The sequence below is a fragment of the Oryza brachyantha genome, chromosome 4, assembly GCF_000231095.2.
Source record: "Oryza brachyantha chromosome 4, ObraRS2, whole genome shotgun sequence".
In the NCBI taxonomy this organism is placed as follows: Eukaryota; Viridiplantae; Streptophyta; class Magnoliopsida; order Poales; family Poaceae; genus Oryza; species Oryza brachyantha.
The window spans coordinates 17,525,574-17,594,261 of NC_023166.2; the positions used below are offsets into that span (position 1 = coordinate 17,525,574).

At 44.8% G+C, this 68,688-nt stretch overlaps 9 protein-coding genes across 15 annotated transcripts in view; 7 read left to right on the plus strand and 2 right to left on the minus strand.

The window, feature by feature from the left end:
• Positions 1-3,121: 3,121 nt before the first annotated feature.
• On the plus strand, positions 3,122-6,362 carry LOC102703032 (protein NRT1/ PTR FAMILY 8.5-like). Of its 2 annotated transcripts, XM_040522916.1 has the most exons (5): positions 3,122-3,286; positions 3,742-3,841; positions 4,450-4,667; positions 4,751-5,322; positions 5,410-6,362. In XM_040522916.1, exons 1-5 carry the CDS (start codon positions 3,230-3,232, stop codon positions 6,233-6,235), a joined length of 1,773 nt encoding a protein of 590 aa, XP_040378850.1. In that variant the 5' UTR covers positions 3,122-3,229; the 3' UTR covers positions 6,236-6,362. The 2 variants fall into 2 exon arrangements, with proteins under 2 accessions (XP_040378850.1, XP_040378851.1); XM_040522917.1 differs by having other exon boundaries at positions 3,122-3,841; positions 4,515-4,667.
• Positions 6,363-13,147: 6,785 nt separating this feature from the next.
• On the plus strand, positions 13,148-16,101 carry LOC102704236 (protein NRT1/ PTR FAMILY 8.3-like). Its single transcript, XM_006652680.3, has 2 exons — positions 13,148-13,308; positions 14,145-16,101. Exons 1-2 carry the CDS (start codon positions 13,252-13,254, stop codon positions 15,825-15,827), a joined length of 1,740 nt encoding a protein of 579 aa, XP_006652743.2. The 5' UTR covers positions 13,148-13,251; the 3' UTR covers positions 15,828-16,101.
• Positions 16,102-26,098: 9,997 nt separating this feature from the next.
• Positions 26,099-29,584, plus strand: LOC102704509 (protein NRT1/ PTR FAMILY 8.3-like). The gene is made up of 4 exons (XM_006652681.3): positions 26,099-26,149; positions 26,353-26,415; positions 27,589-27,900; positions 27,984-29,584. Exons 1-4 carry the CDS (start codon positions 26,099-26,101, stop codon positions 29,340-29,342), a joined length of 1,785 nt encoding a protein of 594 aa, XP_006652744.1. The 3' UTR covers positions 29,343-29,584.
• Positions 29,585-29,693: 109 nt separating this feature from the next.
• On the plus strand, positions 29,694-34,457 carry LOC102704793 (FK506-binding protein 5-like). Of its 6 annotated transcripts, none has more exons than XM_040523545.1 (10): positions 29,694-29,889; positions 29,970-30,627; positions 30,716-30,859; positions 31,289-31,387; positions 31,521-31,580; positions 31,676-31,774; positions 31,871-31,969; positions 32,066-32,164; positions 32,277-33,799; positions 33,876-34,457. In XM_040523545.1, the coding sequence occupies exons 1-10, from the start codon at positions 29,776-29,778 to the stop codon at positions 33,927-33,929; spliced, it is 2,949 nt and encodes a 982-aa protein (XP_040379479.1). In that variant the 5' UTR covers positions 29,694-29,775; the 3' UTR covers positions 33,930-34,457. The 6 variants fall into 6 exon arrangements, with proteins under 6 accessions (XP_040379479.1, XP_015692071.2, XP_040379478.1 ...); XM_015836585.2 differs by having other exon boundaries at positions 31,482-31,580; positions 33,876-34,456; XM_040523544.1 differs by having other exon boundaries at positions 29,970-30,606; positions 31,482-31,580; positions 33,876-34,456.
• A 263-nt stretch (positions 34,458-34,720) lies between these two features.
• LOC102705065 (late embryogenesis abundant protein At5g17165-like) lies at positions 34,721-36,894 on the minus strand. Its single transcript, XM_040523549.1, has 2 exons — positions 36,695-36,894; positions 34,721-35,271 (listed from the first exon to the last, which is right to left on the minus strand). Exons 1-2 carry the CDS (start codon positions 36,778-36,780, stop codon positions 34,992-34,994), a joined length of 366 nt encoding a protein of 121 aa, XP_040379483.1. The 5' UTR covers positions 36,781-36,894; the 3' UTR covers positions 34,721-34,991.
• Positions 36,895-44,181: 7,287 nt separating this feature from the next.
• Positions 44,182-45,658, plus strand: LOC102705337 (60S ribosomal protein L12-1). The gene is made up of 2 exons (XM_006652683.2): positions 44,182-44,762; positions 45,462-45,658. The coding sequence occupies exon 1, from the start codon at positions 44,260-44,262 to the stop codon at positions 44,758-44,760; it is 501 nt and encodes a 166-aa protein (XP_006652746.1). The 5' UTR covers positions 44,182-44,259; the 3' UTR covers positions 44,761-44,762; positions 45,462-45,658.
• An 802-nt stretch (positions 45,659-46,460) lies between these two features.
• Positions 46,461-49,696, minus strand: LOC102705618 (probable transcription factor FL). Its single transcript, XM_006652684.1, has 3 exons — positions 49,236-49,696; positions 48,647-49,053; positions 46,461-46,805 (listed from the first exon to the last, which is right to left on the minus strand). The coding sequence occupies exons 1-3, from the start codon at positions 49,639-49,641 to the stop codon at positions 46,461-46,463; spliced, it is 1,158 nt and encodes a 385-aa protein (XP_006652747.1). The 5' UTR covers positions 49,642-49,696.
• Positions 49,697-57,390: 7,694 nt separating this feature from the next.
• Positions 57,391-62,842, plus strand: LOC102703304 (wall-associated receptor kinase 3-like). The gene is made up of 4 exons (XM_006653664.3): positions 57,391-58,361; positions 59,045-59,200; positions 60,591-60,755; positions 61,449-62,842. The coding sequence occupies exons 1-4, from the start codon at positions 57,398-57,400 to the stop codon at positions 62,660-62,662; spliced, it is 2,499 nt and encodes an 832-aa protein (XP_006653727.2). The 5' UTR covers positions 57,391-57,397; the 3' UTR covers positions 62,663-62,842.
• A 2,924-nt stretch (positions 62,843-65,766) lies between these two features.
• Positions 65,767-68,688, plus strand: part of LOC102703579 (wall-associated receptor kinase-like 1) — a 6,841-nt gene continuing 3,919 nt past the window's right edge. The window contains exons 1-2 of the mRNA XM_015836771.2: positions 65,767-66,832; positions 67,604-67,759. Of these exons, the coding sequence (XP_015692257.2) occupies positions 65,836-66,832; positions 67,604-67,759 (1,153 nt within the window). The 5' untranslated portion in view covers positions 65,767-65,835. The remainder of the gene's footprint in view (positions 66,833-67,603; positions 67,760-68,688) is intronic.

The following is a 68,688-nucleotide window of genomic DNA, read 5'->3' on the forward strand; positions in this document are numbered from 1 at the left end:
CTACAAGGTGACAGTTGTACATGTAGTCGTCGATTGTGCTCGAGGCCCGTATGATGTATCTTCCCAACGATTGTCTTGATATGGCTTGGATTGTTATCTTTATCATGTGTGCTCTCCCCTTCTGGAAGGCCTATGTATTTATACCTTGGGTAGCGTCTTCTTCTAGTAGAACGTGGGATTTACTTAATATAGGTAGAACAATCTTAGGCGTACCCCGATTAAATTATGATATACCCTTTTTTTAATCCAGGTTAATCTTTTAGCCCTGCGCATGTCCATACCCACAACATACTATTGATTTCCATATGATTCTAGGTATGTGATATTCCCAACGATTGTTTCTATGATTATAGGATATGTCATATCTAATACTCTAACAAAGTTAGAGTAACGTATTTATAAAACATGCCGAAACTTATGGAGCTGTCCGGATCAAGTGAAGAAGATGAGCCATTAGCAAATGATTAAGTCAAGTATTACTTAAGTATAATTAGAATTAAACTTCGAAAGAATATTTGTTTATATTAAAAAAACTTCTATACATACACTTTTTTTACATAAAAACATACCGTTTTGGTGATTTTGGAAGCATGCTCATAGTAAAAACACCTAGGGCTGCAATTGATTTCATGTGTTAACAACCTCTGTTCTCTCATTTTTTACGCGCACATTTTTTCAAAATACTAAAAGGTGTGTTTTTTACTTAAAAATTATAGAAAAAATATTTATAAAATCGCATCAAACCACTTTTCAAGTTGTTTTTAGCTGACACTTAATTAGTCATACGTTAATCCTTTGCTCCATTTTGTACGCGATCATTCTTTTCCAAACCAACGGAAGAACGCATCCCTATCTTGTTAGTGACCTTTTTTCCTTCTATTTTGTCGCATGAATTAAAAAGCTTAAAGACGGACCAAATGGAAGGAAACAATATAATCCCATCACTTGCCTGCACTCACGGTACTCTACCTAGCAATCACATTGATAGAAAGAATTCGCCGGCCGGGGGGCACAGCACGTAATACAATGTCGTCGCCCTCGATCTACACGCCGCTCGCCGCGTTCAACGGCCACCCGCTAGCTAGCTCGTACCGTCGTCTGTACGACGCAAGCAGAGCCGCGGCCGTCGCTGTTCATGGAGTTCGTGCGCGCGAAAACCGATCAGCTAAAACACGCAAACTGAGCAGTTTCCGCCATGCAAACCCCCCGTGTGGTGTGGAGCGAGGAGGACGACGACGCCCTGTAGATCAGCAATGGCCGGGGCTGTACGTGATTGGGTTTTGATGGATCCAATAATTAGGCAATTAATCGCCGGGGCATACCTGTCCGTCCGATCGATACAATTGCTATAGCTACACGATTTTGTCTTTCCACTTCTGCTTAATTATGTTGATATGCCAAAATTTAAATTTTTAATCTTAAATTTAAAGTGGGTTTTGGAATTTTTTTATCATAATGTATTTTTCAGCACTTTGTTTTTGATCGGTAAAAACACGCATTTTTCTATTCATAAATCATATTTCGTTTATAAATATGTATTGGACATTTTTTTTAAAAAAAAACTCAAACAATGACCCCGATATTTCCACTATAGCTTCGCATTGGAATGGATCATCAATGGTACGTGCACGCAGTCACCAGTGCCTTGCACTGCTCCACGCACCACGCATGCATGCACGCACATTGCTAGCACTGTTGGAGATGGCAAGCAAACCTTAATGCATGCCAAGAACTGGAACTGGGCTGAACTTTAAGGGAACCCCTGTGCCGGCACGTATGAATGTTTTTCAGGCCTTTCAGAGGAGACGCATGCATGCATACATGTCTCATGCCCTGCATGATGATGGCATTTTCTGAGCTTGCAGTTGTCTTTGGCAAGAACAAAATTTAAGAGATGTGAAAACGCTAACGCTTGCAGGTGCTGGGCCTGGGAACACCTACACTGCAAGTGGCATTTTTCGCGTTGGAATATTTCCTTTTAATGCTCCTGGAGCACTATTTCTGCCCCTCTCACAGTGAACGCAGTTAATCGCTGGGGCCAAAGTTGTTCTTCCCTTTTGTTTCACCTGTCTTTTTTCAAGGATTCTGAATAAGAAATTCAGACGCAAATTGTGGCTTGCTTGCAGCCTGCAGGTCGAGCTAGCAAAAGCAAAAGCAACCAGACGTCCAGACTGACTCGTTTTCAGAAGATCAAAGGATGCCTCTCAATGTTTAGTGGGGGCCCAAGAAGCAAGAAGGCCCAGTTCATATGTTCAGCGAAAAAACCAAAGCCTGCGTTTTAACTGGCCTGGCTCACAGCAGTTAAAACACGATGCGTCCCCCTGTGTGGCTGTGTCCCGTACTGCTGTGAGCAGCAGTGGCGAATTAATCCGTATAGCACTCACTGTAAACTGTAAAAGTTTTAAACGTACGTGAAGTTTGGTCTTGTGCTTGTGGCGAATCAGTGCTACTGCTGTCATGTGCTGCCTCAGGTTTTCAGCTGTTTCCTGAAATCCTGCCCAGGGAAGCACTAGCAGCAAGATTAACCACTGCACAATCTGGCGCCATCCATCTCGAATTAGCTGTCCACGCTGTTTTGGCCTGCTCCATTCACCCATCTCGAATCTGCGTCTCATTTACAGATTATTATTGTTTTCTACCTGTTACCCTGTAGTCACTGTACTCACCAGCAGGAAACGAGCCAGGCCTCGATCTTCATGGTCCGGTTGGATTGAACGAGCCTTGGCCCGTCTTAGTTTGCATAGTGATCCCCAAATGACACTGGAGCTTTCCGGCACGGGCTAATTAAGAAAATTGTTATGCGTACGACTCAACCATCCGTCTTACGTATGACTCGATCATCTAATAGCTACAGTGTTATTCACTTGACTCTCTTTGCCTGATCAATAATTACAGTGTTTTAGTCATACGCAGGTCGTACAATTATGTTATACGTGTAGCGGGACTGGGGAATTAATAACACAGAGTTGTGCTGCGCTAGCTACTAATATAGCAAGATCACCCAAGGCCAAAGAAATATCTGGGAGCCTGTGAAAACGATGGCTTCTCCCGGTCCCTTTCGCCGTGGCCGCTGATGATTTCTTTCATCCACACACAACTCACACCACCACCATCAGACGATTTCTCTCTCTCCCTCTCTCTCTCTCTCTCTCTCTCTCGGGCTCAGGTGTTGTTTTTCTTCCAGCTAGCTTCAGGCGACGCCGCCGCCGCCGCCGCGGATAGCACCGGCATGGACGCCGCCGAGCGCACCGGCGGTCTGAGGACGCCGATTTTAGCCGACGAGGAGGTGCGTGATACCACCAACTGCTTCGCTGCCGCCGCGGCGGGCGCACACGCGATTGCTAGCTGCGTCGACTCGCGTTCGCGTCGCGGGCTTTGGAGAGAAACCCAAGCGAGCGGTTATTTTGGCTTGGTGCTTTGATCCAAACCGTCCAGTGAACGACGATGGACGGCCCACACAGCCACACAGGCAGGGCCTCCACTGTACCTGTGTGTGGTTGTAGCGGCCACTGCATGAGTGCAGAGGGGCCTTTCTGTTTGGGAGTGGGTATTTTTTCTGAATTTCTACTCTCCAAATGGGATTCGATGAGATGAGACCGCGACTTTATTTAGGAGTAGTACTTGTGTAGCAACTGCTTCATTGTACTGTTTTGTTGGTCAAAAAGCAAGAAAGTGGTACTAGTATACTGCAACTTTAGTTTTGATTTTTTTTTTTTTTTGCCTGTTGTAATGCTGTGCTAGGCATCTTGTTCGAATTGGGGCCTGGTATCTCAGGAAACAAGTGTACAAAAGGTGCACAAGGTTGAGAGCTGCTCCGACAAGGCATTGCTAATCATCTTGAGTGAGTGCCTAACCTTCCTATGCTTACACCAGCAATAGAACAATATCGTCAAACGAAAAGGATTATCAACTTAGTCAAAAATAAAGCAGGGTTAGTGTAGTACTGCATTGTCTCAGGAAACAAACATCAGCTTTCAAGTTTTGCAGGCTGATGTTTTGATCAAACATGACAGAATTACTGTGTTGTTATTATAGCTAGAGATTTATCTGTTATTGCCTTAACTCTGTTTACGGATTCGTATAATTTCTACGCTGACACTTTGAGCTGGATTATTAGCTACGAGTCTCATCAGTCAAGGAATTTTTTAAGGTACTTTTCCGTAACTGTGAGCCGTCCATTACTTTAGATCTAGTGGATCTGATTTTCTTATACTACGCTGTATAATAGTGTAGTAAAAATTTTATAGGGGTAAAACTAAAATATATAACATTGTAATAAATTTGTGTATAATATTTCATATTAAAATATATAAATTGCTAAGTATACCTTAACAAAATTTTAAATAAAATATTTAATATACTTATAAAAAAATATGGTATACTGCCACCCTTCCTACCGAAGGTGCCGTAAGAATGCCCTCAGTCAACTGATCTCCGCTAACTAAACAGGTCTGCAGTTCTTGGAAATCACTGCTTTCTACGGGGTCTACCTGAACCTAATAGTGTATCTTCAGGACGTTCTTCATGGTGACAGTGCTTCCAACGTGGCGACTGTCAGTTCTTGGGCTGGAGCAAGCTACCTCATGCCTATCATCGGCGCCGCCGTCGCCGATTCTTGCTGGGGAAAGTACACGACGGCCATGGCCGGCTTCTCCGTAGCTCTCGTCGTAAGCGATCTTCTCCCTGCAACGCACACGATGTCCAGAGCCCGGTAACGCTCGCTGCTGCTCTGACGGGTAACCGGAAACAGGGGATGGCCATCGTCACCGCGTCGGCCACGCTGCCGTCCCTGAGGCCGCCGCCGCGCGGGCGGAGCACCTACTGCGTCCCGGCGACGCTCAGCCAGGCGCTGGTCTTCTTCACGGGCATATACCTCTGCGCCGTCGGGATCGGCTGCGCGAAGGCCGTGCTGATCTCGTTCGCGAAGGAGCAGTTCGACGACGGCGGCAAGAACGCGCGGGAGCGGGAGAGTAAGGCGTCCTACTTCAGCTGGTACTACGCGGTGGCCAACCTGGCCATGCTCACGGCGGGGACGCTGCTGGTTTGGGTGGAGGACAAGGTGAGCTGGGGGTTCGGGTACGGCCTGTGCGCGTCGCTCGTCGCGGTCGCCATCGTCGTCCTCGCCGTGACGGCGCCCATCTACCGGATCCTGCCCCCGGTGGGCAGCCCGTTGAAGGGGACGTTCCAGGTGCTCGTGGCGTCCTCACGCAAGGCGAAATTGACGGCGCCGGACGATGCAACTGAACTGTTCGAGGACGATGGTGCCAAGAACTCGTCGCTACATCCAGTGTACGAACGATTAGAGCACACGGACGAATTCAGGTACAGTTTTGTGCGGAATAATCGTAATAAAATGGAGCTATTCTAACGACCGTGGTTTCAGACTCAGAATTCCATTGCGTGCACTAGGTGTTTGGACAAGGCTGCCATTGTCACCGACGAGGATCTGGAAGACGGCGACCCGTGGAGGCTGTGCACGGTGACCCAGGTGGAGGAGGTGAAGATTCTGCTGCGGCTGATCCCGATATGGCTCACGTCGGCTGTCTACTTCGTCGCGAACACGCAGGCACAGACCACCTTCGTGCAGCAGGGCACCAAGACGGACAACAGCATCGCGCGCGGCGCCGTCTCCGTCCCGGCCGCGTCGCTGTCGTCCATCGAGATGGCGTTCGTCGCCGTCTCCGTCACGCTCTACAACAGGGCCGTCGTGCCCGCGGCGCGCCGCTGCCTCGGCCGCGCGGAGGCGTTCACGCCGCTGCAGCTCATGGGGTTCGGGCACGCCGCGGCGGCGGTCGCGGTGGGCGTGGCCGCGTGCACCGAGGCGCGCCGGCTGCACGCGGCCAGGGCGGGGGATCCCGCCATGGGCATCGCGTGGCTGCTGCCGCAGTACCTCGTGATGGCCGTCTCCGACGCGTCGCTCACCGTCGGGCAGCTGGAGTTCTTCTACGACCAGTCGCCGGAGACGATGCGGGGAGCGTCGACGGCGTTCTACTTCCTCTCCATCTCGATCGGGAACCTGCTCAACTCGCAGCTCGTGACTCTGGTGGCGAAGGTGACCGCGGCTGGGGGCAGCGTGGGGTGGTTTCCGGCGGACCTGGATGACGGTCACCTGGATCTCTTCTTCTTGCTCGTCGTGGCCATCACTGCGGTGAACTTCGCAGTTTACATTGCCCTCGCCAAGAACTATACGCCCAAGAAGATTAAATCGAAATTTGACCAGAGAAGACAAGGTTGAAACAGTCAGGATTTACTGATTTAGATTAGTGGTGATTAATTTACACCAGTGCTATTCGATTAGTAGAATGCAGTGTAAAAAAACAAAACAAAGTTTTCATTCCTATAACTTGTATTGTCTTAAAAAAATCTTATAGAATTATAGATGTATTTATTCATATTCCTTCAATTTTTCTTATGTTTTTAGGGGGTTAAAATTCATCCAACCCAAATAAGTACGAAGTATATACTCCATACCTTCCATCGGTGATCCTGAATTGATGGGCCTACATGAGCTATCGCTTTCGACAGACGAATAAACAAAATTGGCCTAACTAGGGTGGGCCGAGGAAGACTGATTCTGTAAATTATATCAGCAATCGGATGGGCCAATACACTCTGGTCCGCTAAATAAAAAAATCGGGCCTAACTAAGGGAGGCCCAGTGGGACGCTTTCAACTTTCTATCGTTTCTATCCAAATTTGATGGGCCAAGATGAGTCGCAACATTCGTCGGCCCAAAACAATAGTGGGCTGAATTGTTGGAGCTAGAACGGCCCATTACACCATGATCTGGAGCGCACAAATTTGATCCGACGGTCGCTGGCAGTTCTCCTCCCTTCCGCCCCGGCCCTCGCCGCCGTAGGTCGCAGTACGCCGCCGCCCGCCGGAGCTCCCGCCGTATTCCCTCCACCTATTCTTTACCGGACAGGGCAATTTGACGAGATGGACGAGCTGATCTATGTGGAGAGCTTGTAAACCTGTCCATCATGTGCCGAGGTGACGTCGCACCCCGGAGATCTGCTCAAGCACGCCGGCCTCCCATGGCGGGGCAACGCCACAACTGCACGGAACACTTCGAGAGTCGAGACCATCTTCCGGATATCACCTGTTGTTCTTTCTCCTCTTTTCTTGGAACAGGTTTACCCCATCTCCATGAGCGAAGGAATCAAGCAGCCAAACGGTCTTGGCAAAGATTGTTCCAGAGTGAGTCGAGACAAGTTCTTTTAAGAAAAGAAATAAGTTGAACGCAACGGTCGGTGGAAGCTAGCAAGGTCGAGGAAGAATTCAGGATCGCGGGAGCTGCGGCATCATCTGGTAGGTGAGGCAATGGTCCATGGCGCGCTTTTTACGAGGTTCGTCAAGCGAAGGTGGTTGTTGAGCTCGCCGGTCAATCTCGACCGGCCTTCACGTACGTATGGCATGGCCGAAAGCGAAACTCGATAGGACGCTAAAATCACATCGAAATGCCGGTAATAAGCTGGGGATCAATCCCAGATTCCTCTTCTCTCTGCTTCTCCACTTCTCGCATCTTTTCGTTTTTTCGTTTCTGCTTATACTTATAAACCAAAATTTAAATACTTTATCTTAAATTTACAGTTTATTTTAAGATTTTTATCGTAATTTATTTTTCGTTCTGAGCTTTTAGATCACTAAAAGATGTATATAAAAAATATTAGTTATAAATTATCTTCTAATAAATATGTCGTCTTTTTAATCACCCCCTTGTACGCGCGGCGTCTTCGAACGCTTCTGACTCGTCAATCTATCCACCATCCAGTTCAGACATGAGATGTTGGGTCAGTGTCAGCAATTCAGCATGGTCTCTTGGGTGTAGTTGAATCTGAACGCGTGCGACCATTTTTGTTAGGACATGGATTCAGGTGTTGGTTGATATTTGGAGGGGCCAAAGCTAGTCATACATTGGATAAATTATAGAAGGGATGCTTGATCACAAGCCTATTTATTTGGGTATATTACTCGATGTCTCAGGCGTGCTTCAAATCAGAGAACAGACGCCGTACAAGAGGACTTTCGCCGGATGTGTAAATTGGCGGGGAGATCAGGGTGTAGATGATGGTAGCCTTTCTTCAGTCAAAGCATCACGTGTTCATCTGATCCATCTCACAAGTCTTTCTATCGATTTTACTGAAAAGTCTCCTTGACCTCTGAATCTCTCAACAACCTCGCAATAACGGTGTCTCGCACCAAACAAACTGAGGGATCTCCTGCATAGTTGCATTTCCTTGTGACGTCGATGTATTGAAATTTTTTACAGCTGGGCTTTTTTTATCGACCTTAAAAAATATCTTAATATACCAAAAATTTGAGTATAATATTCTAATACCTCAAGGTATATTAGCACTAGAATTTTTACACTAGAAAATATGATATCTTAATGTATTGTTTTAAGAATGTTAAAAAACTCCTCGAATGTATCTCTTAATCTCTCACCAAGGACACGGAAAAAAGATGTAATTTGTGTGGGTGGATATTATGTTTCTTTAATTTCTTTTCAGAATAAGAAATGAACGGTTGCGGAGAAGCCTTCGGTCAACACCAAACACATTCTTGCTCATTACGTGCACAGTGTGTTAAGACCGTGGAACTACTGGAAAAGCTAGAAACAAACGGATAAGATTCAGCCTGAATTAAGCATTTTTCATCTCCTTTCGTGCCTTTTCCATCGTAGTTCTACAATCTACAGTGAGCAGTTGAAGGCCGCAAAACATGTCTAGTTTGGATGCATGCTAACCGCTAAGACGTGCATGCATATGGTCGATTGTTGACCGAGTTTCATTGTCAACAGTAAATCTATATCTTTGCATTGTCCACAAGCAAAAGAACCCACCGGGAACAAAGCAATACGTACATGAGAAAATTGCCTGAATTTAGATGTATGTGTTGCAAAGGTGAAATACCATTGCGTGAATATTTATTTTGAAAGCTAGAAAGGGCAGAGCCCTCTCCCATTTCTATTACTAGAAATACAACAGTATTATCACAGAAATTTACAAACTAAAAAAACGAGGAAAAAAAAAAGAAGAACAGAGCCCACAGACGGTCATCCTCGCATTTTACACGGTATCATCCCACCATCTGACTTTGAGAAAGAAAGTCCCAGGAGCTAAACAATCCTGCAACCAAAACACTCCTAAGAGCATCCTCAACACCTTATCTAAATTTAGTTATCCACATCTTTATTTGGATGATCATCTAAACTAGTTTCATCTTTCATATCTCTTTGTACTCCACTAGATCATCCATATATAACATCATTTATATCTTTTTGGAGGATGTAGAGAGATCATCTAAATACGAAGGTTCTCTCTCCTAATATGGATGACATCTAAAAATAGATAATACGATAGCCGTTCTGTTAGAGCTCAATTTATAGTCTTTATTCTCTATTTTTGGAATAGAGGATGGGATAGATAAGTTGTTAGAGATGTTTAAGAGATTTAAATCAATCTCCTTAAAAAACCACTATGTGCATCTCTCCCTTCTTCCTTGTGCCCCCTTCACTGCTGGTCTGCTGCCAAGGTACGTTGAATATCTAGCTGAGATTCTATCACATGCTCACCGATATATGAGTCCCATGTGCTATTAGTCATATATGTCAGGGAGCATTAACGTAGAGGATGGAGTGACCCAAACAGCTCACTTGCCACTTGTTTTAGCATCCACGCTCCCCGCTATAGTCTTATTTGATCTTACTCCGATCTCTGCAGCAAAGGCTAAGATGTGCTCCGATCCAACAAAAAGTATCTTGAGGTACCAGTATCTCGAGTTACTAAATTATTTCTTACTATTGGATCTAACTGAGTAGGATGTACGCTGTTAAATTCATCGATCACAAACGATTTGATACCATGAGGTATCGGTACCTCGAATTACTTTTTGTTTGTACTATAAAATTGCTCCCAAGTGGAGATCGGTTCACTGCAGTTCATCTACTCACCGATTGCTTGCATATTGGATAATCGTATCAATTGTGGTTAGAAGTTTAGAACGGTGTAATAAAATTCAGAAAGATCGCGTCGCGTTTATAACACATACTTGAACTATCCAACCAGACGTCGTTTATTATCAGTTCATCACAGGAAATAGAGCAATGGATGGCGTCAGTTATGACTAAGACGAAACGAACTGTGTCTGTCACCTAATCGTTAGTACCTGTCTGAAATCTGAAGAACTAGCAATCGTCTAGTACAATGATATAGTAAAAGATTGATGCATTCCCTCATTTCTCTGCAGCGTTACACTGCATGCATGAGCTTGTCACTACTATTTATCACTACTATGAAAAAGGAGATTTGCTTCGGTCCAACAAAAAATATCTTGAGGTAAGATACCGGTAGCAAGGTATCAAATTATTTTTTACTATTGGATCTAGCTAAGAAGGACGTGCACTGGTAGATCCAACGATTAGAAACAATTTCGTACCGCGAGATACCGGTACCTCGAGATATTTTTTATTACTTTTTGTTGAATTGAAGCAAATCTCGTGAAAAAAAGGATAAATTGAAGCAGTAAACAGCGACAGGGACTTAGGATTTTGCTCGTGCAATTGCTTGGTTTTTCCTTGCTGACAGTGAGTGTTGGTGAAGAGCAGAACTCTGTTGTCGAAGAGCTTTCGCTGTCTCACCCCTTTTTTCCCGGAGTTTGACTGTTATTCTGTAGCTGATGTAATTTCAAGTAGCGGATAGGTAAATGCACATTTTTATCCGAAGCAATTTTATAGTTATTGAGAGGTATTAAAAATATTAGTATAAAATTTAATATATTATAGTATTTAGGTACGAAAAAGTTTCAAAATTTTACACTAAAATTTTAATAACTCATGGTACCGGACTGTAAAATTGCTCTTTTATTCGGCGTTGGAGCGTGCACCCCCGATGGGCAGTAATCCTTAAATTCAGTAACGTGGGAGATCTGTACTGTTGAAATTTCCCAGCCACGCAGATTGAACGCCTTTTCTGACCAAAATACGGTGTTTATTTTTGGAGAAGTTCTATGGTCGCTGAGAAAATATCCATACGTACTAAATTTGGAAAAAAAAGTCTAGTTAACCTTTTAAAGTACTGTGGTTGGTCGATATAAAACATGGTATTCTGCCCTCATAAAATATCCAATCTGGTTTACATAACTCTCTTGAGTGGTTCTATAAGTGACTTTTTGGCATATAGACTATGATGTGAACCATGACATGACAATGGTGTGTATTAATTACTTTTTAATAAACTTCGCAACTTAGAAAATAAGCACATTTAAGATAACATATAAATGTTGGGGTTGCCGATGACGGAAAGGAATCCATCAAATAGGTAGACTTATGCTAAATGAGTTAATATATGTGCCACAAAAGCAATACCACCTGACACATAACCAAAAGCGCTGCCCATTAACGTCACATGGCCAAAACCACTTTGAAACCACCATATGAGTTATTTAACCGGTTTGAATATTTTAAGGGTAGAATACCCGATTTTATATTTCATAGGATTAAGTGGACTAATCCCCATATTTAAAGGGGTCAAGTAGATTTTTTCATAGCAATATTTTAGAGTATAATTTTGATATCTCAACGTACCTACAAAATAAAGGCACGGATATTTTACACAATAAAAAATTTAATAAAATATGGTATCTTAAGATACTAAGGGTAATTAAGAAACATTTTTAAAAATATTTCTTACTGTATTTCAGAAGTTGATATGGATTATGTCCCAATATTTATCCTTTAATGTTGATAAACCAAGAGTATCATATTTTCTAAAAAAAAGGGTATATTCATGATCCTTCATTCCTATAAGGCATAAGCTAGGATGCCAAGAGCTGTAAACCAAAATCCCACTTATCTGATACGAAGGAAAAATGGTAAATGCCATACCTTTCTGAAGCTCAGACGTGGTACCTAAATATCACTCCTTCTATTTTTTTTAATTAATACCGTTGATTTTTATATATATTTGACCATTTATCTTACTAAAATATATAATTATTGATTGTTTTGTTATAATTTAATTTATTATAAAATAACTTTAAATATAATGTATAATTTTATATATTTGGATAAAAATTTTAAATAAGATAAATAATCAAACGTATATAAAAATGTCAATGAAAACTGTTTTCAGGCATTCCACCACGTGTCACGTAATCCCCATGATTTTTGACGGATTTTTCCTTGATAACACTGATACAGTTTCATCATATTTTCCCCCAGCGCCGATCAAACAAAACACAATGAACTGAATCTTCTTCTGACAGTGAACACCAAATCAAGCCTAGACGTCTCTTCCCTAGATAGTCGCCGAGGTGGATTCGGCACGTTTCAGAATCCAGCTCGAAGGTTGCCACGGCGGCACGCCGTCCTGAAAAAAGTGCAGATCGCCACGCCGGACAAAAGTGCACTCATCTTCAGGAGCCAGCAAGGCTAATCAGAGCAAGTTCAATAGTATAGACAATTATTAGCTCTAATTTATCTATAGTTAATTTAATATCTAATTTATACAATAGCTATCTATAAAATATATATTATCATATCTCATATGTCATACACACATTATGTTTTGGAGTTCGTGTTGCAGCTGGTTATAAATCTATAGTTTATTATTCTTCTCTCTTTTCTTATCTTTTTAAAATATATTTATTGTTAATTTATAGTCTGCTAAGCAGCTATCCCTGCTCCTCTTCGCACTCGCAGCCCGCGACCACTGCAGCACACGGAAATTTCCCTCACGTCTCACGACCAAATGGCCATTGCGACCACCTAATCGCCGATCGATCGCTTATTAATTCTGCGATGCTTCCTTGCAGTGGACCAGTATTTCACGCATGTGCGAGCTAATTTAAACTCCAGCAATGAAAGCGTGCGGAGAGAAAAAAAAAAAGGGGGCATTATTATATGATTGTGAACAGTAGTAGTATGATACCACACGCGTGTGCTTTGCTCAATTTGCTTTTACCTAAAAAATTCAGAGATTTGAATTGATCTCGCGCTAATAATTTTTAATTTTCCATTGGTGTAGATGTTGACGGCGACCTGGGAGCTTACCTGTTCTCCTCTCTATCTCTCTCGCCGGTAGCACTGCGAGCGTATAAATAGCTGCGTTGCCTGCCGCTCATTTCCATCGTACGGGATTCCCAGCCAGAAAGCGAAGGCGTTCGTTCTCAGGACGACAGGAGAGAGCTGGCTGCAGAGAAAAAATAAAGTAGGGACGTCGAGTTCTGAAAAGCTTGCAGAACTGCGGCAATGGACGCCGGCGACGCCATGGAGAGAGGGCAGCAGCGGTCGCCTCGGCTGCCAGAGGTATTGAGCTTTGAGCATGCATGAATCTAGTGTGGTTTATATTCAGGCATGCAGTTCTTGTAGTTGTTTCTTCTAGTTCTTTCTATGCAGGTTGAGGAATCGACCGATTTTCTGTGTAAATTTTGTGAATTTTTTGCGTTCTGAAAGAGCCCTGAAGGATGTACACTCTTTTCTTACTTCTTAGGTTCTTTTTTTTTTTTTGAAACCAAACTTCTTAGGTTCTAATTGCATGACAAATATGAAAGACGAGAGTTGAACGAATGACATTTCATAGATCATATCCGTATGTCCTAAAGGTAGAAGATACATGAGCTGAACAATTATTTGACCTGTTTCTACGGAAGGCAGAGAAAGATGGTACGGCAAAGACGAGTCGTACTCGTACGTATTTGCACGATGCCACGAGTTGGTGGCAACAAATTAACTGGCCGGGTCTCCATCGTTAAGACGAGCCTGAGCAATTCCAAAGTCAGAAAATATTCGATTGTGTGTCTGTGTTTAAACTTTAAAGCTATGAAAACCTTTCAGTCTTTCCACATAAAAGTTTTAAAAAATATGGTCACTGGTCAGCAAAGCAGCAGAACACACGTACACACAAACCCACCACAACCACTCTGCACACCTTCCATAGGAGCATTCATTTATACAAGCCTGCTTTTTTTTATTCATTCTTATTTCAGAATTCAAATATAGTCGCTGATGCATGCAATAACAATGCAAGAATATATACTCTGATAGCTTGTAGTAGCAGTACGTAACATGATTCGAATACAAAGGGCGAAAAAAATACGATGTAAACTGACATGTTCTGCGCAAATCTGGACATGATTTTGCAGAGCCGAAGCCCGAAGATGCAGGACGACGACACCCTGACGGTGCCGCTCATAGAGGACAAGAAAAGCGGGAGCAAAGCACCGGCGGTGGTGCTAGGGTTCGAGTGTCTGGAGAGCACGGCGTTCAACGGCATCGCCACGAACCTGGTGGTGTACCTGGAGACCGTGCTGCACGGCAGCAACCTCGCGAGCGCGTCCAACGTCACGACGTGGTTCGGCACGAGCTACCTCACCCCGGTGTTCGGCGCCATCGTCGCCGACACGTTCTTCGGCAACTACAACACCATCCTCGTCTCCCTCGTCTTCTACCTCCTGGGCATGGTGCTCGTCACCTTCTCGGCGTTCCTGCCGGCCACCGCGCTGTGCGGCGTGTTCGGGTCGGCGTGCCAGCAGCAGCAGCCCGTCTTGGGCGCGCAGACCATCGCCTTCGTCGGGCTCTACCTCGTGGCGTTCGGCAGCGGCGGCGTGCGCGCGGCTCTGCTGCCGTTCGGCGCGGAGCAGTTCGACGACGACAACGCGGTGGACCGGGAGCGCAAGATGTCGTTCTTCAGCTGGTTCTACATCTGCGTCGACTTCGGCATGATCGTGTCGGGCCTCTTCATCGTGTGGATCCAGCAGAACGTGAGCTGGGGACTCGGATTCGGCATCGCCACGGTCTGCGTCACGATCGCGTTCGGCGGCTTCGTGCTCGCCACGCCCATGTACAAGCGCAGCATGCCCACCGGCACTCCCCTCAAGAGCATCGCCCAGGTCGTGGTCGCCGCGTGCCGGAAGGTCAGCCTCCGTGTCCCGGGCGACGCCGCACTCCTCTACGAGGTCCATGACAAGATCGATCAGGCGAAGATCACGCACACCGACGAGTTCAGCTTTCTTGACAAGGCGGCGGTGATCGTGGATTCCGACTTGGAAGAGGACTCGAACGACGCCTCGGCGGCGGCCGCGGGGTCGTGGAGGCTCTGCACGGTGACGCAGGTGGAGGAGCTCAAGATCCTGCTGCGGCTGCTGCCGATATGGGCGACGAGCATCGTGCTGTCGGCGGCGTACGCGCAGCTGAACACGACGTTCGTCCAGCAGGGCGCCGCCATGAACATGCGCGTCATGTCGTTCAGCATCCCGGCAGCGTCGATGGTGTCCTTCGAGGTGCTCTGCGTCCTGGCATGGGTGCTCATCTACGGCTCCGTGATCGTGCCGCTCCTCAGGAGCTTCTCCCCCGCCAGCGGCGAGCCGTCGCAGCTGCGGCGCATGGGCGCCGGCCGGCTGCTCATCGCGTTGGCGATGGCCGTCGCTGCGCTGGTCGAGATGAAGCGGCTGGACGCGGCGGGGCGCGGCGATTCCGTGAGCATCGCGTGGCAGATGCCGCAGTACTTCATGCTGGCCGGCGGGGAGGTGTTCTGCTACATCGCGCAGCTGGAGTTCTTCTACAGCGAGGCGCCGGAGTCCATGAAGAGCATCTGCACGTCCCTGGCGCTGCTCACCGTGGCGCTGGGCAGCTACATGAGCTCCTTCATCTACGCCGTCGTGAACGCGCTCACCGCCGTCGACGGCCGGCCCGGGTGGATGTCGGACAACCTCGACGAAGGCCACCTCGACTACTTCTTCTGGATCATGGCGGCGCTGTGCACGCTCAACTTCGTCGTGTACAGCGCGTTCGCGCGGACCTACAAGGTGAAGACGGTCGTGTCATGATGGCTCGCCACTCATCCGCGCGCGTACATAAACAAAAAAAACACACACACACACAAAATAGGAATATACGGAACACGTCCGGTGCACGTACAACAGTTTTGTTTGGCAGCGACAGATCTCTCGCTGCTGCTGGTCCACGTCACCGTGTTCCTTTTTTTCTTTTAATTCTTTCCTTTTTTTCCCATCGGTTTCACTGGGACATACGGATGGGCAACGGGACATCCATGAACTTTATGTTGTGCTCCTGGAAAGAAAAATTTGGAATGTGGATACACACACATACACATATGGTGTGATTCCTGTTTGAGTTTTGACCAAGATGATGAGAATTCCTGGGCCGTTTGTAAATTTGCCGACGTCGGTGGCGTAGCCTCGGGGAAGCGAACATATGGGCCATAGGCCCATAGCTGGGTGACTTTACGGGCTGACGGCCTACTATCAGCATAGATTGACGTTTGGAAAAAGTCCACCCAAAGTCCCTGAACTTATATGCGAGTCTGTTTTTGTCCTTAACTAAAATATCAGAAATGTGCACCCTAAACTCGCATGACCCGTTCAAAAAAGGTCCCTCGATAGTATTGCCTTTTTTTATTGTTTTACTGATGTGGCGTCCATTGGGTCCCACATATCATGTGAGAGTTCTGTACTAGTAACTCCGTTTCATATTATAAAACTTTCTAATCTCGCTTAAAATCATTAATTGATGAATGTATATAATTTATATATATATTTGGATTTATTAGCATGCATATGAATCTAGGTAAGGTTAGAAAGAAAGTCTTACAAGATCAGAAGCTCTCCCACCAGGATTGACTTAAGTGTAGCTACTTCTGAAGTTTTAAATTAGGTTTTGAGTAAAAGTTGGACTTTGGATAATCGTCTGCCCAAAAGTATTTGGAGACGGGAAATGTAGGAGAGGGTTAATCTAAATATACTCGTCTTTTTTTCATTTGATACCGTTAAATTTTAGATCAATATCAGACCATTAATCAAATTTTAATTTTGTTTATCAAATATGCAAGCATAATAAAAGAATTAATAAATATGTAATTCTTTTAAACAAGATGAATTGTCAGGTACATATTTAAAAATCAACCGTGGTCAAATAAAAAATACAGTAGTATTGCTTTTGTTGAAGTGGTAATACAGTAGTAGTATTGTAGATACATGTCACTTTGGTGCATGAGTTGCTTCGTCTAAGACATTTTTTTATGAAGCTATTACGATTTCCAGTTCGTGGCATAGCTAGGACCGTGACGTGTCTTTGATTGTGTCAATTTGGCTCAATCTCGCTTGCGCAAACGGCAACATTGAGTTTGTAAATTAGCTGACAGAGCTACAGAAAGAAAAGATGGTTAATTGTTTCCCACACACTGCAGATCGAACTGTCGCCTAAGCTGACCACCCACCCTCATTAAGCTAATCTACTATCGAATCACCATTGTTTACACTGTCATTAAACAAAGCCAGACAAAGCCTTCGCAGCCCTGCTGGTGCAGGTCGCGAGTGGCCGCAAGGAAATTTCCCGTCTCTCGCGTCGCGACTCTCACCCTCCAGCCTAATATCAGAACAGTTGCTCGCTAAGCTCCCACACCCGAATTGAGAAGGCTAATGAACCAATGATTATGCACATGCGTTTTGACGTGAATATAACTTTTTATGTACATATTTTCTATATCTATATATAAATTATATCTATATTTTTTTTATCAAGAATATTTGCAGATATTGCATTTAAGATGATATTTTATTTTTCATACGGTATACTTTGGTTAAATTTATTTCTATGTATAAGTTATATATATATATAATTTTATACCATATAAAAAATTTATTTATAAACTTTGTATATATGTATGTTTCACGCAGACACACAAGCGTTTGTCCATTAGACCCGCTCCATCCACTCACAGGGGCGGTGTATTAGGGGAATGACATATTGGAACTGATCTCCAACCCTTTAGCCCAACGGTTAAAGGGCAACCTTGACCGCGCCCTAATCGGGGGCGTCCAGCCCAAGTAGGCTGGTGGGCCCCCGTCACCCTGCGCTATATAAATAGGGGGTGGAGGCTGGCTCGGCATGGTCCCAAAGTTCGCCGCCGCCACCACTCCACCCCACGAACCCTAATCCGATCAAGGGAGGCGCAACCAGTGACGGGATACGCCACGGCCGCACCTCAACCTCACCGGAGCCGCCACGACCTTGCCGGGAGCCTCCTGACCACCATCACCGCCGTCAGCTAGAAGCCGAACAACAACGACGATGGCCGTGTCGTCTTCCTCCTCTGCAGGCGGCTCAACTAGTCGGTATCCGAAACCCTAACCCCGTTTTCACACCCGTACAATTATCGTTCATCCATGCAATAGAGAAAAACCAACTAGACCTAGAACCCTAGATGATCCAAATAGATCTTAATAATGGTATCAGAGCCAGGTTCTCTAGAGTTTTAGTTCTGTTTGTGCGATTGAAATCCAGAGAGAAATCAAAGAGGATTCGATCCCCAAAAGCAAACGAAAAGAAAAGCAAAGAAAAGATGTACCGGGGGCGAGGGGTGAAAACCCTAACCTATCCGGGGCAGATCCACCGTCGCCGGTCGCTGCCGACGACGCGCGGGATGCGCCGCTGTGCGCCGGGTGGCCGAGGGACGCCACCGTGCGACGGGTGGCCGGTGCGCCGCCGGCCGGCATAGAGAAAGAGGGCGCCTCCGAGGAGCCCATCGTCGGCCATGCGCGAACGCGCGCATGCTCCGGCGAGGGGGCCCGCGGCGGCGCCGCCATCACCATCGTCGTTCGCCTCTTGCTCTCTCTCTCGCGTTCATGGTGAAGGGAGGGTGAGAGACGGTGGGGAAAAGAGAAAAGAAAGGCGCCGAGGTTGGCGCGAGGTCGCCAGCGAGTGGCCGGCCATGGCGCGGCGACGCGAGAGTGGCCGACAGCGTCGGCGCCGCTCGGCACAACCGCGCCCGAGAGAGACAGAGAGGGTTTTGGATCTGGACGGGCGGCGGCGGCTGGGGTCGGGTTTTGATACCCCGATCTCTCCGCCCGGCCGTCCGATCGAAACCCTAGCAGATCGGACGACCGACGATGACCGGACCGGATTTGGCCCAAGAGGGCATGCACGGCCAGCGACTTTCCCGGCCCAGGCCCAGGTTGCGGCCTGGGTGGAGGGGAGGCGCACGCGCGAGGGAGAGCAGGCCGTTGGGCCGATCTGTATCGCCCGGACTGAAGTCCAATTTTGGTCCCTCGGACTGATTTAAAAAAAAGTATGTTTTATGCCCCGGTTTACAGTATGTCTCAAATTTAAAGCTATTGAATGTTTATTTTATATTTTTTCTATGCAATTTGAACCAACGGGACAATTGTTTAGAGAATATTTAAATATTTTTTTCCGCTGCAAACTGATTGAATTACTAAAATTTGATGTTTCTAAAATTAAATTTTCGAACCAACGTGAGAATTTAATTTTAGTGACATTGAACATGTGCTATGATATTGGATTTTGACCAACGTTTTAATCTCAATATCACAGTTATGGCCCTATGTGTTATGTCTAATTTTACCCAACGGTAATTTAGGCCTAGTACATAATACAATTATAGTTATCTTTATCCTTGGTTTTGTTCTCACTATACTTGACTGTTTCAGGTGGCTACTCCTTGATGGGTTGCACTAAAGACATACCAACCCTGAAAGGAGACAATTATGGTGAATGGAAACGAAAGCTCGACCTTGGAGAGGTGGACTGGGTGTTAACCACCCCATGTCCTACAGAGCCTACTGCTTTAGTCAGAGGCGCCAATGAGTCTGATGCAGACTGGGAGAAAAGAGGGAGGGACCATGCTCCTAACGTCATGTCTTATGACATAGAGAAGAAAAGGTGAACCTTAGCCAACAAAAAATGTTTGGCTGTGGTAAAGAATACCGTTGATCCCACCATAATGGGCTCAACCCAGAGTGTGAAACTGTCGCAGAGTACTTAGACAGAATAAAGGGCCAGTTTATTGGTTCCTCAAAGACTTATACGACACAGCTCATTAAGCAGCTCACTTCAGAGAAGTACCGTGGAGGTGGCATAAGAGACCACATCTTATGGATGGGTGACATGGCTTCTAAGTTGAAGCCAGTGAACCTGGGCTTAACAGAAGAATGGCTAGTCCATCTAGTCATGGCATCTTTGCCAAAGTTGTTTGACAAATTTGTTGTCAACTTCAACATAAGCCCAGAAACATGAAACTTTGAAAAGCTCATCTCGAATTGTGTTCAAGAGGAGGAGAGGATTAAGGATTCTACTAGTGGCTCCATTAACTATCTTAATTTGATTAAGAAAAAAAGATAAGTGTCCTCACTGCAACAAGACAGGGCACCAAAGGTCCTCTCCTTCCTCAAAAGCCAAATAGCCACAGCCTCAGCATCAGCCACAGCAGCAGCAATTCTCTGCTGAAAAGGATCAGTGTCTTCACTGTCGGAAGACAGGGCATTACAAGAACGATTGCCCCGACTTCCTAAAGATGATCATGACTAAGAAAGGTGAGAACATCATTACATTTGTAAATGAATCTCATTATGTTGGTTATTCTAGATCCACATGGTGGGTTGATTCTGGAGCAACCATTCATACTTGTAATTGTTTGCAGGCATTCCATTCGACGAGGACTACGCTAAGAAGCGAAAGTTCCATTAGAGTCGCCAATGGAGTAGAAGAAGAGGTTGAAGCTGTTGGAGACGTCTCTCTTGCGCTCCCAAGTGGCTTTACCATTCGACTTAGAAATGTTTTCTATGTTCCTTCATTACAAAGAAACTTAATAAGTGTTCCCAAACTTGATTTGGATGGTTATCATTGTCGTTTAGGAGACGGCAAATGCGAAATATGGTGTAATAATGAACGCATTGGTCTTGCTATGTTGCAAGATGAGATTTGTTTATTATCTCTATCTGAAAGTGTGAATGTAGTGTCCTCGTCGACAACAGAAAATAAGAAAAGAAAGAGAACTCCCAATGTCTCATTGAAATTATGGCACTGTCGTTTAGGCCATATTTCGAGGGGGAGAATTGAGAGACTAGTTAAGAATGAGATTCTTCCTCCATTGGAGTTCTCAGACTTAGAACAGTGCATAGATTGCATTAAAGGCAAATTTGTAAGGAGCATCAAAAATGGTGCAACTCGTTCCACGGGAAACTTAGAGATCATTCATACAGACATTTGTGGTCTATTTCCTGTGAAAAGCGTGGATGGCTATGACTCATTCATAACATTCACAGATGATTACTCCCGCTATGGTTATATTTATCCAATTAAAGAAAGATCAGAAGCTTTGGATAAATTTAAGATCTTTAAGGCTAAAGTTGAAAATCAGCATGACAAAAAGATTAAAGTGGTAAGGTCTGACCGTGAGGGGGAGTACTATGGTCGACACACACCATATGGGCAAATCCCTGGACCTTTTGCAAGGTTCTTATTAGAAAATGGAATTGTAGCCCAGTACTCTACACCGGGCGAACCTCAACAGAATGGAGTAGCTGAAAGGCGTAACCATACCCTCATGGATATGGTGCGCAGTATGATGAGCTATTCCAACCTACCATTGGGGTTATGGATGGAGGCGTTAAAAACCACCATTCATATTCTCAACAGAGTTCCAAGCAAATCGGTGCCCAAAACACCGTATGAGCTATGGACAGGAAGAATACCCTCGCTAGCTCACCTCCGTGTGTGGGGGAGTCCTGCAGAGGTTAAAGTATTTAACCCAACCATTGGGAAGTTGGACCCAAAGACAGTGAGCTGCCATTTTATTGGCTATCCTGAAAGATCAAAGGGTTATCGTTTCTACTGTCCTGACAATTATACAAAGTTTGTAGAAACGAGACACGCCGTCTTCTTGGAAGACGAGATGATTAGGGGGAGCTCGGTAGTTCGAGAGATTGATCTTGAGGAGACGCGGGTGTCAGAACCCGCTCTGTCGACTCAAGAACCTTTCTTCTCTCTACCTGCTGACGTCGGGCCAACACCGTCAATTCGGTTTGACGTTGTGGTACCAACTCCTGTTGTTACCCCTCCTGTGGCAACAATGAATGAAAGTGAGGAACCTGTCATACAGGATTTGACAGAAACTAGTGCCACACTAGAGGAGTAGCCTCAACAGCCTCGAACAGATAATGTGCCAGAACAGGAGGCCCCTAGAAGGTCTGAAAGAGTCAGAAGATCGGCTATCCGTGATGACTATGAAGTTTATAATGTAGAAGAGTCTCATATGCAGTAAGATCCCACCTCATATGAAGAGGCCATGAGAAGCGCCCGTTCATCTGAATGGTTGGAAGCAATGAAAGATGAAATGAAATCAATGAAATTAAATGATGTCTGGGATTTAGAACAAATTCCTAAAGGAGCCAAAACAGTAGGCTATAAATGGGTCTACAAAACCAAATATGACTCTAGAGGGAATATAGAAAAGTTTAAGGCGCGACTTGTGGCAAAAGGTTTCACGCAAAGAGAAGGAATTGATTACAACGAGACATTTTCTCCAGTCTCTTGTAAAGATTCCTTCAGAATTATAATGGCATTGGTGGCACATTATGATTTGGAATTACATCAGATGGATGTGAAAACGGCATTCCTAAATGGTGATTTGGAGGAAAATGTTTATATGGCGCAACCGAAAGGTTTTGTCATAAAAGAAAGTGAAAATATAGGATGTCGATTGAAGAGATCAATTTATGGTCTAAAGCAAGCTTCGAGACAATGGTACTTGAAGTTTGATGGGACAATAAAGAAATTTGGTTTCCAAGAGAATGTTGAGGACAACTGTATTTATTCAAAGTTTAAGAATGAAAGATTTATTTTCCTAATTCTGTATGTGGATGACATTTTACTAGCTAGTAATGATGTCGGTCTACTGCAGGAAACAAAGAAATTATTGTCATCAAATTTTGATATGAAAGACCTCGGTGAGGCTTCATATGTTTTGGGCATAGAGATTCATCGAGATAGAAGAAAGTATGCATTGGGACTTTTCCAAAAGACATATATAGAAAAGGTGTTGAAGAAATTCAATATGTCCAACTGTAGTTCTTCACCTTCTCCTATAGTAAAAGGCGAAAAGTATGGGTCATCGCAGTGTCCCAGAAATCAATATGAGCTCAATGAAATGAAAACAAAGCCTTATCCGTCAGCTGTAGGAAGCCTACAGTATGCGCAAGTGTGCACACGACCAGTGATATGACCAAGCCGACCACACCGTCAAACATGCCGACTACTTCAAGCAGGATGACTACTTCTACAAGTCAAGCTACACCAACTACACCATCTCATGTTTTTGATGGACCGATGACACGTAGTCGAGCTAAGAAGCTACAACAAGAGGTGCACGCGCTACTTTGTGAATTTAATTTTAACATTGATGAGAATTATATACTGCCTAAATCGTGCATGTTGCTATTGCTTAGGTTCACCATGGAGGATGACAAGAATACACCAAGAATGAACCAGAGAGATGGACCACGTCAAATCAGTTCAGCTTGACAGAACTGTCAAGAAGAACCAGTCATATCTTTTGATTCCCTGAAGCTACGAAGGTGTATGAGTACATGATGGAAAGCTCTTGAAGTTAACTTTCTAATGCCACTAGTCTCGACTAGTTTGGTTTCTCCAATAAGGCAGACGAGTACTTTTAGTGCAGACTGGTCAGAAGGTCAACAGCCAACCTGACGTTCAAGTTCTTGTGCAAAACTGTACCATTGTACAATATTTCGTGGTACATGCTGCACATGGAGTGAAAGTGCATCAAGTTAACTTTCCAACGCAACTGACGGCATGTCTTTTGGAGTTCCCTGGATGGAGTTATTGCCAAAACACTGAAGACTGCACCGAAGACCAACAGCCACGCGGGAACCACTCAGGAGCATGGAGGCCTTTTCACATTTTGTCTTTTCATTTTCTATTTCGTGTTTCCACCTATCTAGAAAGGCTGCTACTTGTATAAATACCCCTTTGCTCCATAGCAAATGCAGGACTTTTGATAAATGAAATACAGACCCCCTTTGTTTAGCTGTGAGCTAACAAATCCTTGAGAGAAATCTCTACCCCTTTGCTCTTGTGATCTCCTTCGCGGGAATACAACAGCGGCGGCTTCATCCGCTCCCAATTGGTGCTCCTACTCCCTTCGAGGTCTCCTCGATTGATTGTAGGTTGTATTGGTTGGTTCCTTGAGAGTGTGGTTGGGCGAATCCTCGATTCAGGTTGCCGGTTAAAGACGGTGGTTGGCTTCGAGTTTTATTCGTCAGGTTGCACTGGTTATCGCTGCTTGCAGCAAGTTATCAGTTATTTGGTGATCATCCTACGCCGTGAAGATTGGGAACACCTTGGCGCATCAACCAGACTTGGCATTTGTTACCGGGTTACTTGGCAGATTTCAGAGTAATCCAGGCCCAGAGCACTGGAAATTAGTAAAGAAAGTCCTGCGTTATTTGCAAGGCACAAAAAGCCTCATACTGTCTTACAGAAGATCAAAATCGCTCTAGGTAGTGGGGTACTCTGATTCTGACTTTGCAACAGACAACACAAAGTCAACGTCGGGATACGTGTTTACTCTTGCGAGAGGGGCTATTTCATGGAAAAGCTCCAAACAGACAATAACCGCAGGGTCTACAATGTATGCCGAATTTATAGCATGCTATGAGGCAACAGAGCAGGTGAACTGGCTTAAAATATTCATACCTGGTTTAAAGGTGGTTGACAGTATTGAGAAACCACTAAAGTTATACTGCGAAAATGAACCCACAGTAATGTATGCTCACAACAATCAGTCAAGTGGTGATGCCAAACACATTGACATAAAATACTATGTTGTGAAAGACAAAGTCCGGGATCAAACAATCAGTCTCGAGCACATTAGAACAAATAAAATGCTCGCGGATCCGCTTACGAAAGGCCTACCACCCAACGTGTTCAAGGAACATGTAGCCGGCATGGGTTTAAGAGAAGCCTTATGATTTCTGGACTATATGGCCCAAAAGTAAAGTATCTATTTCTGAATAGATATGTGCATAGTGGTTGTGGAATCCATCAGTGATTAACTGAGACGATGAAACATGCTCTATATGCAAATCTGTGATGGAATGGAAAAAGCCTAAAAGAAATAGTGAGATCAAGGGAGAGAATGTTGAAATTGATCTCCAGCCCTTTAGCCCAACGGCTAAAGGGCAACCTTGACCGCGCCATGATCGGGGGCGTCTAGCCCAAGTAGGCTGGTGGGCCCCGTCACCCTGCGCTATATAAACAGGGGGTGGAGGCTGGCTCGGCACGGTCCCAAAGTTCGCCGCCGCCACCACTCCACCCCACAAACCCTAATCCGATCAAGGGAGGCGCAGCTAGTGACGGGATACGCCATCGCCGCACCTCAACCTCGCCGGAGCCGCCACGACCTTGCCGGGAGCCTCTCGACCACCATCACTGTCGTCAGCTAGAAGCCGACAACAACAACGATGGCCGGGTCGTCTTCCTCCTCTGCAGGCGGCTCAACTGGTCGGTATCCGAAACCCTAACCCCGTTTTCACACCCGTACAATTATCGTTCATCCATGCAATAAAGAAAACCCAACTAGACCTATAACCCTAGATGATCCAAATAGATCATAACAGGACATTCCATGAAAATTAGTGTAGAAAATTCTTTAGCAATGTGTATCTATTTCTATCATATATTCACCCATCATAATTCAAACTTAAGAGACCTGCAACAGTCAACTACATAAACAAGCATGGGAGTGGTATCTTAATCTTATTCAAGCTCCACCCCCTTTGTCCTAATGCAATCTACAATTCATACATCCTCGTGCGAAGAATCCCATACGCGACGATTCCTATTGCAGTGGACTGGTGTCCCCGCGCATGTGCGCGCGTTAAACCCACTTGCGCTGCTGCGCGAATTATATAATAAGAACTGCCTTGCGTTGCTGCGTTTGATTGTTTGAACCGCTCTAATAATGTACTTCGTCTCCGACTGCCGGGGTTGGTGGGCTGGTCTGTTGGTGGCGGGGGTGATGATAAGCGAGCGGCCGGTGTGCTCGCGCGCGCGCGCGCGCTTACCTGTTCTCCCTCGCGTGGCGCCGCGCTTTGACTGCGCCCGCTGCCGCTGCGTGTATAAGCTAGCTTCATAGTGCCTTGCTTGCTTGACTCTCATCAGCTCGTTCCTATCCCAGACTCTAGCTAGCTCCCGGAGCTCTGGAAACGGTTCCAAGGTTAGCCGGTGAACCTCGCGGTGATACTCGTTCCGGCCGGCCATGGACGCCAGCGAGATCATCGTAGCCCTGCCCTCGCCGCGGCTGTACAAGGTATGTAAAACTCCATGACGAGCAAGCTCGCTCGCCGTCCCAGCTTAGGGAAATAGGGATTCATCATCGGAGCTAGCAGCCTAGCACTGCGTGATTGATTAGTTCATTATTTGGTTTAGCTTGCTTCTACTGATTAATTTTGAAAGCTCTCGTTCGGGGTTTATAATCAATAATATGCTTGTGTTTGAATTGCTTTTGTGTAGAGCTTGACGCTCCGGAGGATTGCGACGAGGGAAAGGAGCGCGCCGCTGGATGAAGAGATGACGGTAAGCACCTGTTTGATCACGTTGAATCCTATTTCATCCCCTCTTCATAGCTCCGTCCTAGTTTTTCCCTGTGCGAAGTCCATGCTTGCTTTGATCGATATCGGATCGGCCATCCGCCGGCCACGCCATCTAGACGCCACCTGTAGCTGTATCGTCATTTTGTGTCATATCAATATATCATCTCTAAATAGATTAAGGGAGCCTCCTTCTCTCCATTGGAGGTGGCGTCAAGCTGCTCACCGCTCCATCGCATTGGAGCACACCATAGCCTTGACCATGTCTTTCCTCGAATTGGGAAGGGCGAAGGTCGCCGCCGTCGGTCGTCGCTCCACCAAACCAGAACGTCTATTAATTTGTTTTTGCATGTAAAATCATACGGTGGGCCAGTCTGAGCCTGGGCCTGATCTAGGTAGATACGGATTAGATGCTTTCGGCTCGAAACAAAGTAAGTTTTTCTTCGGCCCGGCCCATGGTTGGCTTGGTCTCATTAGCATGTCGGTCCGTTTATACGACAAAAAATTTTCGAAAGAAATGTCACGTCGGATATTTAAACGGATGTCAGAAGGGTTGTCAGACATGAATAAAAAAAATAAATTTTATGGCTAGCTCAGAAACCGCGAGACGAATCTTTTAAGCTTAATTAATCCGTCATTAACCCATATGGGTTATTGTAGCACTTATGGCTAGTCATGGACTAATTAGGCTCAAAATATTCGTCAAAATTTCTTTCTTAACTGTGCAATTAGTTTTTTATTTTATGTATATTTAATGTTTTATTTAGATGTCTAAAGATTTGATGTGATGTTTTTGGAAAAAAAAACTTTTTGGAACTAAACAGGGCGAGCGGTTGCAAGGCGTGCCGTGAAATTCGTTTTTCATTTGTGTACGACATCTGCTCAAATATCTGACGTGACATTTGTTCCAAAAAATTGTGAAGACTAAACGCAGCTAGGGGTGTAAGTCGGCCGGCCCGTAAACTTGCTTATAAGTCAATTAAGTGGATAACTTGGTGGACAACCCGCTTAATTAGCCTATAAGCAATTTTGCGGGCCGACTCACTTACACCCTTAAACGTAGCCGTGACGAATGAATCTCATAACTCCCTGTACGTCTTGTAGATTACTCGTAAACAAAGGTCTCAAACTGTGCAATCTTTCCTGACTTGATCTGCAGATCCGAAGCCCGAGGGATCACGACGACGGCCTGACGGTTCCATTTATACCTGGAGACAAGAAAACAAGGAGCAAGGCTCCAGCAGTGGTGCTAGGATTCGAGTGCTTGGAGAGCACAGCATTCAACGGCATCGCCACGAACCTGGTGGTGTACCTGGAGACGCTCCTGCACGGCAGCAATCTCGCGAGCGCGTCCAATGTCACGACGTGGTTCGGCACGAGCTACCTCACCCCGGTGTTCGGCGCCATCGTCGCCGACACGTTCTGGGGCAACTACAACACCATCCTCGTCTCCCTCGTCTTCTACCTCCTCGTACGCATCAATGCACTGCAAAGAGATAGCTACCATGCATCTTGGAAGTGTCGCACTGAACTTTGTGGTTTCATTTTGTCCAGGGCATGATGCTCGTCACCTTCTCGGCGTTCCTGCCGACCACCGCGCTGTGCGGAGTGGAGGGGTCGCCGTGCCAGCAGCCACTTCTTGGCGCGCAGACCGTCGCGTTCATCGGGCTCTACCTCGTGGCGTTCGGGAGCGGCGGCGTGCGCGCGGCGCTGCTCCCGTTCGGCGCGGACCAGTTCGACGACGAGAGCACGGCGGACCGCGAGCGCAAGATGTCGTTCTTCAGCTGGTTCTACCTCTGCGTCGACTTCGGCATGATCGTGTCGGGCCTCTTCATCGTGTGGATCCAGCAGAACGTGAGCTGGGGCCTCGGCTTCGGCATCGCCACGGCCTGCATCGCGCTCGCCTTCGGCGGCTTCGTGCTCGCCACGCCCATGTACAAGCGCCGCATGCCGACCGGCACGCCGCTCAAGAGCCTCGCCCAGGTTGTGGTCGCCGCGTGCCGGAAGGCCAGGCTCCGAGTCCCCGACGACACCACCCTTCTCTACGAAGTCCACGACAAGCTCAACCAGTCGAAGATAGCGCACACCGACGAGTTCGGCTTTCTCGACAAGGCGGCGGTGGTCGTGGAGTCCGAGTTGGAGGAGGAATCGAACGACGTCGCTGCGGACGCCGCGTGGAGGGTCTGCACGGTGACGCAGGTTGAGGAGCTCAAGATCCTGCTGCGCCTGCTGCCGATATGGGCGACGAGCATCGTGCTGTCGGCGGCGTACGCGCAGCTGAACACCACGTTCGTGCAGCAGGGCGCCGCCATGAACATGCAGATCATGTCGTTCAGCATCCCGCCCGCGTCCATGGTGTCCTTCGAGGTGCTCTGCGTGCTGGTGTGGGTTCTCATCTACGGATCGTTGGTCGTGCCTGTCCTCCAGAGCTTCTTCCCCGCCAACGGCGAGCCGTCGCAGCTGCAGCGGATGGGCGCCGGCCGGCTGCTCATGGCGTTCGCGATGGCCGTCGCGGCGCTGGTGGAGATGATGCGCCTCGGCGCCGCGGGGCGCGGCGAGACCGTGAGCATCGCGTGGCAGATGCCGCAGTACTTCGCGCTGGCCGGCGCGGAGGTGTTCTGCTACATCGCGCAGCTGGAGTTCTTCTACAGCGAGGCGCCGGAGTCCATGAAGAGCATGTGCACCTCCCTGGCGCTCCTCACCGTGGCGCTGGGCAGCTACATGAGCTCCTTCATCTACGCCGTCGTGAGCGCGTTCACCGCCGTCGACGGCCGGCCCGGGTGGATATCGGACGACCTCAACGAAGGCCACCTCGACTACTTCTTCTGGGTCATGGCGGCGCTCTGCACGCTCAACTTCGCCGTGTACAGCGTCTTTGCGCGGACCTACAAAGTCAAGACGGTCGTGTCGTGATCGTGATCATTCGTAGTAAACACTTGTAGCCAGCGTTACACGTGGTCGATTTGCGTGTGTGTGGAAAAAGACATGTTTTGATGGGCTTACGGCCCAGCAATTGAACTTGTACAGTAAATGGGCTGTTTTGTGAGCCGTACGCTATCCTCTTCGATTGGCTGATCCAAAGTAGCCTCCAAATAATGTCCACTGGCGTGGGGACCACATGGCCCACGACGTTCAAATGGGAAAGACAAGTCCGCTCCAACCCTCGCAACGCCCAACGGTCCTCGAATTCAAAACCAGCCCCGCTCCGCCTTTATATCCGACTCCCACGCTCCCTTCCTCCATTTTTTTCCCCATCGCACTGTAGCTCCTTCCTTCCTGGCTGCGCAGATCGAAGGCTCGAGGCGAGTCGGAGAGCAGAGAGCGTCGCGACGGCGAGGACTCCGGCATGGACTTCCACGCGCTCCCCCGCCGCGACCTGCAGGCGCTGTGCAAGCGCAACGGCGTCCGCGCCAACATGACCAACGCCGCCATGGCGGAAGCCCTCGCGGCGCTCCCCGCGGTAAGTCGAGGCAACTTTTCGGATGCTTGCCTAGTTCTGATTTTTTTTGGCGCGGAATGTTCATGTGCTGGCTTGCCCAGGTTGATGGGATTGAGGAGTTTGTCAAGCAGCCGGCCGCCCTGCAGGCGCCGGCGACGGAGGCGGCGGTTAGTGCGGTGGCGGAGGAGGATCCGCGAGAGAAGAAGGGAAGCCCGCTCCCGCGCGGCCGCCGCGTCACGTTCAGCACAACCGAGGTGATCAACCTGGACGGCAGCGACGAGGAAGGGGTGAGAGAGAACAAGGAAGCCTCGCTCCCCCGTGGCCGCCGCGCCGCGGTCAGGCCATCGAAGCTCATCAGGCCGGACGACGGGGAGCAGGTGGAAAAGCAGGGTGAAAATGGGGATGAGAACGCGCCTGCGCTTGGCGAGGGGCGGCGCGGCGCCAGCAGGCGCGCCCGGGCCGACCCTGTGGTCGCTCCAACTACGAGGAGAAGGGCTGCGTCTAGTAAGGTCGAGACAGATGATGTGCCTGGGGCTGTGCAGGCGCCACCGGTCCCGGCCACTCGCCGGAGGGCTCAGATCAGTACGGAGACTGCTCCTGCTCCAACCACTCGTCGGAGGGCCCAGACTACTGTGGCCGCACAGGCAGAGGAGAAGGTGACCAGGGGGAGACGGACGACGAGGAGAGCTGCGGAGAGGAAGCACGACATCCAGCAAGAGGAAGAAGAGTGCATTCAAGGTAACAATGTCTTGATTCAAGGTAACTGGGATTTCAAAAAAGAAAAGTTCTGCAAAAACTGCTGTTTCTAACCTTCACTAATGCAAATTTTGTTCGCCGCGCGAACCAGGTGTCGTCCCCGACGTGCAAAGTACAGAGCCCGTACCTGTTTCTCAGGGGGCATGTAATGATACTGATAAGGTAGAAGAAACCGGTGAATTTCTTGCCGCACAGCAAGAGAGCGCACTCGAGAAGTCAATGCAGGAAGAGGAAGGTGAGGTCTCACTTCTAGGAAGCATTTTCCTATAAACATGTTACCTAAATAGTCATCAAAAAGTTCAAAAGAAATTAACAAGATGAATTAATCTGACATATATCAACTCCATAAATACGCTGGTTGTAACAACAAAATAAATTAAACTGAAACTAAAACTAGCATGCACACGTTCTGAGCTAAATTTGTTATTTTTTGTTACAACTTGTAAAAGTTGAATTTGAACATGTATGTTTATAGAGTATTATATAGCTCATATTAATCTGCTTGTCAAATTATTTCAATTTTTTTATAACTATTTAGGTGACATATAAAAAAAAGTAGATGTTAAACCGAAAATACTTTACCATGTAATAAATAGATCCATTTCATTCTCCTGTACTCAGGAGGTCTGAATTTGAGTGTGCTTGTTTCAATTGATAACTTCAGAAAGAGAAGTGGAGGTGTCTGCTGAAACTGTTGAGGCAGTGACTCAGGAATGCTCAGCTGACGCAGTACTAGAAGATAAGCCGGTGCAGGAAGAGGAAGGTGAGATATCGGTTATATTAACCATTTTTCCGTAAACCTGTAATGGCTCCATTTGTTTCCGAATTTGTGTGTTTGTTCCAATTGATAAATTCAGAAATAGAAGAGGAAGTGTCGGCTGAAACTGTTGATGCAGTGGCTCAGGAATGCTCAGCTGACGCAGTACTAGAAGATAAGCCGGTGCGGGAAGAGGAAGGTGAGATATCAGTTATATTAACCATTTGACCGTAAACCTGTAATGGCTCCATTTGTTTCCGAATTGAGTTCGCTTGTTCCAATTGATAAATTCAGAAATAGAAGTGGAAGTGCCTACTGAAGCTGTTGAGGCAGTAGCTCCGGTATGCTCAGATGACGTAGTACTAGAAGATAAGCCGGTGCAGGAAGACGAAGGTGAGATATCAGTTATATTGACCATTTGGCCGTAAACCTGTAATGGCTCCATTTGTTTCCGAATTTGAGTTTGCTTGTTCCAATTGATAAATTCAGAAATAGAAGTGGAAGTGCCTGCTGAAACTGTTGAGGCAGTAGCTCCGGAATGCTCAGATGACGTAGTACTAGAAGATAAATCGGTGCAGGAAGACGAAGGTGAGATCTCAGTTATATTAACCATTTGGCCGTAAACCTGTAATGGCTCCATTTGTTTCCGAATTTGAGTTTGCTTGTTCCAATTGATAAATTCAGAAGTAGAAGTTGAAGTGCCTGCTGAAACTGTTGAGGCAGTAGCTCCGGAATGCTCAACTGACGCAGTACTAGAAGAGAAGCTGGTGCAGGAAGAGGAAGGTGAGATCTTAGTTCTATGGACCATTTCGCTGTAAACCTGTCATAGCTCCATTTGTCTCTTTCGTAGTTGGAAGGTCTGAATTGAGTGTGTCTGTTAAATTGGTAAATTCAGGGTTGGAAATGGAAGCACCTGCAGAAACTGTCGAGGCATTAGCTCAGGAATGCTCGCCTGACTCGGTAGTAGAAGAGAAGCAGGTAGCAGTCGAAGTCGAACAGCTGATTAGCTTGGATGATTCGCCCATTCTTGGCCTCGTGTCTGGTACAGGACAGAGTGAGGAAGCCGCTGTCTGCAACAGTGAGTGTCGCATGGACATATTGGTGACTGAAGAGAGCTCTGACACAGTTTGTGACGACAAGGAAGCCTTGTCTGCTGACGACGAAGCCTTGCCTGCTGATGAGAAGGAAGCCTTGCCTGCTCAATTCCTCACCGACACTGGCGATGCCAAAGAAGAGGAGGATGAAATGGAGGCTGTGGATGAGGCATGTTTTGCAGCTGGAGAGAATGGTGCTGAGACTGTCGATGAACTAAATGATACACTGACAGAGCATGCTAACAATGCCGTTCAACTTAATTTCTCGGAAGAGATCGATTGTGCTGATGAGGAGGCGGGAGTAGTGGCCACCGATGGTCTGTTGCAGAGCTCAGCGACAGTTGTAGCCATGGTATCAGGCAGCGTTGCCACTGAGGAAGCTGAATTCTCCCTCAGTGTTGGCCATGGCAGCGACGAGGAGGATGCACTGGAAGCGATAAATGGAGCTGGTTTCACGGTTGGGGAGAAGGGAGTTGAGACAGCTGATGAGCCGTATGATACGCTGTCAAATGCTCCTATCAGTTCAATTCAGCCTGATTTCTCTGCAGATACCAGTTGTGCTGTTGAAGGCGAGGGAGTTGAGGATCTGCTGCAGAGCACAGAAACTACGCAAGATGACTTCAATACAGAAGCTTGTCATGCTGATGAACCCAATGAACTGGTCACTGTTAAAAGAGTGTCATCAGAGGATGATATCAGCGAGTTGAATGTTATCACTGGTGACCTCACACTGATGTTCCATGATACTGAAGAATTGGGTAATCACATTAACTCTGTTGAGACAGCTGATGAGCCGTGTGATGCGCTGTCGAATGCTCCTCTCAGTTCCATTCAGCTTGATTTTTCTGCAGAGGAAACTACGCAAGATGACCTCAATACCGAAACATGTCATGCTGGGGAACCCAATGAATTGGTCACTGTTAAAAGAGTGTCATCAGAGGAGGCTATCGGTGAGGTGAATGTCACTACTGGTGACCACACACTGAAGTTCGATGGTATTGAAGAATTGCGTGATCACATTACCTCTGTCGTGCCGGAGGGAGTTCAGACCCTGCCACTGTTTACTGAAATGCTCGACAATGTCAACGATCTCTCGTTGGGTACGGTCACAGATGTCGAGGCAATGGTATCTGAAGTCAAGGATGTGTCATCAGACTGCGTGCACGGTAGCAATATCACGAAGAGGAGCACTGAACTTTCTGCAATGGAGAATGGCGACGAAGTGAAGGTCGTGGAGAAGAAGAAGGAACCTGTGGAACTAGCCAAACTTAGCCTAAGGATTCTTAAAGCCAAGCTCAAGGAGAAGCTGACTGCTAAACACATGGTAATGAAACTTGACCTTTGTCTATGAACTGTTCACTATTTATCATGTTGAGTACTAAAACACCTCTAAAATGCAGCGGAAGGAAGCGAAAAGGGTGGCCTTGGGCAGGTTGGACGAGAATGTTTGTTGATTCAACACAACTGGACAGCATCCAGCAACAGCGACCCTAGAAGATAAGTGTGATCAACATCTTTGTTGCAACAACATATCACGCGGATTGCGTTGGATGCGTCCTGGTTGCTTTGAAAGGTTGGTGATAGTTTGGTGTGGTTTTTTGGTCACGCAATGGCCACGTAAAGCAATGAAATGCGTGTGTTATTAGCATCAGGTTGTGAAACCATGGTTTCTGTAGCCTCCGTTCTAATTTATTTCTGTTTCTTCTTCTATTTATGTACGATTCGACTGTATTTTAGTCAAGTCTAATCGTAGTAAGCTCACCCTGCCGTTGTGTGGCTATGAAGCAGGAGTGATTTGTTAAGTGTTATTTTCTTAATGACAGTCTGTGTTGTATCGTAGTGTGTTAAGTGATTTGCAGCTCCCAAACTGTTTGGAAAATACCGTAAGTTTGCTGATGCGCTTTTCCTATATTTCAGTAAATTTGCACAGATGCAATGTCTAGATATAAGATCCGCGTGTAAGATTTTAAATGACAATCCAGTTACTTTAACTAGACCTCTGAAACCAGAATCTCAAGAGGATGACAGCAAGCCATCTGAAATCACACAGGCAAAAAAGTGCGTAGCCAGTAATCCTACCTGTCCGGCCAAGCTTTTGTATCAAGATGTCCGGATCATGGCCGTTGCCATTGGCTCTTAACCAACCACCCTTGTTCAGAAGATGGTATTCAGCCCTTCTATCAATACCGTGTGCCCTCACATGACACTGATTGCAAACCAAATCAACCAACCATGGACACACAGCTAGTAGAATATTCTGCAGCATCACGCTCAGAATAGATTCACCAGGATCCAAATACTTATAGTACGGATTAGGACACAGGTACAACACGGCCACAAGCAACATGAGCACACGTCTTTTGCTTGTTCTTATTTTGCGCATCAGCATCGCATCACTATTACTACTACCGGTGCTGCATGCCATGTCTTGCTGATACTACTATACTAGCAGAGAACCACGGCACTAGCTAGCAGCAACGATCAGGCTCGTACGAGGCCTGGATTAGCCAGCCCGATCAGGCGACGGGGGGCTTCTCGACGTCCTCGAGCGGGCGGAACCACACCTTCTGGTCCAGCACGGTGGCGCCACCATTCGCGCCGCCGGCCTTCGCGATGCCAGCCACCGCCGCCGCCGCCTTGGCGTCCACCGCCGCCGGGCCGAACACGCCGGTGGTCGGGTGAGGACCCCAGTACTTGTCAGGGCTCCCGACGCTGCCGATCACATCGTCCGGCACCACGGCCGGGCGCACCTGGTCTTCCACGTTCTTGTCGTACGCCGAGGCGCTCACGGCCCTCCTGCACACAAACCACCAATCAAGTTAAAAATACACAACCAATTGGCCCTCCTTTGCAACTGTAAACACTTTTTTTATGAGTGTGGTTTTGCGGATGTCGGTGTTGGAGGATTTCGTTGGGTGGTACACTGCGAGAGGGCTGGGCACGAGCACACACATGGGGGAAGGACGGAACTGAAGATCCCGTGCTCCCTGCTGTCGTGGTTGCTGGGGTCAGCAGCAGCGGAAGAGGACAAGCGAGAACGTGAGAGGCACACCAGCCAGCGAACGCAGGAGACTCGTCGGTTTGGCTGCGGATAAGGGCGAGACCGACCCGCTGCTCCAGCGCGTACGGTCACCGATCTGGTGAGTGCAGCAAATCGGGCGGCTCAGATCGGTCTCCGGGCCGGGTGGAACAGAGGCGAGATCGAGAGCGTGACCGAAGAAAAAAGATCGTACGGCTGGTGGGCCCGGAGGCAGGGTCCCCATCCCTGGGCCCACCGACGGCGCCCCAGGGGCCCCACCACACACACCCCACTTCTGCAACGTTCCCCGTCTCACTTTGAGTAAAAACCAAGAAAAAACAAGAGGGAGGTTTGATGGACACAGGAGGAGCGGAGCGGACAACCACCGCGCGCCAAACCAACCCATCCATCAACCGATTCGTCGAGGAACTTTTTGGAAAGCGACGAGCCGGGGGTCGCTCCCATGGGTGTACACGTCGCATGCTTCCACTACTCCCTCTTCTTTCATCTTCTTTGTGTGATGTGGGTGGGCATTCAGGTGGCCGGCCATCAGTGCGACGCAGGCTGCTTTACCCAGTTCTCTGACTTGTTCATCCTCCCTCCGGTAAGGAGGCAAGCATCAGGAGAAAAAAAATCTCCCTGGATCTGGCCATGCTGGTTTTAGCCATCTACAACTACTAGCAGTAGAGTTCTCTTAAATCATGTACGTTCGGATATTTTTGCAGATACTTTATGCATATCGATTGTTCTTGAACAAGGACAAGAGATTGAAGTACTAGTGGTTGTTCTTCTTTACAAAAAAAACACACACGATCTTTTCTAGGAGGTGAGGACGCTATACCAGTTCTAAATCATGTGAAAACATAAGGGGTCTTTCTATGTTTTACTACTAGCATACTGCCATGAAAGTATGAAACTCCATAGCCCATGCAGCAGCCACTGCATGTACAACTCCATAGAACAAGGATCTATTAAGGTCTGAATCTGGGGATGATCACAACCCAGCAAGATAAGCTCCTATGCTGAGGGAAACGTTGGAAGGAAACAGTCGACAGGGGAAGAAACTAACAACGATAAAATCATAAAACCAGCGCCTACAAGTTTTTCAACGAAAGGCAAGATCTTCCGCATGGTCAGAACTTCAGGGTTCAGACCAAGCATGAACAGCTATGTCAGCTATGCAGAGAAAGAGATTAGTACCTCGGGGAGGTGGCCTTGCCGGCCAGGACGCGGGCGACGAAGCTTCCAGCGATCACCCGCCCCTTGGAGGTAGCCACTGCTGCCATGCAAAGGTCGATCGAACGGAGAGAGGCGAAGGCTATGGAGTCCGGAGATTAGGGGGGAGAAGCGGAAGAGAGAGAGAGTGGGTTTTCAATCCGGTGGACTGCTCAGCTACCGCTTTGCCGGCTACTTATATAGCGGCCCCGAGGAGGATGATGCCGGTACACCAGCGTACAGCCACCGTGATCTGGAAGGGATAAGAAACGGTGCTGGCATATTACGGCTAATGGGAGGCAGCGGCAGTGACGGCAAAATTTGGCTAATTGTGATGAGATGATGGGCGCGCCCGAACTAAAACCAACGGCCAACGCATCACTGTCGTCCGTCTTGCTGCGATTCTGTCCCTCAAGCGACTGCATCCTGGCCTTCTCGCACACTCCGTCCGCGCTAACCCGTCCGATTGTGTGATAAGCTAACAGCAAGACCTTTTTTTTTAATTTTGTTTCGGGGTTATCAACTGTTCTTTCTTTGCGAAATGAAACGGTATAATTATAAAAAACAATTTATAAATAAAACTTTTATACGAGGGTTCTTAGCGATCTCAGACTAACGGCCAGAAATAAACTATAAAAGCATTAAAATTTACTTCTAACTTAAGTAGGAAAAATTTTATAATTTTGCTTTATAAATATAAGGTGATTCGAAAAAGATGATTACCTTTTTCAAATAGGCCGTTCAGATATGTGTTGTACTGTACGTGCAAAGAAAATAACAGCTGAATTTCAATTGGAATTTCAACGACTTGTACTGTGCTGTTATAGTACTTCAGGGATAATTGATTAATTGTTCCTGTAATTGTTTATTTGACGTTTCGCTGTCCGAGAACAACTGGTAATATCCTTTTACATTCACAGAAAGCAAAGATTTTATTTGAAGCGGACAAACGTTAATAGTTTTAAAATTTTGATTAGGATTTTCAAATGTTTGACTGTATAATAGTATGTCCCCCAACAGGAAATAACAATTCGGAAACATACTTGATGGCGACCGCTGTTAGTCCTCACCGTCGAAAACATCGGCAAATAAACGATGAATAATAATATATCAATCACAGAAAACACGAGATGTAACGTGAAAACTCTTTTCGCTATATCGGATGAGGTTTACGACGTTGGACGATAACAAATATTTTCGCTCTGCCAAGCCTCCGGCGATGGGCCTTCGCTTCGCTCATGCGAAGTTAGCCTTCAAATGAATTTGGATTACAATACAACAGGCCTGACTCAAGTGAATATATCAAAATCTACAATATTTTTCCTCGGTTTTGTCTATATTGGTTAACAAATCCATTTTTCAAATCTCTGGTAGTACACTGGACTCATCGAATTAAAATGGGACAGACTTTGAGTAGCGTGGTTTGAATGTAGCGGGAAAATTTTCTTTCTGGAAGCTTCAGATATTGTCCAACACTCTACTCATATTGGTAGACGTCGACATCGAAGTTTATATTAGCGATATAGTACTAAGGGGCTGTTTGGACCATTATTATAAAATAGTAAACGTACACTATTAATTAAATCTATTCAAAATCTTGGACTAACTCACGAGACAAATCTATTGAGCCTAATTAATCCATAATTAGCCTATGTGATGCTACAGTAAACATGCTCTGATTATGAATTAATTAGGCTTAAAAAATTCGTCTCGTAGATTACCACTCATTTATGAAATTAGTTTTTTATTAGTCTATGTTTAATATTTCAAATTAGTATCTAAATATTCGATGTGACATGGGGCTAAAAGTTTACCCAACAACCCCTAACATTCATGAGCAACTGGCTAGGCAAGTCTCCGTCTGCTGATGGTTAATATGAGCTTAAGAAACTTTGATTCCTTCCTCGTGCAAATAAAATCACAGAAAAACCCAAACAACTTTCGACCAACGACCAGCCAAACCTCACGGAAACTGAAGATTTCAAATTGGAGTATATACAAATACATAATATTGTGTGCTAGACTGCTAGTAGTAGTGAAGTAGCAACGTCGACGACAGAAACTTGTTAATTGACCAACACAGTGTATTCGTTGAAGATTAGGACTGCCAGAGCTTAATATATTATATATATAAATCAATAGAAAAAGAGTCACCAACTTCGTTCTTATAAGCTAAAAAATTCCAAATTAATCAAAAAACAAAAACGACCCCGATTGGAAATACCATTTCAGAATTAAAAAAACAAAAAATACCACATATTATATAGTTTAGAAGAAAAAACAAAATTCGGATTGAAAATAAAAAATAATTAATGTTAAGTAAAGAGTCCATATGTAAGTGCAATTCCGAAACATACAAAATTATTGTTAAAATACGTAATTAAGAGAAATATTCAACATATAATACAACATATATGGGTCTAAAATTTAAATTTAAAAATAAACATGGTATAGAAAAGAGTTTACGTGTGCCAGCACACTTTAGAATAAAGTATACATACAAATTGAAAATTAAAAAGAAATAAAAGTAAAAATAAGGTTACATGTAGAAATACAATTTTAAAAATAATCAATATTAAGATAAGAACTGCAACATGTATAACAGTATAAACCACCATGCTACTGTCTCCGTCCCATAAAAACTTTATTTTTCGTTTTTCTTTGTTTAACGTTTGACTATTTCATCTTATTTGAAAAATTTATAAAAAACTTAAAAAATTAGTTACGCATGAAGTAAATTCATGAGAATATTAATCGTAAAAAATTAAATAAAATAAAGAGTTAAAATATTATATAAAATATTTAAAAAATGATCCAATTTTCAGACGGAGGTAGTAGTTAAAAGAAAAAAAAACAGAACTTCCTTGTCCATAGCAGGTTATGTACGTGGAGCCTGCCTTAGGTCTCGTCTGCCACCGGCCGCCCTAATCAGCTTAGCTCGTACCCGGGCAAGTTCGTAATCTCAAGTGTACTGTAACCACATCAGAATATGCCATGCGAGATCCGGATTATTAAGCACCGACCAACTATCTGCGCGGCGACTCCGAGGGCGTTTCGAGCCAATCAATGCTCTACACGTGCCTGCCCCTCGTGTGGGCGTACTGAAAAATAAGGACATCGTGATAAGTCACTTTAAATCAGAGAATAAAAGAAAAGAAAGAAAATATAGGATTTTGATAAGAATGTAAGGGTAAAACAGAAGATTGTAGAATACAGAAAAAACGTAGGAACGACCGTTCGATTGGAACACAGAAAAAACACAGGAGTTTGAGCAGAGATAAAGACTTAAATGATTTTTTCGATGAGATTTTATCTCTTATTAAATTTCCTCCAAAACTTGTGTGGGAAGAGACATTATATAGAAATTTCATAAGATTTCATATGATTCATCCCTTTGATTCAAAGAGCTTTGTAGAAAAATTTCTACAGGAATGAAATCCTTTAAAATTTCTATGGATTTCCTTTGAATGAAAGGGGCCTAAATTTGATAATGGCGCCACGAAAGCATGCTGCTGTAAATTCTCGGTGGAGTATTCAGTAACGGAGTCGCCGGTCAATTGTTCCTGCTGCTACCTCTTTTAAACAACCAAAGTTTCATGGGCCGGAATTTGCAGTCCAAACACGGATCAACTCCGTCGCCCGGCATGGCTATGACTGGGAATCGAAGAAGACGCCACGAAGAGCAAAGACGTGGGGTTTGCTTCAAAGTCTCTCCCCGTTCGGGTGGCGTCGCGTCAGGAGGCCATCTGCAATTCTGCATCAGCCGGTTGGTTTGTCGTTGGAAATTCACGCAGAGCGCGTCCTTCCGGTACGTGCATGATGCGATGCCATGCCACCCAAAGATTAGGATAAGAACGGGACAAAATGGGTGGGGGCATCGATCGATCGCCAGTTCGCCACGGCCAGTAGCTCGCTTGCGTGCGCCCGCGCATGCTGCACGGTTCAGGCCTTGAACGACTGGATGCCGTGTCATGCAGATAGGCACGGCACCAGACGTCGACGACGCGTCTCCACACCAGAGCTACCTAAAGATCGACAGGGCCATCTTATCGCTTATTTTTTAAAAAAATAAATTGATATATTTAATAGTTTGTGAGCAAAATGTTTACACATGTGTTCTTAATGTTCTATACGCAAATAGTGAAAAATAAGCTACAACAAAAAAACATTAAGATAAACTTTAAATTTTGTATGAAAAATTTAAATTTTAACATGCAAACAGAAGCCGAAGTTAATAAATGAGTCCATACTCCATACTCGATTCGGTTGCTACATATGTCATCGGTGACGCAGTGTCCATGCCAGGTTTAATTTCAGGCTTGTCCACGGGGAGTTGCACTAAAAGCGATCGATATGGGTGGTTGGGATTTTACCAGGTCGCGAGAGCACGCGACGTGTCCCAGGCATGGGCATGGCGCCGGCCTCGGTTGCCGCCGCCGATGCGTGGGACGCGATGGGAGCGGAACCAGATGCGGCATGTACGGGCTATGGCCCGGGCCGGCCACCGCGCCACACGTCGCGCTCCTGCGTCGTTCTATCGGTGACTACTCGGAACTACTAGTACTCCAGGACGACAGCAGCACACAGTACTCACTGCATCACAAAACGGAATCTCGCAACCGCTGAAGTAAGGACTTGTTTAGTTTACAATTTTTTTTAAAATATCATATTAAATTTTTAGACATCTATATAAAGCATTAAATATATATAAATATTAAAACTAATTATACAGTTACAGGAGAAATTGTGAGACGAAACTTTTGAGCCTAATTATGATATGATTAGTCATAAGTGCTACAGTAACCAACATGTGCTAATGATAGATTAATTAGACATAAAAGATTCGTCTCGCGGTTTTCAGACGGAATCTAAAATTTATTTTTTCATTCGTGTCAAAAACTTCTTCCGACACCCGGTCAAACATTCGATGTGACCCCTTTAGCAAAATTTTTACCAGCTAAACAACCCCTAAATTTATCCGCCACGGTTTGTCGATCGCGACTGTACAGTCGTTCCAGTACGATGGTGGAAGCCCCACTGAAGCAGAAAAAACAGGCCATGTGATCCCAAGGTCAAGCTTACTGAACCAATACGGGTATCTCGCGTCGCCAAAGCGAAAAACCATAGGGCCAACATGGAGTAAAATTTTTTGTTCTCGCGTCGCGTTTTGGGTAGCATGGTTCGGTGCATGTGACCATGGCCAGCGCAGTACTGCGTATACGTGCGTGCCTGCCCCTGTCGTTACCTAGAATCAGATTCCTCGCTGCAAATAGACCGCGCGTTTTAGCCAACCGCTGCAAAAAGTGTAAGCGCGATGGCTTGGCCTCTAGTAGCTAACTAACAACGATGGCGCATTCCGTCCGTCCGTTCGGCGAGCCGTGCCGTGCCGTACCAACGCACAGCTCGAGAGAGAGTCTGGACGCGTCCCTTTCCTCGTCGATAGTAGATGATATGCTTCCAGCGAGATGCGTGTGCCGTAGTGCGCGACCCCGGGAATTGAGATAAGATCCTGATTTGTCACGTCGTGATCGGTACTCGGTAGGGACGCGGGGGTGAATGGTTGAGTGTTTGACGAAAAATATTAAACGGTATATTCGTGTATTAAAAATAATTTATAAATAAAACTTTTACATACGTATTTTAGCGATATAAAGATCAATATTATAAAATAAATTTTGGTAAAAAAACTTAATGCCAACTTTAAGTTTAAAGCTAAAAATTTAAATTTTGGCTTATAAGTATAGATGAAAAGATAAGGGTGTAGATAGAGACCTTTGTAGCCACGGCCTTAATTCGCAAGAAAAATGGCCACCGGCCTGAGCTTTTTTGGACGTTAATCGGTCATCCTCCGCTGCCACTGCCGTTGAAGTGCTGAAAAGATATCAAACTCACGCTGGCAGTGACTAATCCCTGCACAGACATTATCTGCATTCAGAAAAACAAAAAGGAGAAAAGTGTTCGATTTTTCTTTTGAGAGAGAGAGAGAGAGAGAGAGAGAGAGAAAGGGATAAAAGGGAAAAAAATGTTATAGAGAAACAGAAATGTGCCGGCTCAATCCACGTTTTATTTCGTGAAATGGACCTGCCGGATATTTATGCTTCCACGACATGACGGCTCCAAGACTTCGGCCCCATGTTAGCGTCAGTGTGGCCCAATGATCAACTGGTATAGTGGTATGTGGAGTAAACATAAAGGGCTATTTTTAAAAGAAATCCAAGGAGGTTTGGGCTTCATAGAGTCAGATGATAAGCGCATTTAAAATTGTACTCGAGCGAACTTGTTTGGGAAAAGCCCACTTTGCGTCTATCTCTCAACAGTAGAACTAGCTATTTTGAGGACGATTTCATTCGGCACATTGACTCGGCCCGGATTTGTGTTTTTTATTTTCAATTTTAGCTTGTAGTACCACCATGTAAGAGCCATGTTGGCGTCAGGTGGGATAGAGACCAAATCAATGTGCCACACTGGAAGTCGAGAGAGTGGGAGACAGCACTTAGGCCTCCTCCAATAGATATCTATAAGCTATCTATAAGATGTACTATATAATTTTTTAATAAAGAGAGATAAAAGTTATCTATTAGTTAAGAGATAGTCTCTTGTACATACTTTAATGTCAAGTGAGAATGACATGTAGGGTCATTTGTATTATGAGCTACTTGCTAAGAGCTAGACAATTAAAGGAATTGTCTTTTAGATAGTTTAGAGATAATGTGCTATCTCTATTGTTGGAGGTGGCCTTAGGGATTTTCTAGAGAACTCACGCAGAGAGAGGGGGAGACAGAGCGTTGATTCCCTTGAGGATTTGGGAAAAGAACCTTCAGCTTTCAAGCTGCATCCATCTGGAGCATAGGCACCAGATCTTCAAATTAGCTAGCTGCAAGTGGTTGCATCCAGAACGATTTCAGCTCAGGAGGAAGAAGCTCATAATTGGATCTACAAGATGGAATGGTTTCTCTATCATCACTGATGCAACCATGGAGTAGATTGAGAGGGATTTGTGATTCTGTGAAATAGCAAGAGGGAAAGTGGTTCACGTATAATATGGGGAAGGGGGTCCTTAAGCTCAGGCACACACTTGGACTGGCTAGCTAAAAATCCTCAGGCGATCGATTTCTATCGCCTGAACCAGGCAACTCAACTCAGGCATGTTTTATCAGGCTGACATCGCGAGGGCACCAACCAAACACTACTCAGGCAACTCACAGGCTCAACCTCAGGTCAGGCTTTTTACTCAGGGCAATAACCAAACAGCCTCTTGATCTGCACTAGTTTGGGGATGCTCTACACAAGTTTTGCAGTCGAAGGATGCACATTAAACTCGACCCTTAGTTGCAAAATGGACATTTTTACAACTCCAAACAGGCTTTATAATGGGCTTATCAAGTGACTCCCCAAAGGCCCAGCCCAAACTTAGAGAGAACAAGCAGGCCGCTATATAAACGCGAGTAGCCATTTCGAGCCGAAACCCTACTGCGCCTCCACCACCACCCGAAGCGCCTACCCGCGAACCCAACCCCGCCGCCGCCGCCACCTGCAACCGAGGTTTCGCTATGCCGCCGAAGCTCGACCCGACGCAGGTGGTGGATGTATTCGTCCGGGTGACCGGAGGCGAGGTGGGCGCGGCGTCGTCCCTTGCCCCCAAGATCGGCCCGCTCGGTCTCTCCCCCAAGAAGATCGGTGAGGACATCGCCAAGGAGACCGCCAAGGACTGGAAGGGCCTCCGCGTCACCGTCAAGCTCACCGTCCAGAACCGTCAGGCGAAGGTGTCCGTCGTCCCCTCCGCCGCGGCTCTCGTCATCAAGGCCCTCAAGGAGCCAGAGAGGGACAGGAAGAAGGTGAAGAACATCAAGCACAACGGCAACATCAGCCTTGACGACGTCATCGAGATCGCCAGGACCATGAGGCCCAGGTCCATGGCCAAGGATATGTCCGGGACTGTCAAGGAGATCCTTGGGACCTGCGTCAGCGTTGGGTGCACCGTCGACGGGAAGGACCCTAAGGATCTGCAGCAGGAGATCACAGACGGCGAGGTCGAGATCCCCTCTGCTTAAAGGTACATACAAATGTTCGATTGCTGAATTTTCCTTTGTCCTTTGTGTTAGTGCCGTACTGAGATAATACAGTCATTTCGGTATGAATGCTAATGCATAGTTATTGTTTGTGGAAAAACTAATGTATCTCGCCTCATTTGTGTTATTATGGTTCAATCCATTAATTCTTAGTATGAAATCAGTAATTTATTTAACCAGACGCTTCACCATTTAGTATGCTATTTGTTTGTGTAGAAATTGCTCATCTTGCCACGTTGACAAAGTGCGTATGGAATTTGTTATGTTGCGTTGTCTGGTCTGTCTACAAGTACCATCTGGTAGATCATATGTTCTGCTGAAACCATACAATGAATCTTTCTTGTTTTGGTTATCTCAATCGTTGTCTACTTGAATTGTTTTTCAGTGAGCAATCTGTATTTCTGTCAGCCCAGATTTAGTTAGCCTGCCTGATGTCTGCTCAGTTTACACTGGCTGATGTTTATGTGGCTTTGGATAACTGTGTGGTGTTCGAAATCATACCGTGAGATAAGAGTTATTAGGGTTGCAATTTGATTGATTTGGATTATGATTGTCTTGTAATCCAACTTATCTCCGAATAGATGTTATAATTTAATATATCAATATGTTATTTTGATGAATACCACTACACTGTAGCTTTATGAAATATTGATGACCATATTTGCGTTTTGTTTACTTTTCAGGCTTGATATTCAAGGACATTACCATCTGATGCTACTGAGTGATCCTTTGTTCCAAATGCTGCTTATGTACCTTACAAAACGATGTGATTCGACCTATTTTTGTCATGCTTTAGTGGTAATCTTGTGAGACCTCAATGTTACTATTGCAATTAGGTACCATTTGGTCCTTTGGAATGGAGTTTGAAGTACTTGCATAATTTAATCTGGTTCCGTTTTATTATATATGTGCTTAAGTTGATCAAGATGCCTAACACTAATTTGTGCCAATCTATCGTGCTTGCCGAAGTCTGACGATTTGAACCTGTATTGCTGAGCTCACATCTTTACAGTGCAAAACCACATCTGGCCAATTCTGATGAACGTGCTGTTTAATAAGCTTGTGTGAGTTGTTGAAGTGTTTAGCATGGATTCGGAGGTAGGTGGTTTTATTTGGCCATTTGTTGAACGAAACTATGCTACCACTCTAGCATGTATTGTTCCACGTCAATTTTCTGCCGGTCCGCTTAACTGTCTAACCTGTGTTGTCCTGGTCAAATTTCTACGTAACTGTAACTGCTACATGGAAATATTTTCATACTAGCGACTAGCGATGGCGTTACAATTTTTATACATTTGGTGTTCCTTGCATAACATTTCGCCAGGCTCGATCAGATTTCTGCAGAACTGTCGAACTGTTACTGGGAAATGTTCTCATTCTAGGCGTGGTCGTTACGGTTTTTATACATTTCGTGTTCCTTGCATAATATTTCGCCAGGCTCGAAATAAAAGAAACATTACTCAGACGATGCGAAATTCACCACATTTAGGATTTAGCATTTCATATCATAAAACAAAACAAATTTAACAAGGTAGTACAGTAGTAAAAACTAATAAACGGGCCATCAAGATCCCAAAACAAAGGTAGACGACGACGCAACCTGCTCGATCGGCCCATCTAGTACAGTCGTTCAAACAGCCTTAGTCTTGCTAGGAAACACGGCCCAGCACAAAGAGTCGTCTCTAGAACAAGGGCGGCGGGAGGGCGGCGGCGTGGCTGCTGCGCGCCTGGTGGCAGAGCTGGCGGAGCCTGGTGGGCACGTACCAGATGGCGAGGCGCGGGTGCGCGGCGAAGACGGCGTCGATGTCGAAGCCGTGGCGCGCGGAGATGTCGACGAGCGGCGCGAAGCACGCCTGCCTCCACGCGCCCACGTTCTCGCCGCGCGCCTTGTACGCCCGCCGCAGCGCGTCCGACGCCTCCTCGTCCAGGCAGTGCAGCGCGTAGCAGTGCACGTAGTGCCGCATCTTGGGCTTGTTGATGTAGCTCGCCCCCACCTTCTTCGCGTACCGGAACACCTGGTTCGTCACCTGCATCCATCCGGTCGGTCTGAAGATTAAATATTTAAAAATTTAATTTTATGAATCAAATTCGATCACTTTCATTGAATGATAATCTAAAAATACGTATACAAGTCAAAAAATCCATACACACTTCCCCTAGCTCTCATACGTTACATTAATGTTTGACAGAAGAAAAAAAATCAAGTGAGTGATCCATATATGCATCATCCAGCAGCTGCGTTCGATACTAAAGGTCACGACATACGAAAAACAATAAATATATTTAGCACATGATTAATTAAGAATTACTTATTAAAAAATTTTAAAAATAAAGTTATTTGATCTTTTAAAATAATTTAGATATAGAAAATTTTACACGAAATATATCGTTTAGCAGTTTAAAAAATATGCTACCGGAAAACCATGAATAACTCAGCCTAACAGCATGAAACGCAGCCATCATCCACCCCCACGCCGGCCTTGCGTTTTCCCCACCGATCGAGCCCGTATCATGCGTCGCACAGTAAGGGATCACGGACTGACTGACTGGACTGGATGCAAACCTATCCAATCACCCTGGAAACCCCGACCAGGCCGTGCATTCATTTCATTGCATTGCATGCACGATGCACCGTCTCCGAGCTGATCCGAGTGCCCTCCGGCCGGCCGGCCGGCCAGCCAGCCACAGCGGCAGCCGGCAGGTGAGCTCACATGGCCGTACGTGCGAGGGATTGCCACCACGGAATCCGAGAGCCATGCATGCCTACGCTGATGCTAGGGCCCGACAAGACAACACATGGAACGCAGGCTTTGCCAGCCTATCTGCGACTGACACGTCGGCACGCTTTTTCAGGTTGGTGCTGCGCATCGACGTACGCGCGTGTCCATCTCCTCCTGAATTCTTTACTACCGCTTCGAGCATCCACAGACCACAGTTTGGTACGGTAGCCTATACCTAGTGGAATCACTGTTTGTGTGTAACAAGCTAACGTAGGACACGGTAGGAGAATACTACGTACAAGTGCCCTACAGTATCATCCATGCGTCGGGCTAATGAAACAGGCACAGCATGACAGAACTACCGGTATCAATGTATCATGCCTGTGCACTATGTGCTCTGTGGTATAATCTTCAGTAGGAGCAAGCATGAATTGGTACAAGAGATTTGCACTGTTGAAAGTGAGCTTTCCTGCGGTTTATGAGTGTCTATGCCATTTGTACCATCAATTTAGTTTCTAGAAATTTGAACATTGCCTCCGTTTTAAGTTGAACCAAAACAAAAGTTTTGACACCGGCGTAAAACCTAAGCATAGCAAATACTACTCAGATTGTTGCAGTACTAATACCAGTACTGATAATGGATCTTTCGCACCGTTTTTCATGAGACTCTCCAACAGAATATATCTGATGGTACACGTTGTATTTATACCACGCGCACGTACTCCGTAGTACTCCTGCTACTTACCGTGAACGAGTGATAAACAATACTCCCTCCATCCCAAAATAAACCAATTTTTCACTTTTTACATTCAATTTTTTACTCTTCGTCTTATTCAAATTTTTTTACGATTGATATTTTTGTTTTTACTAGATGATAAATTATAAATAGTATTTTACGTGTGACTAATTTTTTTAATTTTCTGAAAATTTTTCAAATAAAACGGATGGTCCAACGTTGGGCACAGAAACCGAAGAATTCATTTTTTCACGGAACGAGTAGCTTTTTCAGATCTTAGGTCGAGCTGTTGAGATGACGACAGTAGTCGTACGTACTCAGATTGTCATACGTCTGCACGCTTATGCAAGAACGTGTATAACTGTGTAACGTACTGTACGCGAGATATGTAATGCTGGTAAATTACGCGTACCTTGGTTGGGGACTTGTGTCCATGCAGCTTAGCCATGGACTGCACCTGGAGCAGGAAGAGGCGGCACTGCTCGTACAGATGGAACAGGTAGTCCAGCCCGTTCTTCTTGGCCCTCGCAACCTCGCCGGGCTCCGTCACCACGAAAGGGTGCTCCCTCTGCCGCTCACCTCCGCCGCCGCCGGCAGACGACTCCGTCGACTCCGACCCGCCGCCGTCGTCGTCGCAGTCGTTCTCGTCCTCCTGCATGTCCAGCCGCAGGTCGTCCACCTTCTTCCTCCTCGCTTTCTTGCCCTTCCTCGACGCGGATCCTTTCTTTGCCTGCTTCTTGCCGGCCATCGTCATCCTCCTGCCGTTGTCGTCGTCACCCATGCCGCCGCTCCCCGCCATGTCATGCTCGTCGGATAGCGCTGCTCGCGTGCATGCAGACATGCAGTACAGTATCATGTACAGAAACGTACGAGCACACATGAACGCGGTTAAGAACAGAGCTGGTCATGCATGCATGCATGATCAAGTCATAATTCGCAGGCAACAACGCATGAACAAGCAGAAAGATAGTGGCATGATGCCATGATCGATGGGTAGATACCTTCCTGGGAGGCGCCATCCACAGTGCTCCCGGACTGGTGCCCATGGTGGCGGCCGCCGAGAGACATCAGGCGTCCGCGCTCAGCGCGCAGCGCAGCGCGGAGGCCGAACCGCTCGCCGAGGAGCAGGTCCCAGCGGAACAGCCCGGCGAGCGCGGCCATCATGTCGTCGAGCTCGCGCTCCGTCATGGCCAGGAGCGTGCTCGCCGTGAACCCGAGCTCCGAGATCCGTGCCACCGTCGACAGCCGCACGCCGTACCCTGCCACCAGATCCTCCAGCTCCCTGGGGGCGTGCACCGGCGGCACAGGAGGGGGCGGCGGCGGAGGCGGCGCCACGGGCGGCGGCGCCGGCGGCCCGAGGTCCCACCGGAACGGGTGCGCGGCCGAGAAGGCGTCGTTGGGATCCATGCGCGCGCGCTAGCTCGGCGGGGCGCGGTGTCTCCGTTTGTTTTCTTGTGTTTCGCCACGCCTCTGTGCGTCGCGTTGGGCTCGTTATATAGCGGACACTGTAGTGCTGGGCATTCTAAGCTGCACGCGGTTGACTTGACAAATCTCACTAGCATAGCTCGTGGTTGGTTCGGACGCACGCTAGCTTTTGGATTTTGTCGAATACTCGAAGCAGGGAGAGCGAGCTGATCGAGCTAAGCTAGCTACTACTATACCGCGACGTGAAAATGACTTGTCCTGTAGAAAGCTGCGTCGTCGCTAGCCGCTAGCTTTCTCGCACGATTTGATAGTCTAGATTCTAAGCCCTATTACGTACGTGCCGGTACATAAAAAGTAGACACAGTAAGCCCTATAGGAGTAATACACCCACACATTGTGTAGTCCCGTCACGGGGCGTACGTACGTGCACCTGTCCATGGCGCACGTCTCGCATCCCTGTAGTAGATCTTTTGTTTCGTTTCGTGCGTCTCTCTTGGAGGGAGCAACGGGCGTGTGTCACTGTTCCTTGTCTTCCGAATAAACAAAAAATTGATACTGCGTACTGTACCGTTCTCGTGCACGGCACGGGCGTGACGCCGTAGCCTTTTTATCGTGCGTGCCGGTTGGTTCGGCCGTAACAAATGCTGTCGTTTGAGCGGTGGGGTAGAAGATTGGTGTGCCGTTTTGCGGTTTTTCCCGTGCTAACTCCAACTTCCACGAGGAATCAGTGTCTTCCTGTCCCTTCCACAAAGAATCAATGTATTTTATCTTAAAATAAGTTTATTTTCAAACCATTATGGCATTAGAGTTTGTAGAGTTAAAAAATAAATGTACACAATGAACAATTATATTTAGAATTGATAAAATGAAATGTATTTTAATCTATTTGTTTATATTAATATGTCTGAGATATGTGGAAACAAATATTTTACGATCGACGGAGTAACCGTAATGGTTAGACAAATGTTGTTTTTTTTTCTTTTGACATGGATGTATAATTTTTATACTGGTGTACTGTTCAACTATCTTGAATGGACTGTAACTATTTTTCTATGGAGATTTGTTTCGACTAAATAAAAAGTATCTAAAGGTAGCGATACCTTACATACCTATAAATCATTTCTCATCATTGGATCTAGCTGAGCATGATAGACATGGTCAGATCCAACGATCAGAAACGATTTGGTACAGTGAGATACTAATACCCCGAGGTACTTTTTGTTAGAGCAAATCTCTTTTGTTATACAAATGGGCCAATCCTGCGATATGCGAGTATAACCAGGACTTTCCTGCAAATGATAAATGGCAATAAATAATCATTTTTTCTGCTCACACATCAATCGGCGTTATCTAGAAGAAATGTAGGATGGGGTGGGTGGAGTGTGTGGGCATAACTTTGCTTCGTTCTAAAAATAAATTATTTTTTAGCAATAGTTATGTAAAGTTAATTTATAAAAGTAGAAAATAAATACATCGAATAAGATAATGTGGGGCAATTTCATTGAATTTAGTGAAACTGAGTATATTCTAGTATTTTTTTCCTTCTGTGTTGATATGTGTAAGATAAGTAAAAAAACAAAGTTATTTTAAAACCGAAAAAGAACAATAGCAATGCTTTCTGAAGTGAGCATATGATTATATGAGTATGACAATAGCGACAAATGTGAATTATATCGGCAAGGGTGAGCGAGGACGAGGAAAGGACGAGCGATAAACGAGTGAAGACACCTTGGCTATGGTGGCAGAGGCCTAGCAATTAGCCACAACAGCAAGGCCATGGTGTCGTTACATTTGACGACACGAAATATATGGTGGTGAACAATGCAAGTACAACATCAATCGAGAGCCGCAAAGACGCTTTACTGAATATGGGGCAGGCACACACGATGGCCAACTGTGACTACCCCACGCATATTACCCACAAAGCACACCATTCCATCTTAGAGGTTTGGTTTGATTGGGCTAGTAGGGCTCACATGGGCTTTTATGTACATGATTTATTTGAAGACCTTTTCTATGTGCATGTTCAGTTATTTATTTAGCATCCAAGACAAGTAACCGAGTCTATGACTTCATCATTTCCATTTAGGAATAAATGCAACACATAAAAATATTTGTTGCAACACAGCAATAATGAAATGGTGACTTGAGAAAATGTGTGAAATCATTTATTTTAGTTAGGGGGAGCTCTGCTAGTTCTGTTTTAACGACAACTCCTTGTCAAGAGAGTTGAACAACTCTTGTACTATAAGGTTTGTTTTTTTTTTGAAAAAAATACAATTTAAATGGAAAAATAGAAAATAAGAGCCGGATACCAAAAATTATAAAACTAGTACCGTACCAAACTAATTTAGGTCAATATGAGTCATGTCGATATTTGGTTGTTTGATAGAGGACATGTCGGTAGGACCTAGTTCGACACACTTGTTGGCATAGAGTTCTCGGGTAGGTTAGTTGAGGAGAGCAGTTTGAACTCACTCATCATGTGTTTGGTAGAAACTGTATCGATCACATGAAGTTCCATAAAGCTATTCTTTTACAATTTCTATCACAAAACATTTTTTGTAAATTTTCATTTGAATAGTATTATTTTTTAAATAATATGAGGGTTTATGGGCTGAACAAATCATAAAGTAATTCAATCATAAGACATCTTGAAGTAACCCAGAGTAACTGCACTGAAAAAAAAATATCACAACAAATAAATAATTCATCTTGTTTTATAACTTTTTAATTTGTTCCAGCAATTAATCCCACCCTAATAAGGCAGATGTTTGGTTTCTTGTCCATGTATGATGCCAATGGGATTATTTATTCATCTGATTTGTACAAAAATGTTGTAAGTGAACCCAATTTAATGTGGATGCAGTTTTAAAATTTTGGCAAGAAATCAAACATCTATTCTCTGCCACAATTTAGCAGAGTGTATATTGGTTTACCATAATCCAAGCATACCGGCCCCAAGGCCTCACTTTGTTGTAACTATATCTTGTCACAAAGGAGGTCTAAATGAAATGAGGGGCCAAAAAAGGGATTCAACTCTGCACCAGAGGTGAAAGTAAATACGGTGGCGATCATTGGTGCTAGGAGAAAAAAAAATGTGTGAACGGCATATCCATCGTCCAGACCAGATGCGCTAAGTGCAACCACGATAAAACTGACCCAGTCTTTTCTGTCTCTCCTGCCTCCCTGCCCCGCCCCTGCACGCGAACATGCAAGCGTAATGTTTTGCAACTGATGATCCCGCGGAGAGCAGGGGAGCAGTGCCACTTATGATGCCGAGACGACAGTGCAATTTTGACTGACTCCCTCCCTAGCTAGCTGCTCTAACTTTCGCTCAACTGCAGTGGCTACTGCGCACAGTGCAACACCCTCTCAATTCACCGAATCGGACGTAATTTTTTTATTTTTTTAAACTTTTAAAAAAATAATTTTATTAATAAATCTCTGGAGAAAATATTTCTAAATCTGAAACTTTTGGCCACGACACCAACATTGACGTGACAAGACAACGATGACACGCAGCTTAATCAGCGTTCCATGATGCCTTTATTGGTGGTATGGCAAGACAATGCTGTCACGTCACCAACAATGGCGTGATAAGCTGTTTGACCATGCTAATGTTGGTGGTGTGGTCAAAAGGTTCATACGATAGAAATATTTTTTCCGGAGGTTTAGTAATAAAATTATTTTTCAAAAAGATTTAAAAATAAAAAAATTCATTGGACGTGCCTCCCGGCCGGGCTCCTCTCCCGTCCCGTGCAGGACCAGGCGGCACCGTCGACGGGCGTGAAAACATGCTTGTCCGGTTGCACGCACCGGCCTCGCCACCTCTCGCAGCATCTCACTGAGTTGGACGCCGCCGTCTCTCGTGCATATCATATCGTAGTATCTGGCTACCTGCTGCCGCTGCTGCTCCGGCCACCACCACCATGCCGTCGTCTGCGCCTGTGCGTGCATGCGCTGCACTCCTCTCTAGGCACGCTCGCTCGCGCGCGCGCGCACACACACGCCGGCAGCATCGCGGCCGCGTACTACGTACTCACTGGGGCACGTGATGGACTGACGAGCGCTGGCCTTAGTATTATTCCCCGAATTGAATCGTGCAGAGCGCTCTCATTTCTCAGCGGCGCCTCTCGCTCGCTTCTGCTAGCTGCTTGCTACCATGTGCCTAGCAGCTAGGCAGAAGATGCATGCATGCAGATGAATTCATGAATTCGTATGAGAAATTGTGCAAATGAACAACTCGATATGGTGAAAAGCATCGGGGTGTATCATGTGTACGTGGGCTTCAGTACTTTAGTATAACTGTATAAGAGAATGATTGTTTGTTTTTTTTTTCCAAACTACATATTTATAAATAAAAAATATATATATTCTTAGCAACTTAAGAGATAAGATTGATAAATAAACTACGATAAAAAACTTAAAATCAACCTGGCATGAATTTATTCGTGATCTACTATATCATCCATTTTATATTATAGACCATTTACTCTTATCTAAATTAACATTTTATATTATAGACTTTTTTACTCTATCTAAATTAACACATTAATCAATACATTATATATACACATATAAATCTAATCAATAAAAAATCTTACAAAATAAAACAGACATGAAGTATTTAGCTGTTCTTATGCCGGCTAGCCATAGGCCAAACAATCGTACTTGGTGTATATCATGAGAGTTCTGGGACGATACGTGCGAACCTGGCTAGATGCCACGTGATATCATCGCTTCCACCAACTTCAGAGTATACGGCTATGTCGTTGTCTCATGAAAGCTAAAGCTGGTGGCGCCTCATCGCGAATCTTTGACCACGTGCAATTCGCACAGGCTCAGTAATATTCTCAGCAAGCAACACGCTCAGAGCCAGCCAAGGGAAACCCAGCAACCGCAGAACGCATCGTCGCAACTCGCAATAGTTCCGCAACAGAGAGCTCCACGGCTAAACTTTGTAAGACACACAAATTGTGCTTCTTCCTCCGCCGGTCGCCGGAGATAACGACGTGCGTGTCATGCTACGGCGGCGCGCGGCGGCGCAACGGGGAGAAGGAGCACGGCCATGACGGTTGGGCCATGGTGGTTGGGCCGGGCCGGGAGTGCGAGGACGTGCGGGCCGTGACGGTTGGGCCTTAAGCTGATACCAAATCTACCGATCTAAAAGAGAGAAAAAAAAGAGATAACTCCATCGAGGGCCAGGGATGAACTCATGATGCGCCGTGGAAATCTGCCAAACAGCAGCAGCGAATGGTCGTGTCAATCTCAATGAAAATTTTATAGGTAATAAATAGGGTGTCATATAGATATTTTTGATGATCTGATAAAGTATTAATGAAGAGAGATGAAATGAGTTTCATAGAGATGAAATCTTCTCTGTGCTGTTACTTAGATAGCTTGTGTCTTGCATATAACCTAGAAAACAACAATAGATAAAACTATGCATTGAGAGAGGGGTGTTTTATTTAAATTTTAAACTTTTTAGATGACATGTCAATCGTGTCCATAAAACTTGATGACCTAATACGCAGCAGGTAGGCATGCATCTCTACTGGTGGTGGTGCATGGTTGCTTCATCAATTCATCACATTCACATCACGGTCTGCTTCTTCTGCTCGATAAACAAGATCTCCAGGGGGGATAAAAGAGCGCACTTTACCAGAGAAGTAGCCACAAATTGGAAGTGGCGCACCATGGCATGGAAAAGATCGGTGCAATACATGGTATACGCCAAAAAAAAAAAATGCACAATAGCGTCGTCGGCTGGTCGCATGTTGGATTCCAGTCGAGCTATAGCTGTCCGCCTACTTTCTCTAAAAGCTTAGCTACGATACTACTTCCTGTAAAAAAAAAAAAAACGATTTCTCTGATTTTCATATCGACTATCCGTCTTATTTGAATTTTTTTAAAAAAATTAGAAAAAAATTAGTCACACGTAAAATACTATTCATAATTTATCATCTAATAAAAACAAAAATATCAATCGCAAAATTTTTTTGAATAAGATGAATAGTCAAAAATTGAAGGTAAAAGGTGGAAAATTGGTTTATTTTGGGACGGAAGGAGTATCTATTGATATTATTCTATTTTTAATATTATTATTACCAGAGTAATCTTGATTATTCATTTAGAGTTTTATATTATTAGAAAAAATATTTTACTATTAATTATTGATAAGATAGTATAAATACTTAATGCATTTCTCTACATTATTTCTACTAAAGGCAAAATCATCCAGAAAGGGCGGTGGGGTCGTATCGTGCTTGTAGTGGCAAAAGACCAATATAGTGAAGACTGAAGAGAGCGACCTCAAATTCTTTCCAATTGCAAGTGCCGCATAGTTTATCAGTTTATGCCTGTTTTCCAGCTTGAGATTGGTGCTCTCGTGCGTTCCTCCATGTTTGTCTGGGGTGCGTTCGACACTGATGGTCGGGGTAAAAACTTCGCTCGTTTCTAGGACCATGTTTTATAAAATATGAACTGTAACAAAAACTTTTCTATAAAGAGATTACTTTAAAAGTTATTTTAATGTTTTTAATTTACAATAGATAGTACTTAATTAAGCATTCTCTAATGAGTCCTTTTCTTTTAAGTAATCTTCTGCATATTTTTCTTCACTCACCTGTAAACATAAGGACATGTATAACAATGTGTACAACTGTTGTTTATTTAATATACATGGGCATGTAAGTAGAAAAGTTGTACGATGAGTTGTCTAGTTAGTTATCAGCATAATATTTAATACATTTTTTTTATATTTTGTATTAGTTGCATATAACCAATGCATAAAATTTTCTTAAAAAAGATTACATGCAGCTTGGGAGCACGTGTCCAAGCAGCAGACGAATGAATAGATGGCAGACAACGTTCAAGTTTTTCTTTAGTTAATAATAACACCTAGGATGATTAATATGACGTGGATATATATATAATATTATTATCTCGTACATGCACTAAGTTATTATGGATTTAAAACTTTTGCATTGAGCAATTGACCCAACCAACAAAGTCTTTCGTCTTACTACTTTTTCTCCGAAGACAATGGATGTCTTCATCTTAACCGGTTGTGGAACAGTATGGTATTTTGATATGTTCCTTCTGAGTGCTAAACTGACAGTGATGCTGCTATACCATAATAAAGGCGCAAAAGCGCACAAAGCCCCGTTGCACTGTTCGGTAATTCGGTTAGCTGCCTGCACTTGTACTGGATCTTGGCTTGTCCAGTAGACGAGGCGATGTACAGCCTGGCTCCGGTGAAACGGAAATGAGCTGTGTAACTGTGTTTCTGGTGAGCAGGCTTAAGTTGGATCGACTAATGAGCTGTGTTTCTGGTGAGCAGGCTTATGTTAGGAGAAATTTGGATATAAAGTGATTGATGAAACATGTAGTTCTGTGAATGTTTGAAGAGAGTAGTAATTTCTAAGTATTAGTTAAAAGAAACAAAAGAGGAGAAATAAATTCATTTCGTGGGATAAAAAATAACTACAAATTGTTTCTTGGGCCAACTATTAAACATCATGCATGCCCCGTGAAAAGTTTTTGTAATGATGCGGAAGATATATACGCAATTAGTGTCTTGCATAGTGTAGGACGTTTGAGCTTGAGCTCAGTGGCTAGCCGAGATCAAACAAACTCATCACCACGTCTCCCTCCTGCCTAGCTCCTCTCGGCGCTGGCCGGTGCATGCACCGTCGAGAACAAGAAGAAGAGGCGAGTAGGCGACATGCTGCGCATGAGAGCAAGCATACCAGCAGCAGCAGCATGGCCTCTCGGCCCGCTGGTGCTGACGCTCGCCGTCTTCTCGGCGATGCCTCGCGTCGCGCTCCCCAAGGAACCGAGGCTGGTGCTCCCGCCGCTGCCGGCAAACTCGCAGCTGCAGATGAAACTTAATTGCCACAACATCCCTTATCCCTCCGGCTTAAGAGGGAAGCCTGCCCCGGCCGGGTTCGTGGTAACATGCGGGCCAAACAACGAGGCCATGCTCCGGATCGGCAAGCATAGACACAAAATCGACGAGGTGTCGGTGATGGAATCCTACATCACCATACTTGCAGGCCCCATCAAACAGGCGTGCTACGACCGCAGCGGCAGGCCGACGCAGATCACCGGAATCGGCGCGATGAACCTGGAGGCCACGCCCTTCTCCTTTTCCAAGCGCAACGCACTCGTCGGCACCGGCTGCAACTACTGGTTCGTCGCTTACTTCAGGAGCTCGTCGGGTGGTGATGCGCAGCCCACGACCGTGACTTGCGGAACCTGGTGCAACGGAAGCTCTGACAGCATCATCAACGGCTCGTGCGCCAATCTGGGCTGCTGCAAGGCCGGGATGCTGACGGATGGAGCGAAGGAATTCGCCTTGACGTTCAACAGTTCATGGCCATCACGGCATGTCTCCGGCGAGGAGGCCAGCACCTGCAGCGCCGTCTTCTTCCTCGACCAAGATGAGCAAGTCTTCACCGGCGCCGGTAGTTCCAGGAAGATGCCACTGAAAGAGGCGCTAGTACCGCCCGGTCACCGCAGGATGGTCTTGGATTGGGCGATTCCGGGCAACAACTGCGAGCAGAGTCTGCTCCTCGCGGCACAGTACCAGTGCAGCAGCATGAGCACGTGCATCGACGTGCCCGGCGGAGCGGGCTATCGCTGCAGATGCAACGCAGGGTACGACGGCAACCCATACGAGCAAAACGGGTGCACAGGTAAATAGCGCTTCCGTTTTAAAATATAAGGACCAGTATATTATTTAGCCGAAAATAATGTTGAGAAGAAAACAATATGGTGGTACTTATTAAATAAGAGTAATTTTACCATTCTTAAAAAGTTATCAAGATGTATCATTATTTTCTATGTAAAATTTGGTACCTTTTGTACCTTAGATACTAGAAGATACCAAATTAGAAAACAGTGATACCTTTTGTATCTTATTAAGGATAGAAAAGAAGCTCGTTAAATAAAAAATGAACGATGCTAAGTGCAGGTGATGATGTAATGGAAATGATTTTAAATGAAAAATAATTAATATGCTAGGTAGTGCTGTATTGGAAATACTTATATTATATGATACTGAAATCATATAAATGCTTATATTTTGAAACGAATTTCGTGCTTCATATATCACAGAGATTAAACATGTTGCATAAGGTAATAGGAAATAGTATTCCTCACATCTATTATTTGCTTTGCTCCCAGGACATGCACTGCTTTAAAACTGTTATTGTTTTCTTTAAGTGTTGGAAAACAAGCGGGAAAGGTTTGTCACAGCATTTTTCTGATTGGATCACGGCAGAGTTTAATCAGCCAATTATTCATAGAATTCTAACGTGTTGGCTATGAATAAAATTGTGTTCTGCTTTCTGAATGAAGCTTCGCCCTATTTATGAAGATATCAACGAATGCCGGGACGTCGGTAGCAACAACTGCAGCATGATCTGTAATAACACTGACGGAGGTTACGCTTGCTCTTGCCCCCGGGGCATGGTTGGCGATGGGTACAGGACAGGGACAGGCTGCGTCGATCCGCCTATGACAATGACACCCGGTAACATGTCACATATTTCTGGACTGAATAAAATTCTACTTATCCTAGAATTCTGTTCAAAACCGTATTAATTACTGTCTCATAAGGCCACTTCCAATAGATGTCTATAAACTATCTATAAGATGTACTATATAATTTTTTAATAGAACAGACATAAAAACTATCTCTTAATCGAGAGACAGTCTCTCGTATAACGCACATATTTTAATGTAAGTAAGAATAACTTGTAGGGTCATTTGTATTATAAGCTACTTGCTAAAAGTTAGACCATTAGAAACGTTGTCTTTTAGAATGCTTCTCTATTAATGGAGGTAGCCTAATGCCCCGTCGGTCACGTTGCTTATCAAATGAATCCGTCTCAAAAAGTGATACGTAGCCGAACTACTACTTGATCCAACCATCTCATGCCAGAGTTTTACTTCGTACTTTTTTTTGCGAGCTCCGGCGGCAGGCAAGGTAGATGGGGTTGGGGTTCGAGGCGCTAGCGGCTAGGGCTTCAGACGAAAAAAAAGAGAAATTTATAAAAATGTTATTATAATTTTAAAAAATTAGAGATATACTATTGGTATCTTAATGATATATATAGCCCGCATAAGTTAATGATACGTTGGTCAGTATGACATGTATCAAATTAAGCAAAAGTATAATGACAACCTTATAATTTTCAAAAAAAAAGAGTGAATGGTTTCAAAAATTTGAGAGGTGAACAATATATGACTTTTACGACTTACCTTTTCACTTCTGCTTATGCTTATAAGCTAAAATTTAACTTTTCAACTTTAAATTTAGAGTTAATTTTGAGCTTTTTTCATCGTATACATCTTTGCTTTTATATGTCTAAGAACATGTATATAAAAAATTTCACAAATTATTTTTCATATGCAAATATGTTGCTTGACTTTTTTCATGAAAGAAACCAAACAATCCCCATAGGCTGTTAAGTAATAGTACCTTAGCCTGTTAAGTAATAGTACATAGGTGTAAAATGGATTCTTCCCTTGCTAGTATACTCATAACAATGCCAGCGATCTGACCAACATTCTCTTTCTCATCCAGGCAACACTACCCAAAACCAACCGCAAGGTATGAAAGAATGCAAATTGTTCACTGCATAGAAGAGCATTCTAACCGCAGTCTTTACAATCAGGGGGAAAAAAGGATTTTTTCAATAATGATTTTTCATCTAGTTCAATGACCATAATTCTTTATTCCTCCAAAGAAATATGCACCTTAAGCTGAAGGACCTTGAAAACCTCTTTACAACATTTAACATTGAACCACTAGCACGCTACATCATTTTTCATTTGGAGAAAGTGTGTCTAATGCGTACCATTTACTATGTATCTACTTCTAGTGCGTGCCATTTACTATGCATCTTCAATACTATTAGGTCAAGATGTGTGTGCTCACCCGGAAAAGAATCCTTGCATGCACAAATCGTATTGCAAGGACGAAAAAGGAGTGACTTCATGTAATTGCCCCAAAGGCATGAGCGGCGATGGACGGCAGGACGGAAGTGGCTGCAAAAGGGACTTTCCTTCGGATACTGCTTTGGGTAACATACTCAATACCTGGCATTCCACACCAGATCATTCATTTGCTCTCTTCTATTTTCGTTTTTCATACCTAATGCAGTTGATAACAAATCTCCATTAATTGCAAAACTGCTGAGCATATATGACTAGTGTATTGACTGCATTCATGATTAGACATAACTAACAAAATCCTTAATAACTCATCTAAATTTGGTCATCCATATCTTTATTTGGATGATCATTTAAAATAATTTTATCCTTCGTATCTTTTTTTACTCCAGCAGATCATTTATATATAATATCCTACATATCTGTTTGGAGGATTGAGAGAGAGCATTTAAATATGGATTTTTCTCTCATAATATTGATGGTATTAAAAAAATAGAAGATGTGATGAATGCTAGCCCAGAGCTCAACTTTGACTCTTCATTCTCTATTTTTAGAGTGACTGACGAGATAACTTATCTACTGGAGATGCTCTAATGATAATAAAGATTAAATACCGAGGCTGTAAAATACCGTAATATTAAAAATGTTAGAACTCATACCTCGCAAGTAAGTACCACCACCCATGATGTCAGTCTACAGAAAAATAGTCAATCGGTCATAAAATCCTAACGTCACTCGTAATTTGACACTCTTTTACTCCCTCAAGAGATTTATTTAGGAAGAAAACTAACACAAGACGCGGATATTCTCGTCCAATTCTGCAGGTGTAGGCCTTGCCTTTATGGTTGCACTTGGTACAACATTGATGTGCTACTACTGGACAGTGAAGAAAAGAAAGGTGGCAAAAAAGAGAGCAGAGTTGTTCAGGAAGAATGGAGGCTTGCTACTGCAGCAAAGATTTTCGATGATCACATCTCAAGGTGAGGACTCATCAGCGAAGATATTTAGTGCTGAAGAACTCAAGACTGCCACGGACAACTATAATGAGAGTCGCATCCTTGGCCGAGGAGGAAGTGGTATGGTTTACAAGGGTGTCCTTCCGAATAATACCGTGGTTGCCATAAAGAAGTCCATCTTGTTTGATGAAAGCCAGGTGGATCAATTTGTCAATGAGATCACCATATTATCACAGATCGATCACCCAAACGTTGTCAAGCTTTTGGGATGCTGTCTAGAGACAAAAGTTCCACTGTTAGTTTATGAGTTCATACCTAATGGAACGCTCTTCCAGCACATCCATAATAGGAGTTCTTTAACATGGGAAGATTGCTTAAGGATAGCTGAAGAAACAGCAGAAGCACTTGCATATCTACACTCTACATCTTCTACACCAATCATTCACAGAGACATTAAGTCAAGCAACATACTGTTGGATGAGAATTTCGTGGCTAAAATATCAGACTTCGGTGCATCAAGATCAGTCCCATTCGATCAAACCCATGTAACAACTCTAATTCAAGGAACAATCGGTTATCTTGACCCTGAATATTTCCAAAGCGGCAAGCTCACAAAGAAGAGTGACGTTTACAGCTTTGGAGTGGTTCTTGCAGAGCTATTGACAAGGCAGAAACCAATTTCTGCAAGCAGGCCGGAGGAATCCTGTAACCTAGCCATGTATATTGTGATTTTATTCAATGAAAGGCGCCTACTAGAGGAGATAGAGCCACGCATTCTGGCAGAAGCAGGCGAAGAGCAGATATATGCTGTTGCGCAGCTCTCCGTCAGATGCTTAAACTTGAAGGGAGAAGAACGCCCAGCTATGAGGGAAGTGGCTTCAGTCTTACACGAGCTAAGAGAATCATTCATCGAGGAGCAAACTAGCAGAAGAAGCGACGATTCAATGCAGATGATTAATGAACAAGTGAGTGTACAAACTACACATGGTGAGGCAAGACCGATTTCCAGCTTGCAATCTTCGGAAGAAACCACGCAGTACAGCATGCCGGCCGAAATACTACCTTCTAATTTGGCCAGATGATGTTCTTAATTTCTTATTACAACACAATAATCAGACTCGCCGATTGACAACTTAGGGAACTATGTAACTCTTTTGTGTTTAGGTCAGCAAAATCAACTTTTTATGCGTGCGTGCGTTGCTGGCTTTTATTACCTGGTTTACCCATGAAAAATCCAAAGGAGAGCCAGAGCAGTTCATACCTCATGCTTCCACTGATGAGCGCGGCGCGCTTTCGACTGCTTAGCCGCTCCGACCTTGTACTTGGAGGAAATCCCCTCGGGCTTAAAGGTCGGTTACTCGGATCCATCTCTTCCGCTCGCGTGCTGGTGTGTTTTGTGCCACGGCCCACGGCGGCGGGCGGCGGGCGGCGGGCGGCGGGGCGGTGGGAGGGCGAGCCCGGCCGGAGCTCACGAGGAGGAAGAAAGGTCAGACAGGTGGGCCCCTTCTCAGAATACACGTTCGGTGGGTTTCCTGCGGGATCTACCCAATCGGGAGGGCTGCAACGTGAAAGCTGGGCCTTACTACTCACCGTCTCCTTTTTCAGATTAGGCCCATGAGTGTGCCCGCCGGAGCCTACTATTTTTGCTCGATTTTTTGGTGTGCCCATCCATGCAGACATGTATCAGTAGTGGTTATGGTTGCTTCATCATATTCACATCACGCTCTACTTCTGCATCTGCCCGTATAGCAATGGCACAGTGGTTATGGTTGCTTCGTTATATTTATATCAGGGTAAACATCTGCATCACTTCGCAAAACACTTGATGACTCCAGCATCACTGAGGAAAAAAGGGACACTTTTACGGGACGACAATGACCACAAAACTGAAACAGGTGGCGCACCATAGTCTGATAGTCCCATGTTGGGAGTGCCCTTCTCCGAAGGGCAGCCGTTGTGTGACGTGTCCCGAGTACTGCATACATAGTAGTGACAAATGATCTGTATGCTGAGATGGGAGTGAGCTCAAATGGTTCCGTAACTCAAGTCAAAAATAAAAAAAAAGTTCCGTAACAGGCCAACGGCGGTGGGCCTAGTGAAGTGCCATTTCCTCCCTTTATTTTTTGGCATATTAGGCTATTATTAGTCTGGGTGGGGTTATCATAGATTTCGGCCTTACACATTGAGTGGTTCACCAGCACCTACCATGTTTTCCATGCTATTACTCTTTTTCTAGACAATGGAGGTCCTTGTCTTCGCAACCGGCTTGTGATATACCGTATACAGGACTACTTTAAAAAATGCTCGTGCTTTATACCGGATCAATTTAATTATACGTTGAGTTCGAATAGTAAAATATAATCAATATACAATTGATTTAGAAAGCATCAGAGAGCTTATAATTCAGAGTAGTAAATTATGATCAATATTATAAATAAATTAAATAAAATGGGTTGTTTTTAACGACAAAGAAAGATAGAGACACGCATAAACCCTGTTATGACATTTTCATCCAAGTTCCTTGAGTCATACTTCTTTTATTTTTTATTTGATGCAAATATTTAATTTTAAACAACACATAGTGACGGCTAATAAGAAAATTTTAATTTTAATTTTTAATTTTTTTATTACAGTGAGCGGTGGCGAGTGGTGGTGGTGTCGGGTTAGTACGGAAATCCAAATTGTAGTGAATTTTACGTCCTTTTCAGGTGAAACATCCGCTTGTTTTCTTTTCAAAGAAAATAGAAATAGAATATTAACGCTGCTGTGATTTCATTTTTGTTGTTAATTGTATTTCTACTTTAATTCCTTTTTTAAAAAATAAAGGTAAATTGTGTTCTCACTTTACTGATTACGGATTGTAGATTTGTGTTAGATAGAAAAGCCAAAAATGAAATAAATCAAAACTGCGCTAGCAGGTAAAAAAACATGATTGTAGATTTGTATTGCATATAAAAGGCAAAAAAGAATCAAAACTATATTGACTCAAATATTCAATTTCAAACTAATGCACAATGACGACTGCTAGTAACATTCTTTTAATTTCTAATTTGTTTAGTTTTTTTTATTAGAATGAATGGTGATGAGCGGCGATATTGCGTTGGGACTAAAATACGAATTGCATGTGAATTTTATGTCATATTCAGGCAAAACATCAGTTTGTTTTATTTTTTAAAAAAAATAGAAACGAAATTATAGTACTATTGTGATTTTATTTTTGTTATTAATTGTATTTCTACTTGGTTTCCTTTTTAAAAAAATTAAAGGCAAATTGTGTCTCTATTTTATTGATCGTAGATTTGTATTGTATATGAATGACAAAAAGTAAATCAGAATATAGCAAAAAAAATCAGAATATAATAGGAAAATTAAATAAATCAAATGGTAGGAAGGTAAACGGCAAAAATAAGGCCTGAGTGGGTTCCAAACATAGGATCTACGGTTCTATACATTGGAACCTTATCTACTGGGCTACGAAATCCTTTTATATTTCTTGAGTGAAAATCTTATAGAAAACTTTGAAAGACTGCATAATTGGAAAGAAAAAAAATATAGCTCCACTGAAATAGTTAAGATTAAGACAAGCTATGGTACTCCTTGCGGCCACAATGTCACATCATAGTGAATGTAGGCTCGAGCTTGTCAAGGGGTCGTTGTTTCACCTTTTTGGCCAAAAAACCAAAAAAAAAATTTATAAATAAAAAATAATTTATAAATAAAACACTTCTATCCGTGTTCTTAGCGATATAAAAACGAAAGCGGAAAGAAAAGGCAACTATAAAAAACCCAAATCGTCTAAAAATTTAAATTTTGATTTATAAATAAAATACGTAGATCGTTAAGGCCAAACTCAAGCAACTCATAGACTCCAAGTTTTTCTATCTATTAATAGATATAATATACTGCTCCGTCAAAAAAAGAGGATTTAAAAAAATTAGTCACACATAAAGTACTATTTTATCATGTAGTAACAATAAAAATATTAATCATAAAAAATTTCAAATAAGATCAAGAGTCAAAATTTCTTAAAAAAACACAGAAAATCGTTTATTTTAGGACGGAGATCATATATATCTATATTTATTAGCTTTTACAAGGTAACGTTAGAAAGCCTTACCTGGTGAACCGGAGAACGACCTACAAGAAGATTAGCACGTTGACGACCAATTGACTCACCCCTCCTCCGCTTTCCGCCCTTCCCAATCACCTCTGCAGTGCATATGCAACAGAGAGAAGTACAGTTAGCATAGGCGACATGGTGGTGTGCAGACGAGCAAGCTTTCCAGCCACTCCACCGGCGGCTGCTGTGGCTTCACGGCCTCTCGGCCCACTGGCGCTCGCCCTCGCTCTCGCCGTCTTGTCGGCGATGCCTCACGCCGCGCTCTCCCGGAGCATGGCGCTGCCGCCGCTACCAAACTCGCCGCTGCAGATGAACCTGACGTGCGAGGACGTCCCCTTTCCCTTCGGCGAAAGATCAGGCGCCTCTCCCCCTCCCCCCGGGTTCGTGGTAACATGCGGGCCAAACAACGAGGCCATGCTCCAGATCGGCGAGCATAGGTACATAATCGACGAGGTGTCGGTGCCCGAATCCTACATCACCATACTTGCAGGCCCCATCAAACAGACATGCTACGACCGCGGCGGCAGGCCGACGCAGACCACCGGAATCGGCGCGATGAACCTGGAATCCACGCCCTTCTCCTTTTCCAAGCGCAACGCACTCGTCGCCACCGGCTGCAACTACAGGTTCGTCGCTTACTTCACGAACTCGTCGGGTGGTGAATCTGGTGATCCGCAACCAACGACTTGCGGAACCTGGTGCAACGGAAGCTCTGACAGCATCATCAACGGCTCGTGCAATCTGGCCTGCTGCAAGGCCGACATGCTGATGGATGGCGCGAAGGAATTCACCTTGACGTTCAGCAGTTCATGGCCATCACGGCATGTCTCCGGCGAGGAGGCCAGCACCTGCAGCGCCGTCTTCTTCCTCGACCAAGAAGAGCAAGTCTTCACCGGCGCCGGTAGTTCCAGGAAGATGCCACTGAAAGAGGCGCTAGTACCGCCCGGTTACCGCAGGATGGTCTTGGATTGGGCGATTCCGGGCAGCAACTGCGAGCAGAGTCTGCTCCTCGCGGCACAGTACCAGTGCGGCAGCATGAGCACGTGCATCGACGTGCCCGGCGGAGCGGGCTATCGCTGCAGATGCAACGCAGGGTACGACGGCAACCCATACGAGCAAAACGGGTGCACAGGTAAATAGCGCTTCCGTTTTCCTTGCTTCCGTCCTAAAATAACATTATTTTTCAGTTTTTTAATACAATGTCTACTCTTCGTTTTATTTAAAATTTTTTACGATTAATATTTTTGTTCTTACTAGCTGATAAAACATGAATATTACTTTATGCATGACTAATTTTTTTAAATTTTTGTATAAAATTTTCAAATAAGACGAATGGTCAAACGTTAGATACGAAAAAACGAAAAATAAAGTTATTATGGGACGTAGGTAGTAAAATATAAGGATCAGTATAAAATTTAGCCAAAAATAATGTTGAGAAGAAAACAATATGGTGGTGCTTATATTAAATAAGAGTGAATAATCATAAGTGCAGGTGATGATGTAATTGAAATAATTTTAAATGAAAAATAATTAATATGCTAGGTAGTGCTTATTGGAAATACTTATATAGTATGATATTGAAATCGTACAAATGTTTATATTTTGAGACGAAGGCCGTGCTTCATACATCACAGAGATTAAACATGTGTAGGGTAAGGGGAAAAAAAAGGAAATAGTATTCCTCCACATATATTATTTGCTTTGCTCTCAGGCCATGCACTGGTTTAGAACTGTTATTGTTTTCTCCAAGCGTTGGAGTACAAGCGGGAAAGGTTTGTCACAGCATTTTTCTGATTGGATCACGGCAGAGTTTAATCAGCCAATTATTCATAGAATCTAACGTGTTGGCTATGAGTAAAATTGTGTCCTGCTTTCTGAATGAAGCTTCGCCCTGTTTATGAAGATATCAACGAATGCCGGGACGTCGGTAGCAACAACTGCAGCAGTTTGCCCATCTGTCATAACACTGACGGAGGTTATACTTGCACCTGCCCCCGGGGCATGGTTGGCGATGGTTACAAGACAGGGACAGGCTGCATCGATCCGCCTTTGACACCCGGTAACATGTCGCATATTTGTGGACTGCGTAAAATTCTACTTATCCTGGAATTCTGTTCAAAACGGTGATCCCTATGTTACCTATCATAGGATGTTTTGATCATACCTATATTTATCTATATTTATCCATAGATTGATGAATATTTTATATATTTGTGTTTAGAGTTATTAGTATCTATATAAATCTAGAGACGACTCTAAAATTTTTAACATGAAATGGATATAATATATGCTAATGCCCCGTCGCAAAAAGGATGTAATATATGCTAATGACCCGTCCAAGTGCTTATGAAGTTAAATCGTCTAAAAAGGTGATATGTATCCGAAATACTACTTGATCCAAGCATTTCATACCAGAATTTTACTTTTTGTTCACATGTTGAACAAAGAGTTTTATTTTCTGTACTGCCCTTTGATATTGGGTGACTGGTATATGGATCTCTAGATGTCAATCATGTCAGCCACCACATTAAGGGCACTACATTAGAGGAGGCCCATCATGGAAATTATAATTTTGAAGTCAATCCTTTTGGCAAAATTTGCTACAGGGCATCGAAAAAATATGTAATTAGCCAATGGACACCGTAAGATTACAAATTTGTTGCAAGGCACCACAAAAATATAGTAATTAGCTGAAAGACACTCCGGCCATTATTTTATTAATTTCAGGGTCAAAAAATATAAAAATGACGAGATTGCCCTCGGTGGCCGGGTCACCGCTGCCCTCGCTGCAGCTAGCTAGGTCGCCGCCGCCGCCACTGCCTGCTCAGTCACCCTATAGGCTTGGGTTCGGATGTGGTGCGGCATCGAGACCGACTGGATCTGGTTCAACCGGATCTAGTTGACATAATGAGTTGGCTACCGAGGGTAATCTCGTTATTTTTAAAATTTTTGACTTCAAAATTAATAAAATAATGGTCAGAAATCAGC

Excerpts from the sequence above, each read along its gene's own strand:
- LOC102703032 (XM_040522916.1), top strand. The coding sequence starts at position 3,230 with ATGGACGCCGCCGAGCGCACCGGCGGTCTGAGGACGCCGATTTTAGCC. Across the intron at positions 3,842-4,449 it reads GGCATTGCTAATCATCTTGA|GTCTGCAGTTCTTGGAAATC; the intron begins GTGAGTGCCTAA and ends CTAACTAAACAG. Across the intron at positions 4,668-4,750 it reads GCTTCTCCGTAGCTCTCGTC|GGGATGGCCATCGTCACCGC; the intron begins GTAAGCGATCTT and ends AACCGGAAACAG.
- LOC102704236 (XM_006652680.3), top strand. The coding sequence starts at position 13,252 with ATGGACGCCGGCGACGCCATGGAGAGAGGGCAGCAGCGGTCGCCTCGG. Across the intron at positions 13,309-14,144 it reads GGTCGCCTCGGCTGCCAGAG|AGCCGAAGCCCGAAGATGCA; the intron begins GTATTGAGCTTT and ends ATGATTTTGCAG.
- LOC102704509 (XM_006652681.3), top strand. The coding sequence starts at position 26,099 with ATGGACGCCAGCGAGATCATCGTAGCCCTGCCCTCGCCGCGGCTGTAC. Across the intron at positions 26,150-26,352 it reads CCTCGCCGCGGCTGTACAAG|AGCTTGACGCTCCGGAGGAT; the intron begins GTATGTAAAACT and ends GCTTTTGTGTAG. Across the intron at positions 27,901-27,983 it reads CCCTCGTCTTCTACCTCCTC|GGCATGATGCTCGTCACCTT; the intron begins GTACGCATCAAT and ends CATTTTGTCCAG.
- LOC102704793 (XM_015836585.2), top strand. The coding sequence starts at position 29,776 with ATGGACTTCCACGCGCTCCCCCGCCGCGACCTGCAGGCGCTGTGCAAG. Across the intron at positions 31,970-32,065 it reads ATCGGTGCAGGAAGACGAAG|AAGTAGAAGTTGAAGTGCCT; the intron begins GTGAGATCTCAG and ends TGATAAATTCAG. Across the intron at positions 32,165-32,276 it reads GCTGGTGCAGGAAGAGGAAG|GGTTGGAAATGGAAGCACCT; the intron begins GTGAGATCTTAG and ends TGGTAAATTCAG.
- LOC102705065 (XM_040523549.1), bottom strand. The coding sequence starts at position 36,780 with ATGGCAGCAGTGGCTACCTCCAAGGGGCGGGTGATCGCTGGAAGCTTC. Across the intron at positions 35,272-36,694 it reads GGCAAGGCCACCTCCCCGAG|GAGGGCCGTGAGCGCCTCGG; the intron begins GTACTAATCTCT and ends GTTTGTGTGCAG.
- LOC102705337 (XM_006652683.2), top strand. The coding sequence starts at position 44,260 with ATGCCGCCGAAGCTCGACCCGACGCAGGTGGTGGATGTATTCGTCCGG.
- LOC102705618 (XM_006652684.1), bottom strand. The coding sequence starts at position 49,641 with ATGGATCCCAACGACGCCTTCTCGGCCGCGCACCCGTTCCGGTGGGAC. Across the intron at positions 49,054-49,235 it reads GGATGGCGCCTCCCAGGAAG|CGCTATCCGACGAGCATGAC; the intron begins GTATCTACCCAT and ends GCACGCGAGCAG. Across the intron at positions 46,806-48,646 it reads GACACAAGTCCCCAACCAAG|GTGACGAACCAGGTGTTCCG; the intron begins GTACGCGTAATT and ends GGATGGATGCAG.
- LOC102703304 (XM_006653664.3), top strand. The coding sequence starts at position 57,398 with ATGAGAGCAAGCATACCAGCAGCAGCAGCATGGCCTCTCGGCCCGCTG. Across the intron at positions 59,201-60,590 it reads GCCTATGACAATGACACCCG|GTCAAGATGTGTGTGCTCAC; the intron begins GTAACATGTCAC and ends CAATACTATTAG. Across the intron at positions 60,756-61,448 it reads TCCTTCGGATACTGCTTTGG|GTGTAGGCCTTGCCTTTATG; the intron begins GTAACATACTCA and ends CCAATTCTGCAG.